Source organism: Poecilia reticulata, chromosome 3, assembly GCF_904066995.2.
Source record: "Poecilia reticulata chromosome 3, P_reticulata-male-v2, whole genome shotgun sequence".
NCBI lineage: Eukaryota > Metazoa > Chordata > Actinopteri > Cyprinodontiformes > Poeciliidae > Poecilia > Poecilia reticulata.
In genome coordinates, this window is record NC_088832.1 from 33,355,672 (window position 1) to 33,425,257 (window position 69,586).

A 69,586-nucleotide genomic window follows, 5' to 3' on the forward strand; every position below is an offset into this window, starting at 1 on the left:
AATGTACAAATATAAATTTGGAAGGAAAATTGGGACATAAATGATACAGGAAGACATTTGCATGACATTCAGAAAAAGTTTAGATACAGAATGAAAGAAGAAGGAAGCAGGAAATGCAACATAAAAACTAAGGTGATAAATGATAAATTTATTCAGATCTCTGGGTTTTTGGGTTGTTTTTTCCCTTGTATAAAAACTTGGCCTTTGGGACCATGTTGCTCTTTCAGTTGTAGTTAGTGCTGAATGTGGCTGCTGCTCTTCATGCCTCTTTATTATTGAAGCAGAGTGACGGTCTAGGACTGATTCAGACCAATGAACTGCATGTCTTTAAATAAAGACATAAATCACATTAAGGTTTTAAAATGGCCTAGTCAAAGCCAAGCAATTATACTGCAAGTTTGTAAGTTTCCATAACTTCTGTCTGACACTTAAAGTGTTAATGTGAGAATAGACTTTTACCCAACTTAGACATTTCCTGCTATGAATATCATTAGTGGTGATTTGAAACTCATCCTGTTAAAAACATCGGCTGTGGTCACTTCTAGTGGTTGAACTGGTAATAAAAAGGAAGCAGCTGAACATCAGCTTCAGTTGCTGCTTCATCCTCTCTGACTTCATCTCATCAGTTACAGGTAATAAAACCTTCAGCATTTCCACGTTGTGGATCTGCATGTTACAGGCTGAGAAAAACCTCATTTTAATTGTTTTACTTTTGATTTTCTTAGGTGTTGAGCTGCAGAGAAACTCCACAATGACTCCAAATGTTCTCTGCCTGCTCTTTCTTTTGATGGCCGACATGTCTCTGGTGGGTTTTACTGTTATTTCTATCAGTTTGATGTTAAAATGTTTCATGTCAAAAAATAAACAAATAAATGAAAATAGAGGAACAAGAAACATCAACATGTTAAAACATTCTAATGTAGATAAACAAATCAAATTAAAACATTATCATATGTAATCTGTGTGTCTGTGTTGCAGAGTGCTCCAGCTAAAAATGAGGATCCAGTCGGTGAGTTGAACTAGGACAAATTTTCATGTTACATTTAACTGATAATATTTTAAATCTCAGGTCTTTGTAATTTGTTTTCCAGATGAGATGGACAACTCTCTGGAAGTCATCCAAAGACCGAAAGCTGATTCCAGTAAAACTAATTTTAAAATCTAAATTTCTGTAACAAGAAGACTAAAATACAATTACGCTTTTTAATTTTTATTTTTTACTGAATTACAAAAGGAGCATTTATTTACAGTAAATGAAAATCAAATGGAAAGATCTATTTAATCAAATTGCTAAATTTGACTGTTAAAAGTTTATTTCTAGCTAAAAAAAAATCTTTGACGTTCCTCTTTCGCCCAAACTCATCTGGAAAGAGATGGGTCACCCACAGCTGTTGTAACTGGACCTCAAGATCCATCAGATTGTGGGTTGGAGTTAAAGTCTGAAGTCCTTCAACATGTTGTGTCATGAATAATGAATGAACTGGACGTCACACCATCACTTCTAGAGTGTTCTCCTTATTTGTACTTAAAGTGACAGAGGCCCTAAAATACCTAATTCTGAAATGAGCTGGAAATATACTGCTCAAAAAAATAAAGGGAACACTTAAACAACACAATATAACTCCAAGTAAATCAAACTTCTGTGAAATCAACTGTCCACTTAGGAAGCAACACTGATTGACCCAACGAGGGTCCCCGTTGTCAATCAGAATCCCGGCCCCGGTCTTTCTGCATGGATTTGCATGTTCTCTGTGTAGCTCACTCAAAGTGAACTACATCCACTTTGAGTACCCGGTTTTCTCCGGGCACTCTGGTTTCCTCCCACGGTCCAAAAACATGACTGTCAGGCTAACTGGTCTCTCCAAATTGCCCCTAGGTGTGAGTGTGTGTGTGCATGGTTGTATGTCTCTGTGTTGCCCTGCGACAGACTGGCGAACTTTCCAGGTGACCCCGCCTCTCACCCGGAACATTAGCTGGAGAGGCACCAGCACCCCTCCCGACCCCACTGAGGGACAAGGGTGAATAGAAAATGGATGGATGTTCCTACATTATCTATATAAATATAAGAAATTCAAACTAATCCTGAGCTTTTTCTAATAGTGAAAAATTTGCTATGAGTCATGTTCACACAAAGACGTCTAGAATTTGTTTAAATGGGTTTGTTTTCCAGCATGGTGTCAAAGGAAGGAGTAATGTTATCACGTATATAAATGTAGAGTTTTGCCATGTAAGGTCTGAGAGGCGATACACACACAGAGCAGGTTCCTAGTTCTTATGCAGCTCCAACAGTTTGTTCAGCATCAGCTCTGAAGGCCTTAAATGATTCCTGGTTTTCAATAATTCACTGCCAGGCCTCTGCAGAACCGGATGAATGACTGAATTACATCCAGATTGCATCATTGTTTGTTGTTTGAGTCTCTGTCTTTGTCGTTACAGAATCATACATCCTTCAAGGAGACATCGCCATACCGAAAATTAGAAACAAGAATGCAGATCCGTGTGTTGAGAAAGGCTGCAAGTGGCCCAAACGTGGAAGCTACGTCACTGTGCCGTACTACATCTCTGATAGCTATAGTAAGAAGTTCTGCCTGAAAAGCTTTTAAATCAGTGTTCCTCAACCTTTTTTGGGCCAGCGCCCCCCCAGCCTTTTTCCAGGTCCCTCTCCGCCCCCCATCAAGGAATTTGCAGGCTACTTTGCACTGACTATTATTTTATTATTAATATTACTATCACTATTGTAGATGTTTTGATTTTTATGCTTGTTTCTGTATTTATCATCAAAAATAATTTCCCAGAGAACAAAAAAGTCATGGGAATAGAAATTATTTTCACAGGCGTCTATGAAAAATGCAACGAACATTCAAGTTAAAATTGGTAACAGCAGCCAATCAGAGCGGAAAAAATATTATTCTTTTCCATTTTCTAGTTGTTAAATATTCCACAAAATGACCAGATAAAAGATGAACAACATTCCAGTTTAAACTTTGATCTATTTGCAAAACGACTGAGCGCTGCGACATTAAAACATGGATAGAACTGTAACTACATTAATCATAGCTCTTCTTCTCTTCAGTGTTTGTCAGTTTCTGGTAGTGCAGCTCTGTGCTGCCTTCAGGAGAATGGGACATCAGAGCATCATCAATAAAATTTCACCCACATGGCATTTATTGTGCAAACCAGAGCTTTCAGTGGAAAAACAAAAGTTCCAGATCCTTTTAATGCCATACAAATATGAGACAGAAACATGGATTATATATTTATATAGACCTGTCTATTGATTATAGATTAATAGTTTTACTGGACAGAAATTACAAAGAACAAATCTGGTTCTTAATCAAATCCTAATGAGTCAAATTGAAAGAGTCATGGAGTCATCAGCCTCATGACATTAACACTGACATGAAAAACAATATTGAAGAAATAAATATATCAAATCTAATTAAAAGCATAAATAAGTGATCAGTTCTTTACTGTTATGTTCTGTAAGATATTTATTCTCAGTACTAGATGTGGTCTCAACAAACCCATGGCACTTCAACAATATTATTTTACCTTTTATCTGGAAATAGTGTCTGTTTATTCTTGCCATACAGTCCTCTGTGTTAATTATTGCTCTAAAGGTCTTGCCATACCAGTTTATTCCTCTGTATTTACTTTAGTTTCTTAGTTTATTCTTGCATTTTGTTCTTCATTCATTTCCATTTAGTTTCATTTGATTATTATTATCCTCTATTGGTTTATTGCCATGTCCACTTTAGTTTCTTTCCTGTTGCTAGATTTATTTGATCATTTATTGACCATCAATAATCTTCACTCATCACCTGCTGCGACGCCTAATCAACACATGATGTGTCTCACATCATGTGTTGATTTTTCACTGTTCAGCGTCGGATTCTCTGTTTTTATGTCATAATTCACATCTAGTTCGTCGCTCCATTTTATGTCCCACTTCTCCTGTTTCAGAGTTTTGCGCAATGTGCGCGTCTTTTTTTTTTTACCCCCTAAGTTGCAGGGCCGTCATGAAACGTATCGATGGGGAAAAGGCAGACTGACATAAACCTTTTAAAGCAACGGAAACTATTTCTGGATTCTGATTATTGAAATTTAAAAAGTGCTGTGTTGTTCTATCACCCCGTTTCATACCGGACCACTTAGCGTTCATTTTAACGCTATAAAATGAACGCTCTCTATCGTGGTATCACCCATGGAGGGATTTCTTTATTTCTTTATTTAAATGGGTTAATTTTTCAGAGGGATACACAGTGAGGGTATCGTGATTTTATCTACCAGTAGCAGGAGAACGGAGCTGCGCCAAGAAGCTAACAGAAGCTACAAACACTGAATAGAAGAAGAAGAAGAGCTGCCATCGATACAGTTGCAGCCAAGCATGGTTTAATGTTACACAATACAGTTTCACCAAGTTGCTCAAAGTCTAAACTGGCATTGTTGTTAATTTAAGGTGTAAAGTTTACCTTCGACTAAATGCCCCCCAAAGGCATCCCAGCGCCCCCCTTTTGTAAAAATGTCCGCCAGCGCCCCCTGCCGTCCTCTGAACGCCCCCTGGGGGGTGTTACCGCCGACGTTGAGAACCGCTATTTTAAAGCATGGGTCGACATAGTACAAGATAAAAATTACAATGGTTTGAAGATAATCCAGTGTTATCATAGAGAGTTTAATTTGTTGTCTCAAAATTGGACAACAAAACATTTCAGCTCCTTTTAAGATACACTTTTTAAAAACCTTGGTGTACCTGGATACAAGTAACCGACCCACTTATTAATTTTTTTATTACTCAAGAATGAACTTAAAAGGTTTAAATAAATGTTACCAATTTTTTTGCAGGTCAAGAAGAATGCAACATCATTCTTCGAGGGCTTAAGAGCTTTGAGCGGACCACCTGCATTCGCTTTGTCCCCCGTGGATACAAAACTCAGAACTACATTCACTTTGAACCAAAGGATGGGTAGGAACACACTGTTCACACATGTTGAAAAGTTGGTCTGTCCCGTCATAAACAGTCTGAGGCCAATGGGTTTGATGAGGTGATGGGAAAATGAGAGCACAAACAATGTAGTTAGCTCCTCTGCTAGCATGTCCATGATGCATGTCCATGACACAACTGTGTCATAGACATGCTGTGGGGAATTTCCCAATTACTATGGTTTTTGACAATATTATTTGTAACATGATGATACAGTGGTTTTAACATTAAATCTTTAAAATGAATTTAATACTATCTGTTTTTAACTCTGTTTTAAGCAGACATCCGTTTTTATAGTTTTAATAAATGAAATAAGAAATTAGAAAAATAAAAGCAGACAGCAGTCAAAATTAATTATTAAGCTACAGCATCCTCTGGTGGTTGACCGAAAGTAAGTGTAACAATACCTGGAAACAGGGGCGCTGCCAGGAATTGTGGCCCCCTGACAAAAAATTAGATCGGCACCCCCCTGAAAAGCTGCTGTTACAATTTTTTTAGTCTATTTGCCCCATAAAAAGCGTCACAATTTTAAAGGCTTGCCTCTGCCTTGCTTTCTTTGGTTCAATACTGATAATTAGCACATTATTTACTGCTCATGAATTTAACATCCAACAGTCCACATCCAGTATGCAAGTAGGTTGCTTAAATTTTTTCTATTAGTTTTAGATACTGAAATGTCTTCTCAAAAATGCGTTGTAGTTGCATTTTATTCAAGCTGCAGTACATATGCAGCGCATGCAACGCATAGGGGCGCTGCACCAGAGAGGGTGTCAAAATCCCGTCTGGAGGGGGCGGCGTGCCGATGATGTTTTCACATACACTTCAGCGCGCCCTTACGCGCCTTCACCTCGCACACATAACGGGGTAAATGTAGCGAGTTTTATCTTTCACGTCTCTTTGTGGAGTGTAGAGCGAGTGTATATGTTCTGCACTCCTTCACCCTGACGTACCTTCCTTGGAGGGGGGGAGGGGGGATCCATGTTTTCGCATCCACCTGAATAATTTGTAGTTGCGACCCTGCACCGGGATAAAGTTTGTTTTGGTCTGCATAGATGGCACCGAGCAACTGCACCTAAACGCCCCACAACGTCTGACGCAGTGACGTTGGTTCCACACCTGTTGGCCAATAGTAGACATAGAGGGCAGCTCTCCTCATTAACATAACGATGCAGCAGAAAAACAGCAAACGGAAGAACAGCGAGCAGAAATACAGAGAGCAGAAAAGGGAGAAGCAAAAAAAAAAAAGACAAAGCAAAATATCTATTTTTCTTGACAAAAACGCATTTAGGGAAATAAAAAAGAAAATATGTACATTACTTGATGGAAACTCAAGGGTAAGGAAAAGGAAAAACTAAACATATATTTATGCTTTTATTTCTTATTATGACACAGAGCATGCCTGGATCACACAGTCGGACCAGAGGTCACATGTCATTCATCATTTCATTTATGAAGCTGAAGTTAATGGTAGCGGCACAAACACATGCAGCTTCCTCCATTTGGTCTTTACTCTTTGTGATTTCCCATCGATTTCTAAGGTTCAAATTGAAAAGGCTTAACGAAGTTTCTCAAAACTGTTGGACAGAGACAGCACAATTGAACCTAACCTGTGTCACTTACCCAGAATGCATTGCAGTGTTAAGAGCATGGTGACATCCGTGACAATATTTAATTTAAATGTATAAAATCCAAATAGCCTACAGTATTCGTAATGTATGGTTTTTACATCTAAAATAAATATTTCTCAAAGAAAGTCTATTGTTGCAACTAATCATGGATCCCTTTAAAACTGTCAGGGTCTGTTTGTCCTCCCCTTTTCCTAGTTTCTTAGTTTGTTTTCCTTAGTTTTATTTCCACCTGTCCCTGGAACCACCACTTCTCAAGACATCCAGCAGATGTCACCCATGCTCCACCCCTGAGAAGTGTCCTGGTTCAACCCGGACACACACCTGCAGCTGGTTTAGAGGGCGTGGACCTGCGATATAAGCAGCAGCTACACTCCGTCTCACCGCCTGAGTGTTTGCCTACCACGGTAACCAGCGTTCCAGAAAGAGGCCTTCTGTGATTACTCTCGTCTAACCCTTGTTGTCTCCCTCGCCAGATTCTCCCGCCGTCTTCTAGTTGTTTCCCGGAAACCAGCTGCCCCCGCATTCGTGTAAGTCTGTCTCCCCGCTGTGGATCACCTCCCTCCTGTGTGATTTCCCGACGCCTGCCGGTGTTCCCGGTCAGACGCCACTCCCTGTGTGTGTGTGCGTGATCTCCCCTCGTCGATCCCTCCCCGGGATTTCCCCTTCGGGACGCTACGGGCCAGGAGGCCCACGCCCGAACTTCCCGGAGGACCGCCTGGACGGATCAGGCTCCAGGCCGTGCCCGACATCAGAGCTAAGCATCGCTCGTCAACGGACACTCGGCTCGCGCTCCGCTTCGCCCCTAATACCTCCACGCCAAGTAAGCTCACCTCAGTCATTTCCTGGAGAAACTCCGCTGAGTTCTCGCTAACCCTGCTTTTTCCCGTTGGCAGTAGAAGAACCGGTCCGCCGATTCGGCTTCGCCACCAGCTCCCTGATCCTTCAATAAACATTATTGTTTCTGACTCGCTCTGTCTGACTGTGTTCTTGCATGTGGGTTCGCAACCTTAAAACCGACATGACAGAACACTCAGGCCAGTTCGGAACCTCAGCAGACGCTATCAGACGGGCGCTGTCCGAACAACACGCGCTAGTCCAGTCACATGACTCCGCATTACGGGAGTTAGCTAGTCGTCAAGCCGAGACTAACGATAAACTAACAGAATTAACCACTTTCCTACGGAATTCAGTTCAGCAGGCTCCCAGCTCTCAACCTTCCCCGACAGTGGCTCCGGATCCACCAGCCCGCTCCATGTTTTCGGACGTCCGACCCTCAGCGCCAGAGAAATTTTCAGGTGACGTCCGGAAGGTCAAGGGGTTTATTCTCCAATGCAATATCATCTTTAATCATTCACCGCAGAGTTTTTTGCATGACAGTGCTAAGATTTCCTACGTGTTATCCCTGTTGACGGGCCGAGCCCTAGAGTGGGCCGAAGCCCGGTTTTCTTCAGCCTCTAACTATGGGTGTACCTTCCCCGAGTTTTTGAAGGAGTTACAGCAGGTGTTTTGTCAAGAGGCTGAGAAGACTTCAGCCTCCCGTGAACTACACGGATTGAAGCAAGGCCAGAAGACTGTGTCAGACTTTGCCATCGATTTTAGAATCTTGGCCGCTGCTTCAGGCTGGAACCCTGCTGCGCTTAAAAGCGCATTCTTTCATGGGTTAAATGAGCAGATAAAGGACCAACTGGCTACTCTAGATGAACCAGAGTCTCTGGATGAATTTATTAACTTGGCCATAAGATTAGACAACCGGATTCGGTCAAGGATGAGTGAGCGATCCCGCCGCACCGCCCTTCCGTGCTCCGCACAGGTCAGTAACCAGTCGACTGTCCAACCTCCACCCACCTTTCCCTCATCTACAGGACCAGAACCCATGCAACTGGGACACGCTAAGCTAACCCCAGAGGAGCGGCAGAGGAGGATGCGCTCCCGGCTTTGCCTTTACTGTGGTGAACCCAATCATGTAATCGCTAACTGTCCAATACGTTTAAACCCGCAGGTCCGGCAGTAAGGACGGGGAGACTGCCGGAGACTACAGCAGTAAGATCTCGCTTAATCATCCCTGTCTCCATAATCATTAACGAACCATATTCTTTATCAGCCCTCATTGACTCAGGGTGTGAACAGAACCTCATTAATTCAGACATCGTCGAGCAACTGTCTATTGAAATCGAGCCGCTTCCAGTTCCTCTCCGGGTATCAGCCCTCGACGGAGGGAACCTGCCACAGATCACCCATCAAACCAAGCCAGTGCGTCTACTCACTTCAGGTAATCACACAGAAGAGATTACTTTCCTCGTGTTTCCTGCCGCCAGTGCCTCCATCATCCTTGGTTTCGACTGGTTATACAAGCACAACCCGCACATAGACTGGGCCGAGACCAAGATTGAGTCGTGGTCCACAAAGTGTCACAGTACCTGCCTTCATTCCGCCTTTCCAGTCGTCACTACGCCTACAGAGCCAGCTGAGATCGACCCATCTGACGTCTCCTCCATTCCCCGTGAGTACCATGATCTAGCTCCTGTTTTCAGTAAGGACAAAGCCCTGTCTCTGCCACCCCACAGACCGTATGACTGTGCCATCGATCTACTGCCTGGCGCCCCATTACCCAACAGTAAGCTATATAACATTTCTAGAGCAGAAAGGCAAACCATGGAGGAGTACATAAACAAGTCTCTAGCTGCAGGGATTATCCGCACCTCATCCTCTCCCCTCGGAGCAGGGTTCTTCTTCGTGGGGAAAAAGGATGGCTCTCTCCGGCCCTGTATTGACTACCGTGGACTCAACCAGATCACCATCAAGAATAAGTACCCGTTGCCATTATTATCCTCAGCCTTTGAGCCCGTCCAAGAAGCAACCATATTCACAAAACTAGATCTCAGGAACGCTTACCACCTCCTTCGCATAAGGGAGGGTGATGAGTGGAAGACGGCGTTTAAAACCCCCATGGGCCACTATGAATATTTGGTCATGCCGTTTGGGTTGTCTAACGCACCTGCTTTCTTCCAGGCCCTGGTGAACGACGTCCTGAGGGATCTCATCAATGTCTTTGTGTTCGTCTACCTGGATGATATCCTGATATATTCCAAATCCCTCGCGGAGCACAAACAACATGTCCGTCTGGTTCTCCAACGCCTTCTGGAGAATAAGCTGTATGTAAAAGCGGAAAAGTGTGAGTTTCACCGCCCTTCAGTAACCTTCCTAGGGTACATCCTCGAAAGGGGACAGGTTAGAGCATCCGAGGACAAGATCAAGGCAGTACTCGACTGGCCTAAACCCGAAAACCGCAAACAACTACAGCGCTTTTTGGGGTTTGCAAACTTCTACAGGAGGTTCATACGCAATTACAGTCAGACTGCTTCACCCCTCACCGCTCTCACTTCCAGCAAGAGAGAATACGTCTGGACCCCTCAAGCGGAGGCCGCCTTCGAGGAGCTCAAGTCCCGGTTTGCACACGCTCCCATTCTGGTCCAGCCTGACCCCAAGAAGCAATTCATTCTGGAAGTTGACGCCTCCGACACCGGGGTCGGCGCGGTTCTTTCCCAGATGTCTACCCACGACCATAAGCTCCATCCATGCGCCTTCTTTTCCCGTAGACTCTCACCAGCTGAGAGGAATTATGACGTGGGCGACAGAGAGCTTCTCGCGATTAAACTCGCCTTGGAGGAGTGGCGCCACTGGCTGGAGGGCGCCGAACACCCCGTACTGGTCTGGACCGATCACAAGAACCTGACATACTTGCAAGCAGCCAAGAAATCCAATCCCCGCCAGTCTCGTTGGTCTCTGTTCTTTTCTCGATTTAACCTATCTATCACATTTCGCCCAGGTTCAAGGAATGTTAAACCTGATGCTCTATCTCGAGTCTATTCCCCAGATGACGCTGAGGTGGTCCCAGCTCCCATCCTGCCTCCCAGTTGCACCGTGGGAATGGTCACCTGGGAGATCGAAGACATCGTCCATCAAGCTCAGCAAACAGAACCAGCCCCAGAGTCCTGCCCACCGGGTAAGGTGTATGTTCCGTCCTCTGTCCGATCCCGTTTTCTCCAGTGGATACACAATTCTAAGTTCTCAGGTCACCCCGGCGTTAGCCGCACGATTGGGCTAATAAACAGACGGTTTTGGTGGGCCTCCGTACACAAGGATGTCAAGGAGTTTGTTTCAGCCTGCCCAATCTGTGCCCGGAACAAGTCATCCAATCAACCCCCCGCAGGACTCCTACAACCACTACCCATACCTAAGCGCCCTTGGTCCCACGTGGCCATAGATTTCGTTACCGGACTCCCAACCAGTAAAGGTATGACCACCATCCTCACCATCGTCGACCGTTTCTCCAAGGCATGTCACCTTGTTCCCCTACGTAAGCTGCCCACGGCTGCCCAGACTGCCCTGTTATTAATTAAACATGTCTTTAAACTACATGGCATCCCGCAGGAAATCCTCTCGGATCGCGGCCCCCAGTTCATATCACAGGTCTGGCGTCAGTTCTGCTCGGCTCTGGGGGCTAAGGTATCCCTCACTTCTGGCTACCATCCACAAACCAATGGCCAGACAGAACGTATGAACCAAGAGCTAGAGACGACTCTGCGATGCCTGACCTCCACGAACCCCAACGATTGGGCCCAATACCTCCCATGGGTCGAGTATGCACACAACAGCCACATTTCTGCAGCCACAGGTCTCTCTCCGTTTGAAGTGGTCCTGGGTTACCAACCACCACTCCTCCCCTCTGACGAGGAGAACCTCTCGATCACGTCGGTACAACACCACATCCGACGAAGCCATAAGATTTGGAAGGACACTATCACTGCCCTCAACAACACCTCCGCTACCAATAAACGCCTGGCTGACCGTCGTAGAACCCCTGCACCTGCTTATATAGTGGGACAAAAGGTATGGTTGTCCACACACAACATTCCCCTCAAGTCTATGTCTAGAAAGTTGTCTCCAAGGTTCATTGGCCCCTTTGAAGTGCTGGCAGTCATTAGCCCCTCAGCTGTACGCCTCCGCCTTCCCCCGTCTCTGCGTGTCCACCCAACCTTCCACGTTTCCCAAATTAAGCCAGTGCTCTCCAGTGAACTTTGCCCTCCGGCCGAACCCCCTCCACCCGCCCGGGTCATCGATGGCCATCCGGCCTTCTCCGTCCGCCGGATTGTCGCCACTCGGCGACGAGGTCGGGGTCACCAGTTCCTTGTCGACTGGGAGGGTTATGGTCCTGAGGAACGTTCCTGGGTTCCGGGATCATTCATTTTAGACCCCTCCCTTATTAGAGACTTTAGGGACTCCCAGACCCCGTCCTCTGTTCGGCCGCCAGGTGGCGTCCGTTGAGGGGGGGGTACTGTCAGGGTCTGTTTGTCCTCCCCTTTTCCTAGTTTCTTAGTTTGTTTTCCTTAGTTTTATTTCCACCTGTCCCTGGAACCACCACTTCTCAAGACATCCAGCAGATGTCACCCATGCTCCACCCCTGAGAAGTGTCCTGGTTCAACCCGGACACACACCTGCAGCTGGTTTAGAGGGCGTGGACCTGCGATATAAGCAGCAGCTACACTCCGTCTCACCGCCTGAGTGTTTGCCTACCACGGTAACCAGCGTTCCAGAAAGAGGCCTTCTGTGATTACTCTCGTCTAACCCTTGTTGTCTCCCTCGCCAGATTCTCCCGCCGTCTTCTAGTTGTTTCCCGGAAACCAGCTGCCCCCGCATTCGTGTAAGTCTGTCTCCCCGCTGTGGATCACCTCCCTCCTGTGTGATTTCCCGACGCCTGCCGGTGTTCCCGGTCAGACGCCACTCCCTGTGTGTGTGTGCGTGATCTCCCCTCGTCGATCCCTCCCCGGGATTTCCCCTTCGGGACGCTACGGGCCAGGAGGCCCACGCCCGAACTTCCCGGAGGACCGCCTGGACGGATCAGGCTCCAGGCCGTGCCCGACATCAGAGCTAAGCATCGCTCGTCAACGGACACTCGGCTCGCGCTCCGCTTCGCCCCTAATACCTCCACGCCAAGTAAGCTCACCTCAGTCATTTCCTGGAGAAACTCCGCTGAGTTCTCGCTAACCCTGCTTTTTCCCGTTGGCAGTAGAAGAACCGGTCCGCCGATTCGGCTTCGCCACCAGCTCCCTGATCCTTCAATAAACATTATTGTTTCTGACTCGCTCTGTCTGACTGTGTTCTTGCATGTGGGTTCGCAACCTTAAAACCGACATGACAAAAACAAAACAAATTATAGTGAGAGTTAGAAAAGTAAGCATTGTAAAATAGAAACGCATCATTAAAATCCATCAACGTCCTCCATGTCTTTCTTCTGGTCTCCATATGGATTTTGTCAGGTGTTGGTCCTACATAGGACGTCAGAAGAAAGAACAGTTCATCTCCCTGGAGAAACCTGGCTGTTTGTCCAAACGCACAGTTCAGCATGAGGTTCTTCACGCTCTGGGCTTCAACCATGAGCAGGTCCGCTCTGACAGAGACGAACATGTTGAGATTCTCTTCAAAAACATTGAGAAAGGTCAGTTTGAAGTTTCGTCATTCTGTACTTCATTTGCACAGATAAAAATAAAAATATGTAAATATTCTTTAGTTTTAGCAAATTTGTCTTACCAATATTGACGTTTTCCCCAAAACATTGAGCCTGGTTGGCTTTCTAATTTAAGTGATTTACAGTTTTCAGTCAATTGGAAACAATACAGTTTAATATTAAATGTTTGAAAATAACAAATACTTTGTCTTTCCTTCTCTGCTGCACAGGAAAAGAGAACAATTTCAAAAAAGTAGCGACCAACAACTTGGGAACTCCCTACGACTTCAAGTCCGTCATGGAGTACGAAAAGTGAGTTGCAGGAAACTTCTCTCCCACGATGTGATTTATTCAAACTCATAAAATGCTGGGAGATTTAGTGTGGCCCTGTTTAGTATTTCTGATTGAACTACAGAAAGGGGAAACTCAACTGGAGTCTATGGTCAAATAAACAGCTTAAGCATCTTGAAGAATTAATCATAATCTTAAGGATATATTTATGTCTTCTTTAAGATATGCATTCTCCAAAAATAAGAGGCCTACCATTGTTGCCAAGTCCAATCCTAACTATGACTGGGGGCGAGCCACTAAGATGAGTGCCAACCACATCGACCGCGTCAACAAGCTTTACCAATGCAGTGAGTAACAAAAATACATGTTTTAAAGTCTTGAAAATCTCTGAAACTGTTCTAGTAGTCTCTAAATGTCTCTATTTTCTCTCTTAGAGTAAAATGACTTGAAGAAATCAGCTCAACAACAGCCAAGAATTGATCTGCTGCAAGAATATAATCAGCTCATAAAACGTTTAACTGCAAAAACCTTGGCCGCATTTTTAAAAAGATCATCTGGAGCCACCTGCTGGTCATAGGTTGCATTGCATCTCCTGTTGATGGGAGGTTCCTCAGTCAACTTCATGCAACTTTGATTTGAATTTGCTTATTGCTTTTTAATTTACATAGAACCTCTATGTAAAAGAATAAAATTATCATTTTGATTAAAGCTGCATGCAATTCATCAATATGCACTGAGTTCCAACTGTACAAACACTGTGGTTATTCTATAATCCATATTTTAATGGTTATCATTGAACATTGGGATAAAGGCAGTCTGCTTGACAGTTGTGTTTACTTTTCCATGAGAATCCTGCTTGTAGTGTCATAAAAATCAAATTATAGCCTCTGTTTCTCTCCCTCAGTTCACTAAAGTTCAGGGTTCACAGACGACTCCTTTACAAAGGTCCACAAGACGGAAGTTTACAGCCTTGTTGGCAAAAGGGACAAAAGCTGAAAACATCTATACTACCAACTAGATAAGCCGGAGAAAAGCTGGCTTATGAGATCATCTGTCTATAGACCTTACTAAATAGTTACATATTTAATGCTGCAAGTGAATAAGTGGCCCATAGACAATCTCATTCGCTTTATTCTTAGCTAAATTCAGTGGAAATGCTTCATATTTTCACAAAACACCTTTTAAAAAGTCAAATCAATTCAAGTTTTTTTGCATAGCACATTTCAGCAACAAGGCAGCTCAAAGTGCTTTACCTCATCAGTCACCGATTACGAAACAAGCAAAAAACAAAATATGCATCTGACATGTTGGTCAAAGTTCTGCTAATCAAAGGCAACTCTAGCAAAGGTGTAGCCATACTATGCTCGTCACTGGCTCTGTTAGCATATTTCCACTGTGTCGTTGCTTTAGTTTCTGTACTTGCTTTCTGCAGGTTGTCCTTTGGACGGTTATGGTTTCCTGAATGTGGTTGCTGGTCTCCATGCTTCTTCTTCACTGCTGAGCAGTTGCAGAGTGACAGTCTGGGGTTGAGCCAAAGCACTGATCTGCACATTGAATTGGCTTAAAACATGAATGTTGTGCGAATAACAAAGAATGGCCTAGTCAAAGTAGAGATTTAAACCAAGTTATGTTGTGGCATAACCTTAAACAGTACAATGATGCTCAAAAACCTTGTAATATGTTTCAGTTAAAGTAAATGAAAGAAGATTGGGTCAGTATTGATTAGTCAGTTATCATGAATGCTTGATGGCACAACCAGTCGACAGTTAAATACTTTTCTGCATAAAGCCAGGTTGCTTTATGTGTCTCTAAAATTAAAGTAAAATATTGACAAACCCTCGTCAGGTATGTTACGGCCCTGGACCTTGTGGGCCTGGGTTGCAGATGTTTTGTTGCCAGGCCTCAGCTTCCCTCCTTTTGCACTTTTCAGTTTGTCTTTGTTTTGGCACCTCAGCACTTCCATATGCACTCACACAACACATCCAAGCATTTGCATTACACCACTGATATCCACAATCCATTGTTGTTTTTGTTAATAAATATTCATTTGTCAGGGTTAGGGTTAGGGTTTTGTTATGACCTTGAGCCAGTAGTAACAGGCAGACAGACATTGTACTTTATTAGCTTTTATCTGATGGACCAACACAGGAACTGAAGACGGAGGAAAACTGGTTTATAGTTTTCAGATTTTATATTATCCTTAAAAAAAACTCTAATTTCTAACTAGACTTCTCTTTAACTCTCAGGCCCTCAACAAACTTCCTGCTAAGATCTTTGTGGTTTTAGATGAATGAGAAAGTTCTCACCACAGACTGACACACTTAACGATCTGTGTTTGTTTTAATGTTTGCTTTGTTAGCGCCCTTAAATTTTTCATATTATTACATACATTTCAATATCAATATTGGTACTTTTCAAATAATGATTTTGTTTATTGACCTGCGTGTTACAGCAGCATTGCATAAGCATGTCCTGAACCTTTTCTGCAAATCTGAAAGTTTCCGTAGCTTCTGACCGCAACCAATAATGTGAGAATTGACTTTTAACCAAGCGAGACATTTCCTGCCACTGAAATATGAGTGGGTGTTTTTTCCTCTTATGTGGAAAAGACAGGAAAAAACAGCTGTGGTCACTTCTAGTGGTTGAACTGGTTATAAAAGAGCAGAGCATCAGTTTCAGTCCTCTGACTTCATCTCTCATCAGGTAATGTTGCACATTGTGAATCTGCATATTACAGGCAAAGAAAAACATAATTTAATTGTTTTTTTTCATCTGCTCAGGTGTTGAGCTGCAGAGAACCTCCACAATGACTCCAAATGTTCTCTGCCTGCTCTTTCTTTTGATGGCCGACATGTCTCTGGTGGGTTTTATTGTTATTTCTAACATCCATCCATCCATCCATCCATTTTCTTACACCCTTGTCCCTCAGTGGGGTCAGGAGGTGCTGCTGCCTCTCCAGCGAACGTTCCGGGTGAGAGGCGGGGTCACCTGGACAGGTCGCCAGTCTGTCACACAGAGACACACAGGACACACAACCATGCACAAACACACACACACACACACACACACACACACACCTAGGGACAAATTAGACAGACCAATTAACCTGACAGTCATGTTTTTGGACTGTGGGAGGAAACCGGAGTACCCGGAGAAAACCCACCATGCACAGGGAGAACATGGAAACTCCATGCAGAAAGACCGGGGCCGGGAATCAAACCCAGAACCTTCTTACTGCAAGGCAACAGCTCTACCAACTGCGCCACTGTGCAGCCCCGTCATTTCTAACAATGTAAAGTTAAATATTTTTCAAAGTGTAAAAATTTAGAAAGAAAAAGTGAAAGAAACAAAAAATGAAAGGAACAAGTTTGTGTTGTTATGTTTTCCTCCCACTGTGAGAGCATGAGATGTCATAAAACAAGGACAATAGCATTAGTTTAATAATAATTGTGTGTTTTGGCTTAAAAATAAGCAGACTAAGGAATATAAATTAAGAGAGAGTAAATAAACATTGTGTGACTCTGTGTGTCTGTGTTGCAGAGTGCACCAGCTGAAAATGAGGATCCAGTTGGTGAGTTGAATCAAATCACATATTATAACATATTATTATGTTTAACCACAGTTGGGTGGTAACTAGTTACATTTCCTTGAGTAACTTTAAAATAAAAAATAAAAAATACTTCGAGGAATATTTTTTACTACACTTTACTTTTCACTTTTAGTAACATTTTATTTTTAAGTATATCTACTCTTACTTGATTTTCTTCCCACTGAATGAAAACAAAAATGTTTAACCAAAAATTTGCCAGACTCAGAAACACACCGGTAGTTTTTGTTAAAGTTTCATAAGTTTTTTGTGGAAATAAAGTGATTTGGAAAATTTGTAGTGTTAGTTTTTTTGTTACTTATATGAATAATTGTCATTTTAAAGTTTTAAAACTTTAAAACACCAAAGTTTTCACTTAGCTTTCTATTTTGGTCCCTATGATGATGTAATTTTTAAATATTAAATGATTGATAATTTGATCAGTCACTCAGTATTTGAGTAGACTTTTTAACAAATCCTTTTACTAGAGTTCAGTTCCCGGATTCGTCTCCATGTCTGTATTTCCCTGATGGACATTTCAAACCTAAACTTCTTGTATTCTGTTTCCAGATAAATCTGACAACATCCTCGAAGTCATCCCAAGACCCAAAGCTCAATTTCGTAAGACTAATATTTAAATGATAAATTCTGTAATGAGAAAAATACACCAAGACTTAATTGTTTCTCATCATCGGGTGATATATGGACCATTTTCTTGCACTAAATGAAAAGTGAAGTAGCATTGGCTGACATAATGCTGCCAAACACAAAATGTTCTCCTTCTCTTGCTATTAGCTTCTTACTTTTCTTTAAAATAGAAAGCGTTATTTTACACCAGTTCTCGTGTCTCTTTGTGCATCTGCTCTGTTTTCTCAAACTGCCTGTCGATGGTGGAAGATGGCCGCCCGCGCTGAGCCAGGCTGTGGTTCTGCTGGTGGTTTCTTCCTGCTAAAGGGGAGTTTTTTCTCTCCACTCTTGCTACATGCATGATGCATGCTGAGTTATTGTAAAGCCAGTGACTCAACGCCATCTGATGCCCCATTAGATAGAAAACTAGAATAGGAATGGATGCATGAGTGAATTGAAATATCTTTTTTTGTGAGGTGACTTGTTGTGATTTGGTATTGTGTCATTAAACTGAATTAAACTGAGTCTTCATCAGTTCCAGAAACATTCATTCTGCAAGGCGACGTGGCGGTTTCTAAAGCTACCAGCAGGAACGCAGACTTCTGCTACCTGAAAGGCTGCAAGTGGCCCAAACGTGGATCCTACGTCCGTGTGCCCTACTACATCTCTACTAACTATAGTAAGAACTTCTGTCCCTATTAGCAGGCCTGCTAATGAAATATATATATTCTAACTGTATCGAATAAAACAATGCCATATGTTTACGGTACTACAGAATTAATACAAAAATTTAAGAAAGAAAGGATGCATGATCTAATTTATAGATTCAAAATGGAGCACCACAATGGAGTGATAGGGCCATACTTAGAAAACATAAAATAAATAAAATTACAAACTAAATCATAAAATTACGAGAATAAAGTCAAACTGAAATGAGAATTGTCGTAATAATGTGAGAATAAAGTTGTACGATTCTGACTTTATTCTCATAATAAACTCATAATATTCTTGTGATATAATGAGATTATTGTCATAATTTTATGTATTTTTTATTGCCTTAGCATGGCATTAATAATCTGGTGTACCTTTTCTGTTCTTCATAAAGTAAGAAACTCATGTTATCGTGTGTATTGGCTTTCTGCTGGCGGTTTAACCACTCATGACTTGCAGAAGATAATTTAATCACTGCCATTTTCTCTGATATCTCCTCAAAGATTCTTTGAACACTTAAAACTGGATGTGGAAACAATTTAGCTGCTTTGAAAATGCATGTTTTTAAACATTGATGTACTCGGATACAAGTTACCGGCCTATTGCCAATTATTAGTTTTTCATCAGTCGAGAATGAAATAAAGTGATTTAAATAAATGTTAAATTTTCTGCAGCTCAAGAAGAACGTAACGTCATTCTTGGAGGACTCGAGAGCTTTGAGCTGACCACCTGCATTCGCTTCATCCCGTACAGCAGCAACGATCGGGACTTCATCTACTTCAAATCAAACGAGGGGTAGGAACACACTGTTCTCACACACACGCAAGCAAACACACGCAAACACACACACACACACACACACACGCAAACACACACACACAGACACACACACGCACACACACATGAACGCACATGCACACAGGCATAAAATACTGGTACTTATATGGGAACCAATGACTTTGTGTTGACTCATTTCAGTAACTTCCTTTCTGCCCAGTCATTTTCTCTAACACTAACCATCATGACTATTCCTTAAGCATAAATCAACCAAACCTCTAAACAATCAATGCAAACATTCGGCAGAATGAGCCTAAGAATCACATGATTGAGTCTTTATGTATCTAAGACAGTTCTGAACACACCTATAGCCACGCTTTGTTATGCATGCTACTGTTTTTCTTACTTTTTTGTGTGTAAAATAAGCATGTGTCTAAATTTAGACAATCTGGTTTCCCTTACATAACCAGCATAAAAAGAAGAATATCAGAAGTATTATGTGTTAGTGAGGTCTGAGTTTCAAAATGCAGGAAAACATTTAGAATAATTCTCTAAAGTAAGCGGAGTAAAACAAACACATCACCATTAACATTGTGGGTTTTTTTGTTTTGTTCTCCATGGGGAACATGTCAGGTGTTGGTCCTTCGTAGGACGTCAGAGGAGAGGACAGTTCATCTCCCTGGATAAAGATGGATGTTTGTCCCACCGCACAGTTCAGCATGAGGTTCTTCACGCTCTGGGTTTCCACCATGAGCAGGTCCGCTCTGACAGAGACCGTTACGTTTGGATTTATCCCCAAAACATCAAGCCAGGTCCACACTCCAGCTTGTGTTTTTACTGTTTCCAGATAGAAAATATTTATGGTTAAATGTTTGAAAGTAACTGATACTTTATTTTTTCTTGTCTGCTGCACAGGAGCAGAGAACAATTTCAAAAAAGAAGTGACCAACAACTTGGGAACTCCCTACGACTTCAACTCCGTCATGCATTACGGAAAGTGAGTTGCAGCAGGAAAATGTGATTTATTCAAACTCTTACAAAAGCTTGTAGATTTAACCTGGCACAGTTTTTAGTTTTTTCTGATTGGACAGCTTTTTAAACTTTTGGAAGAGGAATGTCTAACTGGAGAGCCATACTGAAATTAACAGCATAATTATCTTCAAGAATTATTCATACTTAATTCTAATTATATATTTGTGTCTTCTTTAAGATATGCATTCTCCAAAAATGGGTTGCCTACCATCATTGCCAAGTCCGATCCTACCTTGAACTGGAGGCGAGCCACTCAGATGAGTATCTACGACATCGCCCGCGTCAACACGCTTTACAGATGCAGTGAGTCCTAAAAATAGAGTTTAAAAGTCTTTAAAAATCTCAAACTGTTTTAGTAGTCTCTAAATGACCCTACTTTCTCTCTCTCAGGATAAAATCTCCTGAAGAAACAACAGCCAATAGTCAAGAATTGATCTGCTGCAAGAAAATTATCGGCTAAAAGTTAAACTGCAAAAACCAGCCTGCTTTTTAAAAAGATCTGGAGCCACCTGCTGGTCAAAGGTTGCACTGCATCTCATGTTAATGGGAGTTTTCTCACCCAGATTCATTAAAAGCTCTGATTTGAATTTGCTTTTTGCTTTTTACTTTGCAGAGAGGCTGGAATAAAATCATGGTTTTGATTATAACTGTATGTGTTTTTATTGATCAGCATATTATCTTCATTACAGAATTAAAGGCTTCTAGACATGGGTAAAATTAATCAAATTTTCTGGTTGTTTTTTAAGCTGTCAGTTGAATAAAGTTCAGCATTTGTGTTGAAGTTTCGATTACTGACTGTTAAGAATTAACAAAGTAACTGTTTATATTCACACCCTTATTCTGAAGTGGGTCAAGACTGATTATGCAGCTTTTTTATCCCCAAAAACCTTTTCAAACAAAAAAAATACAAGAATAACATAAAAACACAGACAATGGAGAATAAGATATAAACACAAATTCAGTAAATAAGGGCATTACAGAATATGTCAATTGAATTTAACACATTAGCATTAGCTTCTGCTAAATACCAGGTGCAAAAATGGACCAGGTCCAGTAAAACATGTAACAGCAAAGTTCACATGGAACACCAGAACCAAACAACTGAAATATTGATCAGGAAATCAGAGTCAATACTTCAGACTCTCTCAGTCAAACTAGGAAACACATCAAGATCCTGAGGAACTTTCTGGTTCTGACCAATGAACACATGATGGTCAAACAAACCGCAGGCGGCGGTGATCGACAGAAGAGTACGGCATATTAGGAGCATCGCAGAAAGGAAAAAAGAAATTTCCACCAAACTCAGAAATTTCCAAGTGCTTTTTAAGGATAATTTCTCAGAGTATTCACAAAATTTCTGAGTTTCTCCTAGCAAATTTTCAACTTTTCAAACTCAAAAATTTTTACGTTCTGTACACATTTCTTTAGATTAATCTTAAAAAAAAATTTTGTTTCTTCTAAAATTTTGACTTTTTAAAAATGTCCAATTGTTGCTGAAAATTTCTGAGATTATTCTGAAAAAAACTTTTCTAGCACATGTTTGACTTTTTAAATACGTCCTAGTTTATTTCTAGAAAATGTCTAAGATTATTCTCAAAATTTCTGAGTTTTGTGTCAGAAATGCACTTCTCCTTTATCTTCTGGAAACGGAGGCCATTCTAACAGGAATGGCCTTATTATGCTGTCGTAGAAGACAAAGCAATGTTGCTCATTAAGAAAGAGCAACATCAAGAAGAAGCTTGGGAAATACCAAGAACCCAGAGAGAAAAGCCGGGCGTGTCTGACTGTGTCAGTGCTGGTGGGGCTGCTGCCCTGAAACTGGAGGGATTACTGCAGCATATTTCCGGAACAACCCTGGAGACCTCTGTCCAGAAAAGTGAAGTCTTCTTCCCCCCTGTTAATTTTTGGCTTTGCTGAATTTTTTACCTCATTGTCTTCAAAGCTGACAAGAAGGTGGAAATGTTTCTCTAGGCTTATATGACCAAAACAAATAATCATGTGCTTCATGTGTTTCATTTTCTCTGGAACTGTCCAGTTTGTCTAAAAAAAGAGAGAATCAGGCAGTTTTAGCCATGTAAGGAAATGAGACAGCAGGTAAAAAATCCCCAAGAATCAGGTTAGCGTGTGAGTAGGAGTGTATTTACAAACTGTGCAAAGACGACACTGTAAGATTAGGAAACATGTGATGCATTAGATGAATCACTGTGAGTCACTTATGCTGCCATCATCTCCTGCGTGTGTCAGTAACAGCTTTACTAGTCTAGTTTACTTCCTATTTTTACTCTTCCTATTAGACAACGTTTTGGATTTATGATTGACCTTAAAAGGGCCTTAATACGTTTTCAGATGAGTTTATAAACTGAGAGGAGATGAAGATCAGCTAATTTCTGACTTGGTTCTTCAGACAAGCAGCTCTTTGTTTCTTTGCTTCAACATAAAACTTGTGAGGATCATCATCATGACTCCAGCTTTTATTTTCTTCTTCTTCCTCTCAGTGATGGATTTCTGTCTGGTAAGTTTGGGATTTCTGGTTTAATTTCCTCAGCTGTCAGAAACCAATTTGAAGCAAAAAAAAAAGCAAATATTGACAAACATACTTTCTTTAAAGAAAACATTAAAGCAGATTAGTCAACCAAAGGTTTATTAACTGGCTGTTAATGTGTAAATTTGTGTTTGTGTTGCAGAGTGCGCCTGCTGAAATGAAAAATCAAACCGGTGAGTTGAAATCAAAGCTTTACTCATGTAAAACGTAAATATTTCAAACCTAAAGATCTTCTGATTTCTCCTTCAGATGAATTCACAGACGACGGCTCAAGGCCCAAAGTTGACTTAGGTAAGGCACAGATTTTAAATAAAACTTCAAAGTACACAAATTAAACATTTATAGAGTGAGTGGAGGGAAAGTAAATAAAACTTCCATCTCTGATAAATAAATAAATTTTAATTAGAGAAATTTGCTTCTGAACATTTCTGTCACTTCAAAACACTGAAGTAATTTTGCTTAGGAGGACGAGTACAAATGTCCCACTTCTGCTTTTAGACTTTATGGCAAAGAAAACACTTCATATTAGATAAAAATGTTTAAAATTCTTATAATGATGTTGATTTTACTACATTAAATTACATGTTCAGTTTGGCTTCATTGTCTGTTTAGTGTCCTTGCACTGGTAGCTCAGAAATATCAAATTGCAACATTTTTAAAATTTTTCAAAGTTACCGTGTTTACACGAAAATAATTTATTTTTGAATGGTCAAATGGCTCAATTATGCTGCCAATGGACATGCAGTTACTGACTGAAGAACGTGTCAGGAATAATCCAAAAGGTAAAACCAATAATCACAGCTAAAGAAAAAAACCTGTGAGCAGGAAGTAAAACAAAAACTGACAGGAAGTGAAAAAACTTAATTTGGAATAAACCAACAACAAAAACCGGAACAACTTATAAAAACAGACCTGAAAGAACAACCAATGCAAAAACTATGAACCATAAATAACCCATAACAAAAGCCGCAAACCCAAACCAAAACACACAGGAATCATGTAAGTGTTTTTTTTACCATCTTATTTCTTATTTAATGGAAACAAATCAACTGCTTTCACAGTGAACATAGTTGAACAACCACAGCTGATCTTACTGGATTTGTTTCTTTGTCTTTGCTGACCATTTTACAGATTTATTTTATTCCTGTGTTTATTTTTACTTCAAATTTTCAATTGTACTAAAATTGATATTAATCTATTCTATTTTTGTTGCAGAAAATCTCGTTCTCCATGGAGACGTTGCCGTAACGAACACCTTTTTCAAGAATGCAGACCCGTGTACAGCCAGAGGCTGCAAGTGGCCCAAATCTGGCCGTTACGTCAACGTGCCTTACCAAATCTCCTCTGAGTTTTGTAAGCAGTTTTAGCTTTAATTTACAAACAAAATGTGATAAAATCTGTTATTATTAAGTTATTTTTAGAACCAAAGTTTTAATGGATGTAATTTTTCTGTTACCTGCAGCCCAGCAGGAGAAGAACATCATCCTCAGAGGCATGCAGAGCTTCCACCAGACCACATGCATTCGATTTGTCCCAAAACGTTCTGATCAAAGAGATTACATCAATTTCTTTTCTCAACGTAACGGAGGGTAGGAAACAAATGTTACTATTCATTTAAACTCTGCCGCTACTGGTGGAGGCGGCTCCATCCTTTGTTTCTGCTCCAGCTGCATTTCCATTAACCTTAAAATGGTGCAAATTGAAATTTAGAAAATAAATTTGCTTAATGTAAACATGACAATTTTGTATTTCGCAAACACTGGAAACACTTTAACCACATCACATGAGTCATGTTATCAGCAAAGGGATGTGACTACTGGAGCAAACTACAAAGAAGAAAACAGGAAGTAGTTGGAGGATGATGTCGCAGCATGATTTCAACATGAACAAGCTTATTCACATGTGAATTTTTGTATATGTCTTATTTAATATACACAAAAAATGTTCAGATATTTGTAAGGAAATACAGCTTGTGTCTCGTTCACAAAACAAATAACACTAATGACATAACGGTGCAAATTTCAATGTTCAAATCAGAACTTTGCGTTTTCAATATTTGTTGTTTTTGTTGCTCTCAGCTTGCAATGTTGAAACCTCTCTCTGTCTGTCTAAATATAACGGTATATAAAAGTAAGAGTGTCTTTGTGCAGGTGTTGGTCCTACATCGGCCGTCAGAGAGGGGGACAGTACATCTCGTTAGAGAGAAGAGGATGTGTGCACCACTCGACTGTGCAGCACGAGATTCTTCATGCTCTGGGTTTCCACCATGAGCAGGTCCGCTCCGACAGAGACAGATACGTCCGGATTCTCTTCAACAACATCCAGCAAAGTTAGCAGCTAAAGTTTTAACAGTTTATTAAGAAGTGTAGAGTAAAAATACTTTTAAATTCTGACATCTTTCAAAATTGTCTCTTGATTCATGAACAGGACAGAGAGGCAATTTCAAAAAAGTGCAGACAAACAACTTAGTAACTCCCTACGACTTTACATCGGTCATGCATTACGGCAAGTGAGTATTGCTGATTTAAAATACATCCCTGTCTGTTAAAAACGCTTTAAAAACAAATACCTTCATGTACGAAGATATTTCAACTTTTAAGATTTCTTCTTCTAAGTTAGATTAGGTTTCTCTTGAAAGGGTTTTCAGGTTTATCATGCATATACAGAATTTGAAGAGTCACAACTAAAATTGGTAAATTGAAAGTTTGCATTTTTGGGACAGCAACACAAAACAACAAATCAGTCTGTCTATTTTCCACATAATCCCATCATCACTCTTTACCAAAACCCCAAGATGATTCAACTCTTCAGCTGTTTTACGTTTTTTGATTAAAGTGGAAAAACAAATGAGTACAACTATCAGGTTTTTGTTTTGTTTGCTTGCTAAAAGGACTAAATCTTATTTACATTAAAGGAAACTAAAAACTTATTGATGTCTTCATTTCTGTATTTGACAACAATATTTGAATGTATTATACTTTTGAAACCGTTAACCTGTAAATCCCAGATTCCACAATTTCATTTGAGGCTGAGTTTATCTTTTAAAAACATTTAAAAACAGTCCTTTTTACACTGACTTTTAACTCAGAGTTTTATTTCTTTTTTATGTTGCGTTGTCTCCCTGTTTCAGACAGTTTTTCTTGTGTTTGTATTTATTTTAGTGATCATTTTGTTGAATCATCGTCAGTTTGTTTTTGTAAAACTCTTTTTCCGTGGTTTTACTTTGCATTTGCTTGTGTTTTCTGTAAGATACGACTTCTCCAGTAATGGACGGCCAACCATCGAAGCAAAATCAAATCCTAACCAGAAGTTTGGAAACGTCCGTCAAATGAGCGCCAATGACATCACTCGTGTCAATAGGCTTTACGAATGCAGTAAGTAAAAAAAATGATAATAATAATAATAACCCTGTGTGTGTTCTCTTTATTGGTTCTTGTTTCTTTATGAACATCTTTTTTAACCCAGGCACCTCTCGACGGCAGTATCGCTACTGAAACAGGGCGTCTCAACGCACCAAATATGGAGCTACACTTCTGCCAAGTTTAAGATGAAAATATTTTTAAAAGTCTGTATTTTAACATTCATAAAGAAAAACTATGGCAGCTTTTTAAATACTAGTTGTTTCAATAGATTTATATGCTAGCTCCCCCTGCTGGACAAAGACGGTACAGCATTCAAATCTACGGTAATACATTCAACAGGAATGTATTAGTCAAAGTAAAAGGTTTAATAAATAACTGCCAAATTAATGAATAAAAACAGTTTAGTATTGTATATCTTTGTAATCTTGTACAAAGGAATAATAAAATTTTGCATCACAACACTAAAGTTCTTTAAGTGCTTTTTTAAAATATATGATTGTTTAAAGTGTGATGATTGTTTTTTCTTTTTTTATGCTGATTTGAAGGACTTTAAATTTAATGTTTTTGATTGTTTATTCAATGTTACATGACTCTGTGTTTTTGTGTTTAATGATAGAAAGCACTTTGAAATGCCTTGCTGCTGAAATGTGCTATACAAATAAAATTTGATTTGAAGTGACTCCATAAACATCTATAAAGTGTCAATATTAAAGGGACACATTTATAATAATGTAGAACAAAAAAATGACAACAGTGGTAACACATGACTAGACCTTCCTTCAAAGACTGAGCATGTTTAAAAACTCAATGTATTTCTTAAGCTGATGCATGAGCATCGTTGGAACTGACAGCAGGTTAAGGTCTAGCCAGTACAATGTTTTAAATAAACAGTCAAAACCACATATATGATGCATAAGCTTTGGCTTTAATTGTAATTTGTACAGAATAAATGATATAAAGGAAATGTGAAAGTGTAAAATGCTTTAAAAGCCATTAAAATGATATTTAGTTTTCTCTCATCATCTAACACATTAGGTTAAATGTAACATTTTACTTGCTCATATTTTTAACATAGGAATAAAGTGATTTTTTTTCTTTCAGTATATTTTCTTTTTTGTGACATAAAACATTTGACATTTTTAAAACGAATTATATGGAAAGCCATCAAATATTCTATCTTCAAGAGAGAAGGTGTGTTTTAAAGCCAAATTTTTGTCTCTGTTAACTGAGCTGTTTTTCCTAAATACTGAATTAAATTATAAACAGGGAGGCTTAATTATTTATCCCACAAATTAAAAATAACTATGAGTCAGATTTTCTGAATCAGATATGAAACATAAAAAGGAAAATGAGAGGATTATAAAGATTCTGGCTTGAGCATTTTAGATAATTTAAGCTGCAAAAGTGACCCAACAAGCCTGACCTGCTTCTTCCATTTGGCGTACCAAAGAAACAATGTCTAATGCATAACTGCTACTTTTATGAGTCAGTTATATATTAATAACCAGGGTAAATGTGATATATTTCTCTGATTGCATGTTGTTTATATGTAGAAGGGAAGTTGTTTATTTTTAGGACGTTTAGGCCTGGAGGCCGACCTCTTCAACCCAGGAAGTCCTGCTGAGGGAAGAATCAGAACCAAGTGACATTAGCATGTTTGAATGTCAACAGCATAATTCATTTATGCATTATGTTTTACTCACTGCATTCATAAAGTTTGTTGATGCGGATGATGTCATTGGCACTCATTTCCTTTGAATTTCCAAATTTAAGCTTTGGATTGCACCTGGCAACAATGGTTGGTTTTCCATTTTTGGAGAAGGCATCACTAAAAATAAGGCAATTATCTAGTTTACTGTTTCACATTTATGCAAATTTCTCTATTTGAAAAACAACAACTACACACAGCAGGAGAAAAGAAATAAATTTATATTCACATAAAGCAATAAATGCATTGTCATAAAAACTCACTTCCTGTACTCCATGACAGAGGTGAAGTCATAAGGAGTCCCCAAGTTGTTCGTCTTCTTCTTTTCAAAAGCAAATTTAAAATCTACATCAGAATTCAGAGCAGAGTTAAACCTTTACGCATCATTTTTACACAGGTATGTGAGTAAATTTTTTTCTTTGTGAACTAACTGGGTTCAATGTTGTCAAAGAGGATCCTGACGTAGTCATCTCGGTCGGACCGGACCTGCTCATGGTTGAAGCCAAGAGCATGAAGAATTTCATGCTGCACAACTTCATTGTAAACGCACCCTGATTTCTGCAGGGACAAGTACTGCCCCCCATTCTGACGGCCCACATAGGACCAGCAGCTAAAATGTAAAAAAACTAAATATTTACAGTGGCACAAAGTTTTGTACAGTTTTGTCAGAACATGACCTGTAGCAGTAAGAAGAACTGAGAAGGTGATACGTCCCAATCAAATCACACAAGTAAAAGTAAAAAGTTCAGCATAGTAAAAGTGGTTCTCCATAGAAGTGACCCAATTCCGATTTTTTTGCCGGGCAAACGACCTGAAAGTGTCCCGCATGCGCACTAGAGGGCACAATAGCGTCAGCATTCTCAGGGTTCTGCAAATTGCCATAAAAAGAAGAAGAGCTCAGTGTTTGCGGAAGTAAACATGGAGGCTAACGGTGGAGCTTAGCTTACATATTTGAAGTTGTTATCCGGCCGGAGCAACGTACTAACAACTTCATCCTCATTTAGTCCGTCATGGTTGTTGTTTTTCTTCCTGCTTGCGCGTATCAGGATGCAGAATAGTGAGATTTGTTGAGATTCAGTGACGTTCAGTTCAGATGAATGCGACCTGGACGTTAGGTTGCATTTGAATCGGATACGTATAGGATATGGGTCACGTTCGAAAAAGAATTCGACCTATGCTGTTCACACTGCCATGAAAAGATCGGATACAGGTCACATTACATCAAAAAAATCGGAATTGGGTCACCTCAGTCTGCAGTGCGAATGCACCCTAAAAGTACATTTTTAAAATAAAGTTACTCAAGTAATTGTAACCAGTTGCTAAATACATGAAAAATACATGTCTTAAATACATTAAATTTTACATTAATGTGAAACTTTAAAGTAATATCACTTTAATCAGTGATGAGAAAAATGTATAAACAATAAAAAATGTAGAGTTTATTTTAGTTTATAGTGTGTGATGCAGTATTGGTCCTGTAGTTTCTATAAAGTGTGTGTGTGTGTGTGTGTGTGTGTGTGTGTGTGTGTGTGTGTGTGTGTGTGAGAACCAAGTTTTTATTCACTTGTGGGGTCCTATTTAGTCTACAATATGGGGTTTTGGGGACCACTGCTCCTTGTGGGGACATTTTCATGGTGTCCCCACAAAAATCAATGTAAGGTCCCCACAAGTCATAAAAACATAACTGCGCGCGTGTGTGTGTGTTCCTACCCATCCTTAGACTCGATGTGGATGTAATCACGATGTTCCGGCTTCCACGGGACGAGACGGATGCAGGTGGATTGGTTGAAGCCCTGCAGTCCTCTGATGATAATGTCACGTTCTTCCTGAGCTACAGACCGGTGGGAAACATGGAACTTGGTGTAAACTACATGATAACAAAGAGAGCTAATTTTATATTTGTTTTCATGAGTTGAAGGTAAAACCAAAGATTCTTACAGAAATCTTTAGAGATGTAGTACGGCACGTAAACGTAGGGTCCTGATTTTGGCCACTTGCAGCCTCTCTCGGTGCATTCATCTGCATTCCTGCTCAAAGTGTTCGGCACTGCTATGTCACCCTGCAGCGTAGCTGTTTCTGCAACACAGCAAAAAGGAAATGCAACATGCATTATGGGGAAGTGTTAATGCTCTGCACTGTCTGCTTGTTGTGAAAAATGTGTCTTTTTAGCTGCAACATGTACTATTAAATAAAGCTAAACCACAAATTTACAAATTTGACTAAGCAAGTGTTTGTATCTGTATCTGCAATCAGGTTCCTTTTATTGTGACTATTTTGACTTTCTGTTTTGAAAAATGGTCTTACTCAAGTCAGCTTTGGGTCTTGGAACGATTTCAGAATCACCCACTGACTCATCTGGATAAAAACAAGTGAAAAAAAACAGTATTACAGATTTAAAGATCAATGCATCAAATGCTGGTGATTTTACTCCACTCACCATTTTCATAATCGTCAACGGGTGCACTCTGCAACACAAATACAAACTTTATCAGATCACTCTTTCTTTTAAAAAATCAGATTAAAAGTTCCTAAATATTTTTGGTTGCATCAAATTGTAAACTTTTCAAAACTAAACTCACCAAAGTGACATCTGCCACTGTGAAGATGAGGATGAAGAGCAGAGCTGGAGTCATGATGGTGACTGTGAAAGCCATAACTTCAGCAGTGATGGAAGAGAGGCTGACAGAAGTCTGAAACTGTGCAGCTGATGATCAGATCTTCTGCTTATAAGACGTTCACTCAAATCAAACACAGACCATTTAAGGCCAATCAGTCTGTCTTTATTACTGATAGGCTGAGTTAAAAGCCACAACATGTAAAACCTCAGTAAGAAAATGGTGCTGTTGCAAGAATCTTGCAATATGTTCAGGTCCTGAAATATGTGACTTCACCTTTACCATGAATGACTTTTTAAAGTTCGATGATTTTTCATACTATTCTAGCAGCAGCAAAAAAGTTTTTCTGTTCTTACAGTCCAGACTTCTATACTTTTCAGTTATTTGTCTCTATGCACCATTCACACCTCTAAGTTACATTTTAATGTCAGACAAATACAAGTATTTTTCTAAAACAAATAAATGTCAACGTAACTACCATAAGTAAAGTTCAGAATGTTTGTTTTGTGCAGTAATGGCAAAATGCAACATTGCATCTAAAACATTTCTACCAAGAAGATCAAAATCTAAACCGTCAGCCATGTTGTTTTCATCACCACCAAACAGAAAGTTGATTTAGCTCCTGCATGAATCGTCTCATTTCAAACCAAACATTATTTCAGCATCATAACAGGCTTGACCTGAATGTTACTGATGCCGCTGTGATGCACAAGGTGCTTGGAGGTATAAAGACTGTCCAACAAATAGAAATGTCTATTTTTTAATCAATGTGCGTTCTTTACAGAACAATTTTCTCCTCAAAACGTAGCACTTCTTCCAGTTTGGCTTCAAGATTTTATTATTTATTAACTCATTAAGTCGTGTCTTAGATTGTTCTTGAAAAACGAATCAGTCACGGCTAATTAGTGGGTGAACTTACGGCTGCACAGTGAACCCACTGATTCTTTACAGCAGACAGCCGCCCCCCTCTCTTGTAGGTACTGCGTACCCCCTCTAAATCTTTTAGGGGTACGCAGTACCCTGCCGTACCCCCTTACTTTCACCCCAGTATATGCCAGTACATGGTTATATATATATATATATATATATATATATATATATATATATATATATATATATATATATAACATTTTTAAATGCCTCCAGTTGACACTAGCTACGAGTTGTTGGTCCATATAGATAAAATTAATTGAACTGTTGGAGGGTTTCACTATTTTTTTAGTTCTTTATTCATTTGTAGCTTCCTGTTTGATGGTGACAGTTCTAAAGAAGCTGCACAGAAGGAAATACATGTAGAAATACATGAAGAAACAAAATTATTTGGTACGCTAAAAATAAAATAAAGAACTGCATCAAAAGATACTCAGGAAAAGTGGAAATGTTGTAAGTTTATACACTGACTTTGCTCATGTCCATAACAAACATCAACAAGTTAAACATTCATTTTTATTTCTGTCCTCAATTTAGAATAACATTCTAGAGTATAATATCACCAAAAAATTCACTGACAGGCTTTTCTTTCTGACAACACTGGGAAGATCTGAGACATGCACAGAATAAATTCATTTAAAATTATTTAAATTCGTAGGTTGCACAGTGGTGCAGTTGGTAGAGCTGTTGCCTTGCAGCAAGAAGGTTCTTGGTTCGATTCCCAGCCCCGGTCTTTCTGCATGGAGTTTGCATCTTCTCCCTGTGTATAGTGGAAAAATGGTTCTCCCGTGGGTTTTCTCCAGGTACTCCGGTTTCCTCCCACAGTCCAAAAACATAACTGTTAGGTTAATTGGTCTGTCTAAATTGTCCCTAGATGTGAGTGTGTGTGTGCATGGTTGTTTGTCCTGTGTGTCTCTGTGTTGCCCTGCGACAGACTGGCGACCTGTCCAGAGTGACCCCGCCTCTCGTCCGGAACGTTAGCTGGAGAGGCACCAGCACCCCTCTCGACCCCACTAAGGGACAAGGGTGTAAAGAAAATAGATGGATGATTTAAATTCATATAATGTCACACAGCTTGAAGACTGAAATTTTATTGTTGTTGTTTTTAACCCAAGTAGACATTCTGATAAACTATTAGTTTCCTTCATCTTCTACCTGTGACAGAACTGTCGGCTCCCGCTGCAAACTGTAAAACTGAGTCATTGACGGCAGTGTTCATTTTTATTTACAGAAATTATCTGAAAGAATTAACTTTTAAAATACTGATTATATGTTTTAATTCTGAAATATTGCATTGAACAAGACCTTATTGTACCGTTTCCTTGTATTAGTTTGCAGGTCATTTAAAGGGGAAGTTGCATTAAAGCTACACAGAACCAAGCAACAAACTTCAAGGATAATCTAACATGTTTTATTTCTGGAGCAGTGATGTTAGAAGAAGTTATATTTAGGTGAAAAAAGATTTCCTTACACTACAGCAACATCTGGAAAATTTGCTGGACGAATAAGCTTTAACTCCTTCCTTTAGATTTTTTTTACCTTATGTTATTAAATTTTGTTTTTTAGACTATATTCTTTTTAATATTAGTAAAAACATCAAACTGCAGCATTTATTTTCATTCATCTTTTGATGACTTCGCTTAGAAAAACTTGATCACACTAATTTCATCCCTAAAAATAATGTTGATTCCAGTGACCTGTCTGAACTCTGCTGAAAGTTCTAGTTTCTGGTGCAATGTTATTAGTTCACTTTCATTATTAGTTCCCTGTTCTGAAAATTTTACTTTCTCAGTTTTTTTGTTTTTTATTTTAACATTTTTTTCAAGCGTGGGAAAACCCAGACGATGGAGTTCAGCCACTCCCTGTGAGCTGCATAAAAACGGAGACGAGACGAACCTGAACTGCATCCTGCATCAAACTCCTGCAGCACCTGGAAGGTTCTCAGCTTCTCTATACACACCATGATAATGTCACTGAACTGATGGTTCATTTAAACGTTTTTTGCATATCATTTGAAATGTTTTTCTATTCTTTGATGCATGTTTGTCACTTGGTACATCTTTGTGGATGAATCACTGTTTGTGTTTTGACTTTAGGTCACCTTCATCATGATTCCAGCCGTCATCTTCCTCCTTTTGTTCTCAGTGACAAATGTCCTGTTGGTAAGTTTGAAATAATGAGGTAAAACTCAAGTTTACCTCATTAAAGGCAATGAGGTAAACTTTACCTTTAATGAGGTTGTAATTATTGAAAGTGAAAGACTAAGTTAAAATAAACTGGCATCTGAACCTGGGAATGAAACTCATAGTAGAAAAATATTGTAAATTTAGTGAAAGGGAAATCCGGGGTGAAAAACAGAACACTTCTGCTTTTAGTAGAAAAACTGCTAAAATTAGCCTTGAAACACATTTTTAGCAGAAAGATTATTGTCATTTTGATTTTTTGATTTTCATTTGTTTGTGTTTTTGCAGAGCACACCAATTGATGATGACAATGAATCTGGTGAGTTAAATAAAATCTGTGTTATTATATAAATGTTTAATAATTTTATTATTTTTCTGTTTTTTCAGTGGCATCATGTCTTTATACACGATTAAGAGAAAGAATGTTTTAGCTTTGCTAAAAGATAAATGTGCAATGTAATAACGGAATATTCACAATTTAAAGAAACATTTTTGATAAAGTTATTGAGAATTGTAGCAAAATTGCCCAAGATTCAGGTTGCCTTATTTACATTGAATGTGTGGTTTGCAGCAGAAAGAACAAAACGGTTTTTGTGTTACGCAAAATGTAGAAAACACAGATTAACACGGCTTGATGCTTAATGGGAGATGATCTAAGCTTTAGAGAAGACAGTAGACGAATTACACAAAAACAGTACTAAAAGTTAACTTATGTAAATGTAGTTGTTGCTTGGGTTTATTTATTTATGTAGAAGATGCAAAATTAAAACAGTCATTATGTTTATACTGATGTTGATTTTTGGGGGTTTTATGTTTAATTTGCAGTAGAAACCCCCAAGCTGCTTGATGACATCGCCATCTCCGATATTGAGACCAGGAATGCAGACCCATGCATCGCCAGAGGCTGCAAGTGGCCCAAATCTGGACGCTTTGTTATTGTGCCCTATTTGATCTCCCCTCGCTTCAGTAAGCAGAACCGATTGGATAATTATTTACATTAAGTAAACAATGTTGCCTTAATATTGATTTCATTCAACTGAAATTGGTAAAATATTCTCTTGACTGAACGTATCTGTAGCAAAGAAACAACGCAATTTCATCATTAATGGCCTAAAGAGCTTCCATGAGCGCACTTGCATTCGTTTTGTCCCAAAGACATCATATCATCGTGATTTCATCCGCTTCTTTTCAGGCACCGGGTATGAACACACACGCGCAAGCACACACAAGCATGCAAATCCATGTAATTGTATGCAAACTGTGGACTTTGTTTTAACTGCCATTCAGTTTAGCAGCTGTATTTATGCCTAAACCAGACATTTTTCCTAACCCTAACCTTTGCTAGTCTATTCCGGAGTCTAACCTTAGCCCAAACTTAGTACACTCCACACCTCTAAATGTGGCTTCTATGCTTAAAACAAAGCATGTTTAACATGTTTAGTGTATTTATCGACTTTGCAAAAATCCCTCACAATGAGCATTCATGAGGAAACAGTGAAAATAAAAAGAAGAAACGTCCAGCAGTACCAATGTGCCACAACCGACTGGGGATTTGAGAATACACAGCATGCACTGCAAAACCCAAATGTTTCTCTCTAATTTCTATTGCAAATATCTTAGTGCAACTGAAAAACGATGAAATAACTCAGAAATTAGAAGCTCGTTTTAAGTAAATAATGATGAAACAGTACTTGTTCCACTGGCAGATTATTTCACTTGTAATGTGAAAAATGTTTTGTTAGAAGTGAAATAATCTGCCAAAGGAAATAAAACCTTTTCAACAATATTAAAGGATAATTTACTTAAAACAAGCTCTTTCATTAGGCTGAAAAGTTGTTTTTTTATTATTTCAAGTGTTCTAAAATATTTGCACAAGAAACTCAACCAAAAATACTTGGAAATATTTTATGTTTTTGCAATGTGCACATAAGAACACACAGACGCACTGATCCAGGAAAACTTTCTGTTAGAAAAGTTTTTCCAGCTCCTTAAGACAAACAGGAAGTCACAGTTCAGCCAACAGCTTAGCAGCACAACCACAAATAATCACGAGAAACAATAATTAAACTTTTATTGGGCTTCAGCCTGAGGATGTAATTATTTCCTAAAAATTTGTTTAAAATGTTGCCTATATTTCAGGTGTGCGTCCGATATCGGACGTCAGGGCGGAGAACAGGCACTGTCTCTGCAGAAAGGCGAATGCTTTTCTCGCTCCACATTGCAACACGAGGTTCTTCACGCTCTGGGCTTTGACCATGAACAGGTCCGCTCCGACAGAGACAAATATGTTTGGATTCTCTACGAGAACATTAAGAAAGGTAAATTTGAAGTCAAAAGAATCCATTTCATTATTCTGTACTTCACTTACACAGATTAAAATAAAGGTTTTAGCAAATTTGTATCTTTAAAACATACTTTATTCAATGATGCAAGTCCAGAGGATTGTCAAATGTCGTTCAAATGGTTCATTTTAAAAATATACATATTTCTATGAATAAGTCATTTTATCTCTGATATGGTTTAGATTTTCAGGAACCTGACATGTGAAGATGAAGTTCACAAATCATTTTAGTCAACTGTGTAAAGTAAAATTTATATTTTTGCTCAAAATGTGCAAAATAGAACCAGTCAGCTTAGCAGAAAAATGTGTATGTATATATTTTTATATTAAGTATATAGCATAAAAATATAAACATTAAATACCCAAGAAGTTCATTACTACAGGTTTTGCATGAATTAATAGCATTTTAGTTCTATTTGTAATATAGAAATTAAATAAAACAACAAACAGAAGAGAAAAAAGCATACTTGATTTGCTTTTTATAACTTTTACATCAATCACTTGACCATAAGTTTAACTAACAATTGTGACTGAATGTTTTCTTTGTTTTGAATTCCTGGATAGGAGAAAGGCACAACTTTGATAAAAAGAAAACTAACAACCTGGGGACTCCATATGACTTCACATCTGTCATGGAATATGACAAGTGAGTCTTTATGCGCATGCACGCAGTAATAAAGTATAAAGTTTGCTCTGCTTTAATTATCTTCACTGTATTTGTTCTTTTAAAGCATGGCGTTCTCCAAAAATGAGGAACCAACCATCGTTGCCAAAAGCGACCCAAAAAAGAAGTTTGGACACGCCAAACATATGAGCGTCAATGACATCGCCCGTGTCAACCGGCTTTATAATTGCTTCTGGTAAAAACAACAAGGATATATAAAAAACAACTCTTTGTCTACATCAAATCACTTAATAGTTTTTGTCTTTCTTTTGTTCTTTGTTTTTTTACCCAGACTGCACAAACTGAAGAGGTCGACCTCCTGCTGCTGCTGCTGATTTGAGGCCTCACACTAAAACGCTGAGCTAGCATAAATATATAATATTCTTCTTTCCTTTTCTTTAAATGAAAAATGGAAATCACTGTCCTGTCTGGTTCTGGAATATGTTTTTGTCACCAGGTGGATCAGAATTTCATTGCATGTCAGCTTTTGTACTTACAAACATCTATAATAGTTATATTCGCCACATTTACCTCCCTGCTTTTATGTTTTTGCTTTGATCATCAAAGAATATAATTAATTTGCATAATAAAGAAGCATATTTCAAAGAAAAGATGGTTATGGTGGAATCATTGTTTGGAATTTTGTTTGAAATACAGAGGAGGATTAGAGCCTCTGAAAATATATGCAGAACATATATTTTCACACACACACACACACACACACTTTCTTGTTTATAGACTTCACGGGGTCCGAAAGTAGAATGGTGAGTTGCGGGGCCCACCCTTTCTAAATGTCATAGATCTATGAAAAAAATCAGGCAAGTCTCAAAAAAATCTTGATACTAAAAATCACCTTCAATAAACACAATTATTATTATATTTGCAGAACATATATTTTTTGTATGTATTCTGCATAATTGACTGTCAGAATGAGAGATTAAAGACAAAATTCTGCAGTGTTTTCTCACATATGTATATTTATTTCATAGTTGCATGACAGTCAAAACACTCATAGACACTGCTTATATTTATTTACTTATTTAAAAGTAAAGAGAAGTACAACATGTCAATTGTACTTAAGTACAAAAGTAAAACCTATTGAACAAATATTTGGCAACACTAAAAAAATACTTTTTAAAAATAAAATCATAAAAGTCCAAAATATTTTTGGCCTCTTGGTTTAGTCCGGTCTGTCTTGTAATCTTTTCATTGGATTGCACAAGTCAAAATAGCTCAGGTTAAAATAAAAAGTTAGTTGATGCCTTTTTGTTTGCCTGGAATTACCTGTGTTTGACTCTGAATCTTACTTGCCTGTGAAACCTCCAGATATTCCTGTCTTCTTCTTCTTCTCCTTCCTGTTAGCTTCTTTAAACCTAAAACTGCCTGATTAGCTTATTTGAAAGTCTAGAAAGTTTTGATTGAGTGCAACTAATTTGAGTTACTAAAGTAAGAACACAGAAAATAAAAATATAAATAGATCCTATATTACCCAAACAGTTGATCTTTTTACTTTATGTAGCAAAACTTTGATTAATAAACTTGAAATTACTGCTATTTCAAATTTTACAGCGCATTTTGCCTTAAAAACAAACTAACCTTAAAATTATTTATTATTTAACCTTTCTTTAAGTTGTCACATAAAACATCAATAGATGGCAGTGGTTTCTGATTGGATATTAAAATAAATACCTCGTCTATCCCTTCACATAAATAACTCAAGAAAATAATTTCACCACAAAATTTTTTAACATGTGCTTCTTTATTAGGCAGAAGTAATCACTGCAAAGCAGAATTTCCTTTTTTTCTCTGTAACATTGTATTTAAGTTATTAATTACTTAAATACTACTTACTTACTTACTTAAAGTAATTAATCCCAAAGCAAATGCAAAAAAGCAGAAACAGAAATGTGGTGATGCTTGCTGTTTATGTCTAAATGGTTTTCCAAACCTTTTCCAAAATCAAACCATAATTTCCAGCTGTTTATTAAAAAGGAAGACATTATTTTTTTATGCTAGCTCAGTTTGGTTTTTGATGAAGCTCCTGATCAGCTGCAGCTTCGGGAGGCCGGCGTCTTCAAACCATGAACTTCTGATTGACTGAAAAACAAACATGAAATATGATAAGGACTTTCTGATCTAGATATAGACATGTTTATTTGTTTTTCCTTACAGCATTTGTAAAGCTTGTTGACACGGGCGATGTCATTGACGCTCATTGCTTTGGCATGTCCAAACTTCAGGTTTGGGTTGCATTTGGCAACGATGGTTGGTTTCCCATTTTTGGAGAACGCATTGCTTAAAAGAACAAATACAGTGAAGATAATTAAAGCAGAGCAAACTTTATACTTAATTACTGCGTGCATGCTCATAAAGACTCACTTGGAGTATTCCATGACAGATGTGAAGTCATATGGAGTCCCAAGGTTGTTAGTTTGCTTTTTGTCAAAGTTGTGCTCCTTTCCTGTTCATGGAGTCAGAACACAGAAAATATTGAGAACTTGTAACAGTCGTAATTGTGTGATTGGTGATGTCACAAGTATTTTTAAGCAACAAATTTGCTGAAACTAAGCAGCTTATTTTTAAAATCTTATTTTTTTAAATCTATACAAGTGAAGTACAGAATAATGAAATGGATTCTTTTGACTTCAAACATACCTTTCTTAATGTTCTGGAAGCGAATCCAAACGTATTTGTCTCTGTCGGAACGGACCTGCTCATGGTTGAAGCCCAGAGCGTGAAGAACCTCGTGCTGCACTGTGGAGCCGTACAAACACCCGTTTTTCTCCAGAGAGATTTTCTGTCCTCCGTCCTGACGTCCGATATAGGACCAACACCTGGGAGGTAAACACAGAGTCACCGGTGGGAAATAAACACGTTTTCAGTTTAAATGTTGTTCGCTTAAAAACCCAGGTCTTTGCTGGATTTAAGTGAACTCCAAGCAGGCCAAAAACCGCTCCAAAAGCAGGAAGCTGACTACAGCGCAGGGCACTCTGGGTAAATACAACCAAAACAAACGCGCTAGCCTAGCGCTCATTATCTTTTGTCAAAGACAAAACAGAAATCCTACATTGTTAAAATCTGACGCTTTTCTTTACATTTTGTAAAGTAGGAAGTTTTGCTAATGTCTTTTTTCGGGGGGGTTTTGTGTCATTTCCTTTAGAATTTTTTGGTGCATCACCCCAACAGGCCAGGAGGTGAAAATGTTTTTCAATTGGTTTGGTTGGTGTGACAGTAATGTGAAAGTGAACCCCACCAGTTGAAAATGTAACAAATGTTGCAATTTTGGATCACAATCAATGAGTCTTCTGAGACGTTATTCAGTAATCACCACCACAGCTTAAATAAATATAAGCTTAGTCCGTTCTTCGCCATATCCACTGGTTTTGACTGCGGGATTTTTTTTTTTTGCAGCGATTTTTGCTTTTCTTTATGTTTGTGTGTTTTGAAGTTCACATCATTTTATGTGTTTGGCTGTTTGCTGCATGTTTGCACCTGTTGGCCTCCTTAAGGTAATTAGTAAAGATAATAAACTAAAATGTGCTAAAATATATTCCTTCCAAAACAGGTTTTGCATCTTATGTTGGAGCTGTGTGTGTGTGTGTGTGTGTGTGTGTGTGTGCGTGTGTGTGTGTGTGTGTGTGTGTGTGTGTGTGTGTGTGTGTGTGTGTGTGTGTGTGTGTGTGTGTGGGCGTGTGCGTGTTTATAGATGAGTGTGTGTGTGTTAATACCCCTCGCCTGAAAAGAAATGGATGTAGTCACGATGTTGAAAGCTTCGTGGGACAAAACGAATGCAAGTGAGCCCATGGAATCTCTTTAGGCCATCAGTGATGAACTTGCGCTGTGTCTGAGCTACAAATTAATTAATTAAATTAATTAAATTACGTTGAATTAATTGAAAATTTTACATAAATAATATTAAATAGATATTAATGTTGTTAATCATTCAGTTGGTTCTGCTCACAAAAGTCAGAGGAGATCTCGTAGGGCACGTTAACAAAGCATCCGGATTTGGGCCACTTGCAGCCTTTGGCGGTGCATGGGTCCGCATTCCTGGTCCGAGTGTCGGGAATGGCGATGTCATCAAGCAGCTCAGGGGTTTCCACTGCAAATCAAACATAAACCCCCAAAAATCAACATCAGTATTAAAATAATGACAATATTGTCACATTTACTTCACATTATTGTGTGTAAACTGAGGTGTTACACCTTGATTGACTTTCTAAATAAGTTCAAGCAACAACTAACTTACATATTTATGTAAATTATACTTAACTTTTAGCACTGTTTTTGTGTTATTCTCCTATTGTCTTCTCTAAAGTTTAGATCGTCTCCCATAACCCTCCGTCCCATCAGAATTAATTTGAATCTTCCCTGAAACCAAACTATTCAACTCATTAAACGTGAAACCATCTTATCTGTTTTCTACATTTTGGATAATGTGAAAGCCGTTTTGTTCTTTCTGCTGCAAACCAAACATCCAACGCAAACAAGGCAACCTGAATCTTGAGCAATTTTGCCACAGTGACTTCATCAGAATGCTTCTCTAAATTATGAATATTTGTTATTGCATTGCAATAAAAACCTGTACATTTATCATTTAGCAAAGGTAAAACATTCTCTCTCTTAATCATGTATTAAGACATGATGCCAGTGAAAACACAGAAAAAGAATTATATAATTAAAACATTTGTATTGTTAAAGTATTGATGTTCGATGCACTCACCATCATCCTCATCATCAACTGGTGTGCTCTGCAAAATAAATAAATAAAAATGACAATCATGTGCCTACTAAAAATATTTTTCAAGGCAAAAGATTATTTTTCTATTAAACAAAATACAAGTTATTTGTTTTTCACTGCTGTTTCCATTTCGGCTAAATTTTAAATAATTATTTATATTGATTAATTCCCAAGTTCAGACGCTATTTTATCTTAGCTGAGTCTTGTAATAATTTTCAATGATTATAATACTTTCACTGAGGATAAACTTGAGTTTTACCTCATTATTTCAAACTTACCAGCAGGACATTTGTCACTGAGAACAAAAGGAGGAAGAGGACGGCTGGAATCATGATGAAGGTGACCTAAAGTCAAAACACAAACAGTGATTCATCCACAAAGATGTACCAAGTGACAAACATGCATCAAAGAATAGGAAAACATTCCAAAGAATATGCAAAAAACGTTTAAATGAACCATCAGTTCAGTGACATTATCAAGGTGTGTATAGAGAAGCTGAGAACCTTCCAGGTGCTGCAGGAGTTTGATGCAGGATGCAGTTCAGGTTCGTCTCGTCTCCATTTTTATGCAGCTCACAGGGAGTGGCTGAACTCCATCTTCTGGGTTTTCACAGGCTTGAAAAAAAATTCTAAAATAAAAAACAAAAAAACTGAGAAAGTAAAATTTTCAGAACAGGGAACTAATAATGAAAGTGAACTAATAACATTTCACCAGAAACCAGAACCTTCAGCAGAGTTTAGACAGGTCACTGGAATCAACATTATTTTTAGGGGTGAAATTAGTATGATCAAGTTTTTCTAAGTGAAGTCATCAAAAAAATGATGAAAATAAATGCTGCAGTTTGATGTTTTTACTAATTTTAAAAAGGATATAGTCTAAAAAACACAATCTAATAACATAAGGTGAAAAAAAATTGGTAACACTTTATTTGAAGGGGTGTGCATAAGACTGACATGACACTGTCATGAACATGACATAACATGTCATGAACATAAAGAAGTCTTTATGAATGTTTCTGACAATTGTCATGAAGTGTCATTCGGTAAATAATGACACTTTTAAAGTTGCTCTAAAAGTTGCATTAAAAGTCCATTAAAAATGCCAACTTTGCATGATTTTGTAAATTATAATTTAATGCAAAGTTGGCATTTTTAATGGACTTTCAATGCAATGTTTTGAGTAGCGGTTCTCAACCTTCCAGATGCTGCAGGAGTTTGATGCAGGATGCAGTTCAGGTTCGTCTCTAATCCGTTTTTATGCAGCTCACAGGGAGTGGCTGAACTCCACCGTTTGGGTTTTCACAGGCTTGAAACATTTTAAAACCACCACATTTTCAGAACAAGGAACTAACATCTAATGAATAACAGCAGCAACCAGAAACATCACCAGAGCTGGAAGATTCATGTCACCAGAATCAACAACAGTTAGTGGAGTGAAGTTAATATTAATATCAAGTTTATCCTAAATGAAATCATCAAAAGATGAATTTCACAACTTGTAAGAAAATAAACATGCAGTTTGATTATCTAAAAACAAAACATGATTATAATCTAAGGAAAAATATCTCAAAGTAGTCATATCTTGTTCATACTGCAAATTTTCCTGACCTAAGTCAACTTTTTTTCATTTAAATTTGATATCTTTATAAGGTCAATGTTCCAGTAGCTTTCTTTAAAAAAAAGTCTCATGACCAAAATAAGTGGAGTTTTTTTAATCATTTTGTATAGATTTAATGCAACTTCCTCTTTAAGCAACAAACAGCAAATGAATACAAGGAAGCTACAAAGCAGTTCAAAAGAATACAGAAGATCCTGTTCAATGCAATATTTCTGTGCCGGGACAAAATGAAAACATACATGTAGTATTTTTTTATTGGGTTTTATTTATGTAACACTTTTCAATAGTTTCATTCTTGTATATCTTACCGACATTATGAGTTCACAAAAGAAGGCAAGATGGCAATAATATTGTCAAAAGTTATAACAATGAACACAAAACAGTATTGAAGAGAAATAAAAACAACAAATAATGAAAACCTTTCTGTGGGAAGACAGTCCACACATTCTGCTCACCATGGTATTTTTTACCGGTCATAAAGTGAACAGTGAGTATTACTGTGTTAAAAGGCCATGACTGGGCTCCAGCGTATACGACAGCTGGTTTTTAAAACCTTACAGAGGATGTGAGATAAAAAACCCAAATGTTCTGGATTCATGTGTCAAATGTGGGAAGCCCTGGTTTTAGCTATTGAATGTTTGTGCATTTCAGTGTATAAGTAGTATCCATCCATCCATTTTCTTACCTAGGCGGGGTCACCCTGGAAAGGTCGCCAGTCTGTCACAGGGCAACACAGAGACACACAGAACAAACAACCATGCACACACACACTTTAGACAGACTAATTAACCTGACAGTCATGTTTTTGGACTGTGGGAGGAAACCGGAGTACCCGAAGAAAACCCACCATGCACAGGGAGAACATGCAAACTCCATGCAGAAAGACCAGGGCCGGGAATCAAACCAAGAACCTTCTTGCTGCAAGGCAACAGCTCTACTAACTGCACCACTGTGCAGCCCGTGAATTTAAATCATTTTAAAATAATTTATTCTGTGCATGTATCAGATCAGAAAGAAAAGCTGCAGGTCCTGTCAGTGAATTTTTTGGTGATATTATACTCTAGAATGTTATTCTAAATTGATAACAGAAGTAAAAATGAATGTTTAACTTGTTGGTGTTTGTTATGGACATGAGCAAAGTCAGTGTATAAACTTACAACATTTCCACTCTTCCTGAGTATCTCTTGAAGCAGTTCTTTGTTTCATTTTTAGCATACCAAATAATTTTGTTTCTTCATGTATTTCTACATGTATTTCCTTCTGTGCAGCTTCTTTAGAACTGTCACCATCAAACAGGAAGCTGCAAATGAATAAAGAACTAAAAAAATAGTGAAACCCTCCAACAGTTCAATTAACAGTTCAATTGGAACACTGAGCTACTAGTTGTTTGGCAGTTAGTGTTGACTGGGGATGTCGAGCTAACCATTCCTCCCACAGTCTTTGCATGTAGCCCCTCTGACTAGGATTACTTGAGTAGTAGCATTCCAACAGATCCATGTTTTCATCTCTCGCCCATTTCCGTCTTGTTGGATATATATATATATATATATATATATATATATATATATATATATATATATATATATATATATATATATATAATTTAAAAAGCTCCCTGGTAACTGCTGCACATATTGTCTATATATTTAAATGCATTCAGCCAAGAACAATTGTTCAACAAAACCATTTCTATAGGTTTTCCATAGAGAAGAGAATTACAGAAAATTACTGCACAAATATTTACCAAAATGAATAAAATCTTGATGCCAAACTGGAGGAAGTGCTACGTTTTGAGGAGAAAATTGTTCTGTAAAAAACGCACATTGATTAAAAAATAGACATTTCTATTTGTTGGACAGTCTTTATACCTCCAAGCACCTTGTGCATCACAGCGGCATCAGTAACATTCAGGTCAAGCCTCTTATGATGCTGAAATAATGTTTGGTTTGAAATGAGACAATTCATGCAGGAGCTAAATCAACTTTCTGTTTGGTGGTGATGAAAACAACATGGCTGACGGTTTAGATTTTGATCTTCTTGGTAGAAATGCTTCAGATGCAATGTTGCATTTTGCCATTACTGCACAAAACAAACATTCTGAACTTTACTTATGGTAGTTAAGTTGACATTTATTTGTTTTAGAAAAAATAATTGTATTTGTCTGACATTAAAATGTAACTTAGAGGTGTGAATGGTGCATAGAGACAAATAACTGAAAAGTATAGAAGTCTGGACTGTAAGAACAGAAAAACTTTTTTGCTGCTGCTAGGTTATATGAAAAAATCATCTAACTTTAAAAAGTAATTCATGGTAAAGGTGAGGTCACATATTTCAGGACCTGAACATATTGCAAGATTCTTGCAACAGCACCATTGTCTTACTGAGGTTTTACTTGTTGTGGCTTTTAACTCAGCCTATCAGTAATAAAGACACAGATTGATTGGCCTTAAATGGTCTGTGTTTACCCCGCCTCTCACCTGAAACGTAAGCTGGAGATAGGCACCAGCAACCCCTGCCGACCCCACTAAGGGACAAGGGTGCAAGAAAATGGATGGATGGATGGTCTGTGTTTGATTGGAGTGAACGTCTTATAAGCAGAAGATCTGATCATCAGCTGCACAGTTTCAGACTTCTGTCAGCCTCTCTTCCATCACTGCTGAAGTTATGGCTTTCACAGTCACCATCATGACTCCAGCTCTGCTCTTCATCCTCATCTTCACAGTGGCAGATGTCACTTTGGTGAGTTTAGTTTTGAAAAGTTTACAATTTGATGCAACCAAAAATATTTAGGAACTTTTAATCTGATTTAAAAGAGAGTGATCTGAGTGCACCAGTTGACGATTATGAAAATGGTGAGTGGAGTAAAATCACCAGCAGTTGATGCATTGATCTTTAAATCTGTAATACTGTTTTTTTTTTTTATTTGTTTTTATCCAGCTGAGTCAGTGGGTGATTCTGAAATTGTTCCAAGACAGACCCAAAGCTGACTTGAGTAAGACCATTTTTCCACCATGCACAGGGAGAACATGCAAACTCCATGCAGAAAGACCGGGGCCAGGAATCGAACCCAGAACCTTCTTGCTGCAAGGCAACAGCTCTACCAACTGCACCACTGTGCAGTCCTGTAGAGTGGGGGTCCCCAACCCCCGTCCGTGGACCGGTACCGGTCCGTGGACCAATTGGTACCGGGCCGCGCAAGAAATGGTGAAATATTTCCGTTTTACGTATTATTTGAGTCTGGAGGATCTTTTATTTTGAAAATCCTTTAACCGGATTCTCTAGGTTACTTGCGCGCCAACACTGAGGCCACAAGCAGCAGAATGAGTAAGAAACAGATCAGATGTCTTTGGAAAGTTTCTTTGCTGAAGGGGAAAAGGCCCAGAGAAGAGAGAGAAGAGTGGATTTATTCCGGACAGGTAGGTGGGTCCCACATTACAAGCCCGCTCTGCGTAACATGCAGCGACCGGTTGCTAATGAGGCAATGAAGCTTCAAGCTGCTTCGCCACGTAGAGACCAACAGGTTGTGGATATAAGCAACACTTCGGGTGTTATTGTCTCCCATCACTCCCAGATGGGACCGTCTCATTGCAGAGAAACAAGCTCAGGGCTCCGTTAGTCATTATCATGAGTTAAAATTTTCACGAAAGTAAAATGTTCGTTTTTGTGGCGCATCTGTATCTTATTTTGAAGGGATATATAAACGTTACCATAGCAACCAGAGTCAGAGCGTTTGGGCTGCGGTTGAGAAGAGATGAGTAGAGCTTGTGAGTCTTATGTCTGGTTTAGACGGAAAGATTTAAGAATTGTCGGCCGATTCTCCAAACCTCTGTGACCACAGAGCTGATAAAAGTCCAACAGGTTCGATCGGTTCGTGTGTCCAAGGCAGGAGCAGCATGAACCGATTCCAGTCACGAACATCCCGATTCCAGAGGATAATCCAGTAAAACCCCCAACATAGCCGGAATTTAGAATAAGTAGACACGGATGACAATGTAGAAGCAATAGTGATAGTTTGTGAAGTCATTTTAAGAGATAAAAGAAAAGGCGGTGGATAAAAGACGACGGGAGCAGCCGCTCTATTTGCTGCACTAGGTGAATGTTTTTTCATAGTTAACATTTTTAACTGAATAAACATAATAATGACCTTTAGATTTAATAATAAACATTTCCACATATCATCTCCGATATCCACCGGACTCATAGTTGCGCGATGTCAGCTGTTTGGGATTCTCCTCTGTTCTTACGTCACCGCGCTTTCTGATTGGCTACCTGTCACATTCAGCAGGTCGTATTCTCGTTCCCAGACAGGAAAAACCCCACAGGTTGCGATAAAAACTCAAAGACAACCCAAATTGGGTATATTCAGGATTTAGCGGGAACACCAACACAGTGGTTCGGGACCACTGCTGTATAGGAAGTATTTTAAAAGTAAATCCATTCAAATTATCAACAACTTGGCATTATTAACTCAGCTAATGTTTTCCGTTTCATTTTATTGAGATTCTGTTCTTTTCTTTAGGGTAATTTAAAGAAGCTCACAAAGGGAAGTTGATTTTATCTTTAGGAGGAACTTGGTTTGCTTTTTCTTAGACTGTGCTAACCTCATTACCACAAAGCACATTTCCATCACTAGATGCATGCAATACTGAAGCAACATCAACTCCCAGAACATCATCGACGATTAGTGTCTGTATGTGTGAGAAGAGAAGTTCATGTTAAAGCCATTGCAGCAAAATGCAGAAGTAGAAGTAGAAAAATAATGTTGCAGGATTAGGCTTCTTCTAAAGCAGCATTTCAATCTGGTTGAGTTCTGGCCTTGAGTTCATTGAAACACATTGATTACATTTTTGTTCAGCTCTGGATTTGTTGGATTATATTTCTACCAATTTGCTCTGAGTTTGGTACCAGGTTTCAGGTGTCTGTTTTCAGTTGCAACAAAAAATATATTTCACTGGAGTTGTGCCGATGGGTCAGCATAAGGCATTGCATAGTTGTAAAAGAAAACAACAACAAAGGCTCCCTCCTTTTAAACACGCCACAGTATGTTCACATTTCGCAGGTTTTTCTTCTTCCATTCATGTTTCTACTGCTTCTAAAAACAGTCCAAGCACTTAAAAAGAACCCAGTTGTTTTTTGTCAATACATTTATGTTTTTTGATGACTGAAAAATGACCAGTTTCAATAACCCAAGGAAGGTAACTTCACAAATCAGCAAGCCCAGCCTTCACCAAGCAACCCAAACAGATCTCCAGCCCATTTGGTCAGCTTCAACTATTACAGCAAGAAGCTACTGATCAGGTCCAAAATCTGACTCAGACTTGAATATTCAAAGTCACATGAAGACAGTTCAAAGTCAGCCTTCTATCACTGGAAGAACATTTCCAAGATTAAAGGACTAATGTCCCAGGATGATCTAGAGAAACTCTCTCATGCGTTTATCTTTAGTCGCATTGATTACTGCACCAGTTCCTTCACAGGTCTGCCTAAAGTCAATTGTTTTTAAGCACTTTGAACTGACTTGTTGCTTAAATGTGCTTCACAAATAAACTTGACTTAACTTAAATGAAGAAGCAGGGTTTAATTAAATAAAGTGGAAATAACAACCAAAGTCTTCTGATAACGCAATGATCAAGAAAACATAAAAATGAGCAATTGACATTTTGCAGTAAGAGGAAGGCAGAGATCTAAAACACAGTTAACCTATTATAAAACTAGTGCTACTAAGAACTAAGCAGAACAAAAACCCATTTACAATCACAACAGAATAATGCTGTTGCATGATTATAGATTTAACCATAAAACTTATTAAAATGCTGCCATCAAAGTACTTAGAATTCAGTATATTTGTTTTAAAATTCATCAGAGCTGCACATTTGAATGTCTTTCATGTTCTGATGAGAAAAACTGAAACCAGTGAAGGGTAAGTGAGTAGACTGCACCAGTAATAAAAAAAACTAACCCACAAAGACCAACAGAACCTCTTGATCATGAGCAGACTCGGTTCTAGGAGCTTTTAACCTCAACATTTTGTGCAACGGCATGCTTATCAGTCAAATCAATCAATCAAATGTTTTTTGAATAGCATATTTTAGCAGCAAGGTATTTCAAAGTGCTTTTCATCATTAAAAACAAAAACACACAGTCATGTAACATTGAATAAACAATAAAAAAACTTTAAAAGGCCTGAACAATAACTATTCAGTCTCATCATTATATTAAAAAATAAACAGTCTGGCATATCACAACGCTTAACGCTAATTTTAATTACTATAAAATTAATGAGTCAAATGTAATTATCTAAAGATAGGCTCACTTTGAAGCCAATTAACAGACTTTGCTGTGGTTCAAATTAAGTTAAAATTTGCCTTCAAACAAAGTGCAATCATTTACCACATTCAGATTCAGTTCAGTCTTGGTTATAATACAGCAGTCATCATGAAATTACTTAGCTTAGTAGCTTAATTTAGCTTTTAATCTCTGCTTTATGTCTAAAATTCGACTTCAGTGCCACAACATGGTGAGGTGAAGGTAAAGACAGGGTTTGTGGCAGTAGTGAACCATTTTTAACAGGGAGAAGGCAAAATGTCAGGCTTTTTTTTGCTTCAAAGCCACAGTGAGTCTTGAGGAGCTTGTCAAAAGTCTGAATAACCTAATAGCTGTGTTGTTTTGCTAAAATGTATAATTAAAACATAATTATCCTTAGTTTTGTAATTGTGGCAACATAAGAGCGAACTCTAAATGCAAGAACATAACTGCGTTTAATGAAATTACTAAATAAAGGTCAGTAATCAAAAAAAGGATACTTAAAACAACGTAGTGAACAAAAAACCAGAACAGATAACATCTCGCAATGACAGGAAAGAAACACCCAAAAACCAATTAAACCTCTTGCAAAACAAGATCTAATGCAAAGTGAAGATCAAAAAATCCCACAGACTATGACAACATTTAATGAAGGTTTAAATTACAAAACTTAAAAATACATTTTTACAATAATATTCATGAAAATGCCTTCAGCCAGCCACTGACAATGCAAACTGAAATCAGCAAATTTTGACCCGAATGTTTACCGGTTGGACATTAAGAATCGTTAGGTTCTAATGGGACATCAGAAAAGTTCCACTGAGGTTTCCACATCTTCAACAGAAACTAAAACCCTACAGACCAAAAGCGTTTAATCAACCCAACAGAACCTGACTCATGTCACAGAATCACTCAGCGGTCACCGCACCAGTTTTATGCTCCAGCATCTACACACTTTAAAAGGCAACTTTTAGACAGTGTTATCTTAAAGAAAATGCTGACTTTAGTTGAACATTTGAAAGTTTATCTGCAGGTTTCCTTTTTACACATTAAAAACAACATATATCTTTGATATTGAGCTCATTCAATAATTTAGCAGCAAAAAGGTTGTTTGAATGAAAAATGTTTTTTGATTAAAATGCAATTTATTACAGAGCCTGCAATTAACTCAGATAAAAATTTTAGTCGAGTCCCGTCACTACTGTCTCAAACTGAGGATGCATGTTGTGACGGTTTAACATGAAGAACGCCCAACAGAAGCAGAGCCTGGATCAGTGTGAACAGCCATGTGGGGTGTTGAGAAGACGCTCATCTGTTTGCAGATGCTTGGGTTGTGGTTACCAACTCATGAAATGAGGGTGAAACTAGCTGGGTACTAACCACTATTCCACCATTATCTAATGATCAACTAATCATCACTTGTAGCTCGGTATCTAACTGCTGGGGAATACATGATAGTTTCTGAGAATGTCTCATAATTTGGACACAGTATTATAATACTGTCCGTTATAATACTTATATGTAATACTGTCCTTCTTTCCGTTTTTCAGTGATTCTGAAAAACTACTCAATGCATTTGTTACTTCAAGGTTAGACTGTAATTCTTTACAACCAGGAAGTTCACAAAATGCAGTTAAAAGGCTTCAGCTGATCCAAAATGCTGTAGCAAAAGCTGATAAAAATTAAAAGAGAGATAATATTTCTCCTGTTCCAGCTTATCCTTGTTGGCTCTTAAATTTAAGATTCTCTTTGTCATACATTGAAACCATTGAAACCGACTAAAGAGACACAAACACATTTTTTCTCACAGTCTGAAGATAAGTTAGACAAACCTTTTCTGATTTTGCGTAATTAGAACTTACAAATTCATTTTTAAATCCTAAATGCCAGAAAACTTGGCAAAAACATTAAAAAAAAATTTTTGTAACTTTTCTCATATTCAGAATTGTTCATACCTTTTAAACTAACAACCTTTATTACGGTGTTAGTTGTTTGTTTGTTTTTTTTATCTGGCCCAAATTTCTGTGTTAAAAATACGTTTTTTATTGATCTCATTTAATTTTCTAATCTACAATGTTGTGTTTTCATTCCAGATCATGGAAACAATGAAAATATCAACTAGTGATCAATTAAAGTGTTTCACTTTGATAACCGAGTTACTGAAATAAGTAGTTTTTTTCACTAATTTACTGAATTTAATAACTGATGAATACCTAGATAACCAGATGCATTATATTTGAGACTTCTCTTTAAGCATCCATCTTTCTACCAGTAGGAGGCAGCATCGCGCCGCTGTTTCCCTCCTACACGGTTTGTGTGTTTCTAAGACGTGATATTTGAGGATGAAGCAGAGGATGTAACATGCCATAAACATTTGCTACAAATGATCAATTTAAGCAGCTGTCAGAAAATTAGAGTAAATAAACAACCCTTTGGAGTTATACTAGTGGAACAAAATGAAATTTACTGGATCATAAAATGCACTTAAGTGTGAATGTCGTGTTCAAATAAAGCAATCTCTTCATCAGTCACGCCTTTCTGAATTTAATTTCTCCTCGTTTTGTTAGTTTTTTTCTCCTGGCATCACACCAGCTCCTACTTTCCCACCTTCACTTTCTAAAGGTGGCAGTGACTCAGTGTGTCAGGAGTTACAGCTACAGGGAGGAATTTATAGATATACTGTATGTATCTGGGCCTGTTCTTCTGTGTGGATTGCTTTGACAAATGTTCATTATATTAGCACTTTTTCTCAATTTTCTTTAAGTCACAAGAACAAAAACTGTGTAATCAAATGGGATTCTATGTGATTAAGACACACAAATCAGTGAAAGTAAAATATCTCAGCTTTCAACAGTTATTGAAAGAAAAAAATCTAAAAAGTGTGGCATGGATGTGTATTTAGAGACATTTATTTTTGGTACTTGTTCTGGAAAAATACCTGATGGAAATCCATTTTGGAAATGAGGTTTACCAGAACAAGAGCACTTTTAGTATCAAGAATGATAAATAAAAAAATGTTTAAGTGTTTCTTAACTCAGAGATTTACTGAGAGAAATTTGCTATGAATCAAGAAAAGTTTTATTTACTGACTGCACCAACAAACTCCAGGCTGCAGAATGAGGCAAAAAGTCAGATCTGTTCCTGCGTATGTTGCTGCATAACTTTACATCTCATGGTTCTGAATAATATCAGTGCATAAGGAACCAATGATTCTGCAGCAAAACTGGGCCCAGATGTTTGTTTATAAGCTTACATTTTCCCACAAATTGCCTAAAATGTAAGCATTTCTATTTCTTGTGAAATGTGCGTTGATATAATTTCCAGCAGCATCTCCAACATGTTGGTTCTTTACACCTTGAACCATAACAAACAGTAATGTTTATGCTAAAGTACATGCAAATACTTTTCAATCTGGAGAGACTCAAACGGAGAAAGGGAGCGATTAAAAGAGTTTAATGACAAAATGAACATGAAAATAAACAAAGTCTTTGGCGTTCAGGCCACGGCCGGGGACATCGAGCTGGACTTTGATAGATGAACATTTCTGATGCAGCATAGGAATGTAGATCCCCCGGGGCCTGAACTGGTGGCGGCGGTCAGAGGAAGATGAGGCCTGAGCCAGGAGCGGAAGGTGGAGATGGGGCGGAGGTGGGTCAGTTGCAGCTGGTGAGCAGAGGAGGCCATGGGTGAAGGTCCTTTTGAACTGGAGCCCAAACGATGATTGGCTGGAGCGAGGCTTGGACCGGCGCCGATAGGTCCAGGTTGCAGAGAGGGAGGCGCTGATTGATTAGGCAGCTGCGACTAGAGTCTTCCAGACTGAACTTCTGTCAAAACTCCATTTCTTGTGCTTCCAGCCTCTGTCTTTTGAAATGTCAGGATTTATGCAGCAAGTCATTTGAGTCATTTTGTAAAATGTAAGGTGCCTTTGCGGTTGGGAGCTGTGACTTGGTTTTAGGGGACCCTGAAGTTCGCCTTAATGAAAACAGGTGCAGTGGATAAATGCATCGTCAGACCCTCAGGTGCTGCCGTGGAGCAAACTGACACTGAAAATAGATTTTCTACTGTATTTCTACTAAAGTGAATATCAGCCTTCCCTCCAGACAAAACAATGTTTGACTTACAACAGAAAAAAATGCTACAAAAAGTCCCATTAACTTTCATAAATCTCATGTGTGACATTTGAAGAGCATCCAGACGGTAGCTGCAGTATTTTACTGTAGCTGCTGAACCGGCCGATGGACAAATCAAGACGTCTACATTATAAATAGTAATATGAAATCTTACACTGACATTATTAAGCTGGTGTGATATGAGGCTGTGCAGCAGTGAAAACTATAATGAAATATAATGTAATAATAGTTTAAATTCCTAAAAGTTTATGATATGGCTCTCTGACCAGGGCACAATTTATAATTGTATATTTTAGATTTTTTTTAAAGACCTACATGTGGATGGATGAATGAATGAATGAACGAACGGACAGATAGATGAACAGCAGGATGGATGGATGGACGGACGGACGGACGGATGGATGGACTCATGGATGGATACAACGGTGATAAACGGTTTGGGTTTGTTTATGTCTCTGTCTTCCAACTGGTTCTTGAACAGACTGTATAATACGTCTCTGTCCTTCCTGTTTGCTTCTCAGTCTCTTTGCCTCTCAGCAGTTTATTTGACTCGAGTGAGTCATCTCTCATTGCGTCCCGTCTTCGAGCTCGGCAAATTCTCATCTCTTCTCTGGCAAAACTAAAATTAGGAGACTTTTTAAGGCCGGTAGACAGAGTGGCTTATTCTGAGAGGTGTCCGTTTAATTTAATGTGCTGCAGGCATTCTCACTTATTATCAATGGGAACCACTGAACAGCAGCAGTATTTACTACCGTGTCTGACTGATCACATTCACTCGCTTTTTTTAACCACCAAAATTACATAAAAAGTTTAGATAAAATTATAAACACCGGTTTTTACCTGCTATAATATTTATTACAGTGTTTTTTTTTTTAAGGAAAACACGTTAGTATAGAAAAGTCCTTCTCAAACTGTGGTCCCCGGACCATTAGTGATCCGTGGGCTCCCCCTAGTGGTCCGCAAGGTACTGCATGTAAACAACCGTTGATTTTCCGTGACGTCAGCTCAATGAGCGACGCTGCAATTAGCTTAGGATTGTGTTGAAAAATAATAATTATGGATAAGTGGCTTAGAACACCTGAACATACAGGTGGAAAGAAAACGTCAGGAATATTCATACAATGAGAGGAAGTTAAGTCCTCCAGACTTTTGAATCGGTAAATAAAAACGCAGAGTAGACTCTGGTTTTGTTGTGGCCATGTCACGTTTACAAACAGCATGGATGAACAGAGAAAACAGCGATAAAAGAGTTAAGAGACTAATATTTTAATTCAGGTTGTACATATTAAAATGTGTTATTGTGGAGAAATGTGGAGTCAGGTGGTTTGTGAGTTTGTTAAATGGGTTAAGTTATCCTCAGCCTGAAACAGTTTCGAAAGCACTGAACTGGTGTAAACAAGGAATAACTAGAGACAAGAAATAATCTAGAATCCCTAAGAAGGACTGGAGTAAAATAAAACAGAAACCACACTGATCAGACTAAAAAACAAAAAAAATAAGAAACATCCACAGCTCAGGATCTCAACGGTTTGAGCATCAGAAACAACGACAGTCTGTTGAATCTATTGTTTATTACTGTTTCACATAATTTATTACTGTGTTATTTTTATGATGGAAAGCACTTTGAACTGCCTTGTTGATTAACTGTGCTTTACAAATATCTTACTGATTAATCTTGCGTTTTGCAAGTAAAAAAATATTTCAGAAAACATTGAAGCCTCAGATTTGTCTCTGGACAGATGGCAGATGGAAACCCAGAAGTGTTGCCCACTTCTACACTTCCTAAACCTCAGGGGAAATGCATTCCTACCATAAGGAAAACAAACCAATAAGGATTTTTATTAAAACAAATAAAAGATGTCGCTGTTTAAATCCAGCTGTTCTCTGCTTAACACAGATATCTATATTTACATTTTCTGCAGGTTTCAAGAGGCGGGAACAGGTCTGCACACACATTGCAAAACAGGTGACCTTTTGAGGTGTGAAGCTATGATTTATAGAAGTGTGTGTGCGTGTGTGTGCGTGTGTGTGCGTGTGTGTGTGTGTGTGTGTGTGTGTGTGTGTGTGTGTGTGTGTGTGTGTGTGTGTGTGTGTGTGTGTGTGTGTGTGTGTGTGGGGAAAAGATGTCTCACACACGAACACAGCCTGTTTGTGAGTGGGGGAGTAAAGATCTGCGGCTGGTATCATAGCAACAGCACGTTAACGGAGGAGAGGGGAGAATGCTTCAGTGATAGTAGACAGGATACCAAACTACTGAGAGTCTGCACACACACACACACACACACACACACACACACACACACACACACACACACACACACACGCATTCATTCAGTCACCAGAAGATGCATATGTAACGGGTCAGTTTGCTGCCACAACCTCTCGTTTGAACTTTGTGATGTTATGTTGCATCAGTGTGTTTCTTTCTGATCTACCAAACAGATTTAAAATCTTCCAGAAGTTTTATTTTTCTGTTCCAAATCACAAAATCACAGCAACATTTTTGCACCATGCAACACAACACATGCAACTTTTAGAGCCTTAGCAGCTGTAAAATTTATATAAACAGAAAAAAGGAAATTATTGAGATCCAGAAAGAGAGTCATATTCAGTTAAAAATTACATCAGATTCAAAACATTGCACCAAGAAGGAATAACGAATAAGATGAGTTAAAAGGCCTGTCAGTCAGAGAGCAGGGTTCAGGAAGGTCTGATCTGTTTTTAGCTCCTGGGTGAGAATGCAGGTGAACCCCATGTGGGAGCATTTCTTTCTGCTTGAAGTTGCTGCAGCACATTTATAAGGTTTTAGTTTTTAGAGCCGCCTGCAGCCTGTGGTTGACGGTGTAATCCTGTTAACAAACCGTGAGTGAAACTGGGGCACGTCTGGCCACTTTTTAAATCAAATGTGGGAAGGAAAAATATCATTTCTTTTCAGTTTGTTTGAAGAGACATCTGCCTCTGCATTGAGCTTCTTAAAAACAAGAGTATCTGTGTTTATGTGGGACTTACAGCCAATGTGCTGATCATGTTCTGCACCAAATCGCCTTTGGACTTTCTGTTTCTCCCATGACCCAGCCCGACCGTTCAGTCAGTCTGCCTCCGTCTCACCCCCACAAACACACATCTCCTCTGAGGTGTTTCTATTTGCAGGGTGTGAATGGGATTGGCGTCACCTGGGAAAAGGCACATGGATGGTCGGGGAAGTCTCAGCGGCTTTCATGAACAAAGCGAAGTGTGGGTGCCGTGAAGTCAGAACGGCTGCAGCAATGATCTGTGTCTTGAGTTTGATCTGATATGGATCGTTTTTTTTTTTTCTTTGAAAGCAGAAAGAAAAAACTGAACAAAAAGAAAAATTTCAGACAAAGAAAACTCAAAGAATCTAACTGGGAGAGTCTGAGAATGTATTCACACCAGCCCTGATTAGATCGCTTTAAATTAACTCCAGTTGAAAGTCCGGTTCGTTTCAGGTTGTGTGAATTTATAATCAAACTCTGATTCAGACCAAAAATGAGAAATCTGGTTCGCCTGCAAATCTACCTGTGGGTTCAGTTCAAGTGAACTCTGGTGCGGTTCGGATACATTTGTGAACACCAAACGGACCAGAGACCGCCCCAAACCAGGACGTAGACTACAGCGCCAGGCATTCTGGGTAAACACAAATAAAACAAACGCTACAGTCTAGCGCTACTGGGCGAAATGAGTCGCTGTCTTTTACCAAAGACAAAAGATTCTATGGTTGCTAAAATATGACTCTTTTCTATTTTTAGTCATATTTCCTGCAGAAAGAAGTTGCGCTCAGTCTCTTCTTCTGAGGTTTTTGTGTCGTTTACTTCAGTGGGTCTTGTTGCAGCGCCCCCACAGGCGAGTAGGGGAACAGGATGGTAAAACAGTTTGGCTCATTTGACACAGTGCAGTGTGAAAGAGAAACACAGCAGCTGAAAAATTCACAAATGTTCCAATTTTGGTCCCCAATCTGTCTGGGTCTACCAGGCAGTCAGGTGTGAAAACATCCTAAAATAAGAAATCAGTAGCAATGTTGAAAGAATCATGTGAACCTATAATATCCAGCCTTTCATAGCTGGATATATTTTTGTTTTATGTACATCTAGTTTAATTTCTCAGGTTTTCCATTTCAGAGCTAAATAGCAATAAATGTGACTTTTTGTCAGGTGTAATAAAAACCATCCTGGAAGCTTTACAGACATCGTCTTTTCCCATAATTCTCCTTCAGGGTATGTCTGAACAAAAATCAGAGCCTGAACTGAGACAGGCTGACTTGTCTGAGCTGCGACTGCTCCTCTCCTGCTGGTGAAAAGTAATGACTTCCCTCCGTCTGGATCAAATGCTACTTGAAATGCAGCAACAGCTTCACTTAAATTTCAGCTGACACATCCCAAACGTTGCTCTGCAGGAATATTGTCACTGCACTGGACATCTGATTGAAACATCGTGGTGTGAAGATGCAAACGTTACGACTTTATTCCTCCCTTTCTCTTCCTTTTCTCCTTGTTCTGTTGTTTTTTGTTGGTTGCAAAAGAAAGGTTATAATTCTCCATTTACTGGAAGAAATCTACACATTATGAGTAACATAACATAATAATAAACAATAACAAAGAACGATTTCTTTTTGCTGCTCTTCAAAATAGGAAAGTCAAGAGAACATAATTTTATTTGTCCCGGGATCCAATAAGATCCATTTGAAAAATACTGTAGTCCAAAACAGCATTAAATCTGAATTAGTGTTAATGATCCAAATGTTGTTGGACCCGTTTTTCTTTACTTATCGTTGGTCCAGATTTTGTCGCATTGGTCAAAAAATGTGTCAAGAAGAGAAATAAAAACGTCTTCAAGTCGCCTTGGACTTTACATTGCAGGACCAGATAAACTATGAAAAAATGTGGAAAAAAGGCTGATAGTTTGTCCCAAAAGTGAATTTTGGCCATTTTTCGCCCAAAATGTTGGATCACCTCCTTTGACACATAAACCTGAACTGCATCCCATTCCTACAACAAACAAGCAAACTTCTTCTTCTCATAGTCTTTATCTACCAGGGTATTAATAACTGTGGTCTGAACTGTTGCTTTGAAAAGCAGACAATGATTTACTAAATGCCTTGGCAGCAACCTTGGTGTATGGCAGGCTTCTGTTCTGAGTCTCTGTTAATTTGTCAAAAACGCGCTGTGCTGTTCGTTAAATGGTGTCTGAGGCATCTGTTAACGGGGATGGAAGCACTGAATGATGAACGGCGCTGGTCGGGACGGAGGAGGAAAGGAGATGCTGGGTATCAAAGTGAAAAGAGGGGAAGGCGTGGAAGGAGGTTGATCAGCAGATGTGTTCAGAGAGGAGGAAGGGTTTTTGGCACGGAGCATCATCTTCCTCCCACTGGGCGTCATTACAGCCTCAGCCTCTGATCAGTGGTTTTAAAGACTCCACAGGGCCTCACGCTGTTAAGCTGATCCAAAAATACACAATGATGACGCGTGTAAATAAAAAGAGAAAAATAAACCTTTGTTTTTGTTTTATCCTCTGCAACCTTTGTCTCTTTGTAACTTCATTCAGTTAATCCTCAAATACGGAAACTGAAGACATGCTGGTGTTATAAGTTTTCACATTAGCTAACTTTTGAAGGACAACAAATTCTTCACGGAGGAGCAAATGTTCACATTCTGACACAAACCCAAATGGACTTGAATGTTCAAACTGTTAATGTATTAATGAATCGCTGTGTCTGCATTCGATAAGTACTTCTTTACATTAATAATATCAAACATCTCTTCACATTGGTCTGTGCCTCCAGGATTTTGTTTGTTGTGTTAATTTTTTGCAATCAAAATCATAAATTTTGTGGTGCTAAGTTAGAAACATTTGCGAGGCATTTTGCAGTATTTGCCCTTATGTGTGACGTCAAACATGACTTTTTGTTACTCACCTTATCGATCAGGACTGTAACATCACATAAGGCTGAGGCAGCAGAATAAATACTGCCACCTACAGGTGAGAGTCATCCTTTAAACCAGTGGTCCCCAAACTTTTTCCTGTGAGGGCCACATAACTTTTCCCTTCTCTGGTGGGGGGCCGGAGTCAGTTTGTAACAGAAAATGTGTTACACGTTTATCACATGCGCTGCCGAAAATTGTTGAGGGGGGGGCTGAAGGTTGAAACTGTTCAGAGGGGGCCTTTCTCGATTGATTTTTACCCAGAAAGCACATGGGCAAAAACCGTTAGTGAAACGGTCACTGGGACTGACTAGTATATATTCCATTGAGGGAAAGTAATTTTAACAACTTTAACAACTTTAATTCCTCATATGTTAACATAAAGACTCGTTTTGAAGTATAAGCTGCTACTTACAGGCACTGCTTCGAAGAACTCGACCTGGAATGCGGCGTTCATAACAAACACGTGTTCATCTGCTCTACCGCTAGCAAACAACCGTACTGATTAAATAACATAAAAGTCAAGCAGTTCCCTAAAAGTCCAACAGATGGCAGCAATGCGCCATGCAAAAGAAAACACCCACAGTTTACAGGACAAACTTCCTGCTAAAGAGCCCCCTGGTGGTTGAAGAAAAATCCACATATAAACCGGAAAATACAATATATGAAAAAAAATCTGAAAGCTCTCTGGTATTGTTCAGGGGGCCGGACCAAATGTGGAGGCGGGCCGGATCCGGCCCGCGGGCCGTAGTTTGGGGACCACTGCTTTAAACCCAATGTTTTTGACAGTTTTTGATCATTTTTGTGGAAAATTTTCTTCCACCACCTATGGAGCACCAGAGAGTGGGAGTTACATCCTGAACAGAGATCTGCAGTACAGCGGGGGGCTTCGAGGCATTTCCAAGCCAGACTCGATACGTAATCTCTCCTGTGAGTCCTGCTTCTGCCAAGAGTCCGTCTCCCACTGGGGGACGGCTAAAAGAACATTCTTGGAAGGAAACCAGAGGGTTTGCTAACAAGAAGCTCAAAACAGTTCTTACAGTGTAGCTACACTGCAAAAACACAAAGTTTTACCAGGTGTTGTTAGTCTGTTTTGTAGTTCAAATATCATAGCAGACAAAACTAACTTACAAGCAAATTTTCAGCAAGATACAGGAGCTTGTTTTGAGTAAATAATTCCTTATTTTATATTGATGAACAGATTCTAGTTCCACTGGAAGATTATTTCACTTTTAACAAGAGAAAAATGTCCTTTTACGAGTGAAATAACCTGCAAGATGTGGAATAATTTGAGAGAAAATCTTAAACTAAATAATGATCAGAGTTTAAAGAGTGTTAAAACATGGAACCATTGAAATCCACAAAATAACTTAAATATTTCAAATATTACAATAACAGAATGGCTGCACAGTGGCGCAGTTGGTAGAGCTGTTGCCTTGCAGCAAGAAGGTTCTGGGTTCGATTCCCGGGCCTGGGGTCTTTCTGCATGGAGTTTGCATGTTCTCCCTGTGCATGTGTGGGTTTTCTCCGGGTACTCCGGTTTCCTCCCACAGTCCAAAAACATGACTGTCAGGTTAATTGGTCTCTCTAAATTGTCCCTAGGTGTGAGTGTGTGTGTGCATGGTTGTGTGTCTCTGTGTTGCCCTGCGACAGACTGGCGACCTGTCCAGGGTGACCCCGCCTCTCGCCCGGAACGTTAGCTGGAGAGGCACCAGCAACCCTCCTGACCCCACTGAGGGACAAGGGTGAAAGAAAATGGATGGATGGATGGACAATAACAGAAGGATTTTTATCAAACTTTGTTGCAGTTGTAGTGTTTTTTGACTGTAACAACTATTATTCTTATTATGTGAGTTTTAGATCTTTAACTAATCAGATTTGGGAGGTTACATTTATTTGGTTACCTTTTTGGAAAAAAGGAACTTTAAGGATATTTTTATAATCTATCTATTAATAATCAGCTGCCAACGTAACACTAAATGACTACTAGGAGTTAAAAGTGTTGCTTCAGTGTTTGAAAGCAGAAAATATTAGGAGCTGTATTGTTATTGGCTTGGGGAGCTGAAAGCAGTTAACCTGGACCCCAAATCCCACTGCAGAATCCTGCAGATCTGCTGACTGCGCCTCTGTCGTGGAGCGAACAGTGATACTGTTCAAGGAGTTGAAAGTACCGCCTTCGCTCATCCAGTGATGTAAATCCACAGGGCAAATCCACAAATTGACTCCTCTGCCAATCAAGTCACTGCAAATGCAGATGAATCCGACTAGTGCTGACTGTGGAAGAACCAGTTTAAGCCACCAACATGTAGAAGGGGCTAAAGAAACCAGTTTGAGATGATTTGATGTGTGGTGCAGGATACACTGTAGCCATAAAGGGATGGACATGGTAATAAAGAGTCCAAAGTGTGCCAAGAAAATCTCTGCATCCCATTAAGACGAGTCAAGATGGATTCATGTTTCATGCAGTTTATATCAAAGTCTTAACCTAACATCGGAATCTTGCAGATAAAATTGAGACCCATCCGACCGGCAACATTTTTCCAATCTGGTTTCCAGTTTTGGTGAATCTTAGGGAGATTTCACACCAGTCCTGATTGGTTCGCTTTAATTGAACTCTAGTTTGTTTGCATGGAAAATTTGGTTTGCTTATGGAGGAATGAACGTGTAAACTCCTACAAACCTCAGTCTCAGTTTCGGTTTGGTTGAAGTTAACTCTGGTGATGTTCGAATGCCGATCATACCAGAGACCACTACAAAAGCAGGATACAGTGCAGGGCATTCTGGGTAAATACAACCTAAAAAAACATGCAAGTTTAGCGCTAGCGTGAAAAATGGCTGGTGGTCTTTTACCAAAGTCACAACGCAAATCCTCTAACTGCTAAAACCTGACGCCACTCCATATTCAATTACATTTTATGAAGAAGTTGTGTTCAGTGTCTTCTTCAGAGGTTTTTGTGTTGCTTCTGTCAGTGGTTCTTATTACAGCGCCACCACAGGTGACAGGAGGGAACAGGATTTTAATGAAAACGTAACAAATGTTGCAACTTCGGTTCCCAATCAAACCAAATCTATCGGACTGTCTGGTGTGGAAACGTTGATGTTCTCTTCTCAGCAGACAGAATCAGCACCAGTTGATTCTATTCAACATATTTAGCTGGGATATGTTTTTATTGGAGCTTCTGCTGCCTTTCTGTTTGTACAAACTCCTCAGACTTTAACATGGATTCAGAACCACTTGAGTCAATACGATTGGTTGATTTGCCAATTTCATGAACCAGGGTGTTTAAATTTTTTTATAACCAATAAATACGTTTGTCCTGATATTTTTGATGTAGTTCATAGTATTTACTGTCCAGTTCTGTTGTCGTTTGGACATTTCAATAATAGATATTCACAGATAGTGGATGTGTTGTCTTGTAGCATGAAACTCAACATTGCACGGTGGATTTGTGAGCTTTAAAATAAGCTGCAGGGTTAATCGACAGCTTTAGCTGACAAATCTCATCTGAAGGTTTTGCAGTAGAAAACATTGAATTAAGAATATTTGTTTTGTTTGTGCAGAGATAAGACTGTTGGCCAAGCAGTGGAAGCAACGAATACAAAAACACAACTGCAGCGAGAATAATTTTCCGGCTTCAGCCACATGATTAAATGAATTCAGTTTTGTTAATTAGACGTCTGAGAGTATAAACAAAGCGGCAGCGGCACACGTTAAAACTGAACAGAATCCTCTGCCTGGTGCGTGTGTGTGTGTGTGTGTGTGCGTGTGTGTGTGTGTCCAGGCGTTTCTGAAGCTGAGTTTCTGGGAAAGTCAGAGGGTGTCAGAGCGGGTTGGGAGGAGGTGGCTGGTGCCGACTCGATCTGGGGCTAAATCTGCACCACCACCCGTCTGCTCACACAACACGCTGTATAATTGGACTCAGAGGAGCGAGGAGATCTGCCCACAGGCTTCAGATTATGCTCCAAAAAGGAATGCATTGCCCTACAAACATTTGGTTCTTGTCCTCAGCCCCGACCTATAACTCCAGCAAAGCAAAATAAAGGGGAAAAGCTTAAAGGCAATTTGTTTGGGGAGGGAAAAAATGACTGATGTTGGAGATCTGGGACAAATTAAATTATAGCTGCTTGATTTTGATTGTAAGAAACACAGAAAAGCAGAAATTACTCCTGTGGGATGTGATGAACACAGACAAGCAATCAGACATAACCTACTTGTGACATGACGACGATTTATGTTTTTCAGATCCAAAACAGCAACAAAATGCCTGAATACTCTGGGATAAATTGATAAATAAGAGCAATAACTGGGAGTGGAGCAGCACAGTCCTCCAGCAGAACCAAAGGCGTGATTAAATTAAAATAAATTTCAATTATTGACATTTCACATGATTAAATTGATTTAATTAACAGGTTCACAAACAAGGAGCTGAAAATTCACTTGAATAAATTTGGATAAATAGATTCCCTTGAAAATTTTCATGGGAGAAAACGCGTTACTTTATCCTTATTTTATCTCTTTTTTTCATAATTCCAGCTTTAATCTTCTGAGCTCCAAAGTCCGAATTGTAAGATTAATTGGTTAATTGGTAAATAGTTCATGCTAATTCTTTTAATCTTGGAGATCATCTCCTTTGGCCTCTTTCCTGCAATCGTTGCTCCAAGGATTCCCAGCAACTCAAACTCAACTTTACTGCAAAACTTTTATTTCTTTACTGCCTGCAACTCCATAAAAAGCAGCAGAACAGTCACTGTCACTACCTGTCCACCCTCCACTGTGCCACATCCAGTACAGGGACAGAAACTCTCCATACGTCTAAGTAAAACTCAGCTCTCATATGTGCGACACGTGTTCTACCGAGTTACTGGGAGATTTAGCTGCCTTCTCTTTTAGACCAAACTGTTGCCTCGGTAAAACAAGTTAACTTCGACTTAATGAACCATTTCACCTTGCTGAAGGTTTTTGTGGTTCTTCATCAGAGTCTAAATCTTATTAATAGATTGTGATCATGAGATGATTTATGAATGTCGCCTCCAGTCATGGGTAAAGGATATAACTTCATTTCTGCAGCATTTAATTTATGAAGATTTTATCTTCATCATTTATATTCATATTTGGAAAATTGCAAGTAAAATGGAAAAGCAAAAGTACTGTGAAAGTTTTCAATACTCTGAAAATCCAGACTAATAATCAAACCCTCCAGGATGTTTTCATTGTGATTGTTGCAGCATAAAATGACTGATTTTGTGGCACCCTTTTCAGAAAGCTTTACTGTAATCATCTAGATCTCTGCCAAATATGGTACAACAGGGACATCAATGCAACACTTCGTCATCAGCAAGGGTCAATAAAAAGCCAATTTGCTCTTTAGTGAGACTTATATAGCAGTGTTGGTGTTGGTCATTGCTGACAGAAGAAGAACCAAACAGTGGAAGAGTAAATTTTGGCAAAAGATTTTCTAGAAAAACACATCGAAGTTTCCAAAGTCACAAATTTGTTAGGGAAAAAACGTGGAAATTTTTTGATAAATCAAAAGTGTTTGATTTTTGAAACTCAGAAAACTATAAAAAAAATTTAGATTAATCACAAAATTCACAACTTTTTCTTGCAATTTTTTTTAAATTTCCAAACTCAGCAATTTCCAAGTTTTTTCTAGGAAATTTCTGAGATTAATCTAAAAAATTCTTAATTTTTCTACCAAATTTTCAGTTTTTCAAACTCAAAGATTTCCTTGTTTTTCCTACAAAAAATTTGATTAATCTCAACATTTCTGAATTTTTTCTAGCAAATTTTCAAATTCAGAAATTTTCAAGTTTTTCTGGATGTCTGAGATTAATCTAAAAATTTTAGTTTTTTGGCATAAATTTACTCCTCCTTTTTATAAATGTACCTCAAAGGCCCTAAGAAGCCGCCGTAGGATTCCAGTGCCACGATGTCGGGTTTTGTGTTTTGCTGCATTTACACATTAGAATCAGCTCAGGTGCCTGACAGTCTTGATGACCTGTCAGGTGAGACTTGCCGGGATCCGGGCTCAGCAGCTTTCTGTGTCCCTGTCAGCTCTGATCAGTGTGATGGAGCAGAACGCCGGCGAACAGGGCAGCGCTGAGCCTCACAGGTTAAGGCAGAATCAGGAAAACCAATATCTGCTTTTGCAGACTTTCAACTTGAGAATTTATTTCTTGTCTCCCGAGAAACACTTTTTGCTTTAGGTGATCTTCCAGTGATATTGGCTGAAGTTTTTGCTTGTGCAGGTTTGTGCTCTGTGGGTTGGGGAAAAAAACAAGTAATAACCTCTTCATATTTGAAGAAAGTTGCAACCTGCAACACTTATTATAAAGTCAGCGACACTGTTAGATGAAAAAGAGACCAAAACTGGGTCGTTTTCATCTTCCTGCCAGTTACAGGGAAATGACCGAAAAATAATTAAAAAGTCAGAATTGTTTGTGTTTGGTTAAACTTTGTCTTTTGGAGTCTTTTATTACAATAAGAGCTCTAGAGAGATTCTGATATGCATTCATGATTTCTTGTAAAGCATCTAAAATATATATCTTGTGTTTGGTGTTTTTATAACAAGAGACTAAAAATGTGACAGAAACAAAACGGATAGAAGGAAAAAAAATATCTCCTTAAAATAATATTGGCGTCATCATTTATTTGTGACTCAGTGAACAATATGTCATGTTTAATTTTTATTTTTCTCTTATTTTGGTTGTTTTTTTACCGTTTTTACTATGGAACTTTTTGTGTCTTGAATAAAGTTATTTTTTTCCCTAAATAATTTTTTGGCAAAAAAGGTGACAATTTTTGCAAAAAAGGAAATTGTAGTCGGTGATTTTACAGAAGAGTCATGGATTCAACACACAACTTTTTGCTGCACATTGTACAAAAAAAAAAAAACCATCATCCTCCTGCTACTTCCTGTCGTGTTCTTCAACGTTTCCACCAGTAGTAGCATCAGGCTGTTGATCATGTGACTCGTGATGCAGAAAAAGTGCTTCCATTGCAGTTTTGCAAAATATATTTGTATCAATAGGGTGTTTTTTTCAAAATTGCCATATTTCCATTAAGCAAATGTATTTTCAATTTGTGTCATTTTTTTATGGTTAGCGGAAACCCAGCTCGTGTTGCCTTGTGATGGCCTGGTGACCCGTCCAGGATGTATAATCAAAACTCTTAATGTGAAGAGTGGCTGCTCTGTGTTTGTCAGTAAAGCTGTGAAGCAGCAGCTCCTGTTGCACCGTTTGAAGCTTCCCATCTTTGTTGCCATTAATTTCTCATGGTAACATGGTGAAGGTGAGCCAGCCTATCAGAGAGGCCCTGGAGAACAGCGTGGGAGCCGAGTCTTTGCTCAATGACACCAAGAGGCATGAACGCTGCGACCTTGACAGGATGTGTAAATTTAACTCCTGTTGGATGATTTCTGTCAGGATCTGCTCCTTCCTCTGTTTTCTGCCAAAGCGTCTAGGAAGCGTTTCATAAATTTATCATCCTGAGGTAGATTTGAGAGAGACATGTATTCACCATTCCATAAAATCCTTGCTCATATAAACTGTCTAGCGGTAGCTTAGCAACAATAACCCTACATGGCAGCGTCATCAAGGCCTGCTCTGCTAACATGCTTGAAGCAGCTCACTTGGGGCTGAAATGAAACGCTAAGTAAAGGTTTACTGACTCATGCCGTTTTGTAAACTTGAATATTAGCATTTCAGATGATGTTTATTTCTGAGTGACTGAGAGGAGAATGTTTCTCCCATCAACCACTGGAGATAAACACCATCCTGCCTGCAACATGCACAGAAACGTGGCAGATGGATGAAAGGAGTTTATTTTAGACCCAATAAATGGATAAGTATGTCCATGGAAAGCTTTTTGGGACTTCAAAGGCTTCATGAACAGGATTTAGATCTGCAGGAATCCGTCAACAGCCAATCGGGTCTAACAACATCACATTTTCATGTTTTCCTTACTTTTCTGCACCAGTTTCTGTTTGCTGCTGAATATTAACACTTTCAATCAGCTGCAGATTATAGAACAATGGGTGTGGATGTAGCATTATAAGCACTTTCACTCCAGTAAGAGAAGCAACACTTCAACTTATTTTTACTTTATAAGTATCTCTCCAAGAAGAGGAAAAAAGGATTTGGTAAAAAGGCGACTCAAGAACAGAGTACCAAAAACATAATTTTAGAAATGACATCATCAGACAGACCAAAATGAGGAAAAGTTGGTATTTTAAAGATCAAAATGAAAATAATGAACTCAAAATAAATGGAATCATTTTAACGCCTCTCCATGTTGTGATCAGTTTTGATCTAACTTTAACCCACCCTGTTCATTGTGAATCCGTTTTTTTGCAGATATTTTAGACTCTGTGTGCGTCTTTGCTCCTCTCTGTTCCCAACATGCTGAACATCGCCCCGTTTGGCATTTCCTCCTGAGTCAGGAGAGAGTTGGTGTAAGACTCCTTCACAGACCTGGGCAGAATGTTAAATCTGCGCCACGCTCCAGTCGCTGCTCGTTTTCACGCCTACCTTTGAGGGTTTGTGTTTCTTTATCCCTGCTGTTTCAAGAACACACAGACAAAATGCACAGATATTCAACTTAGTCACAACTTAAAGCCTAATATTATTATTTCTATAAAGCTTTAAGTTTCAGATATTATTTCCTTCTGATCCCCAACTTGATTAAAGCTTAAAACTTTTAAATCTTTGCATTTAGGAAATACTTCGATATTTTAAAAACAACATTAACCCTGTCCCATTTTGCTGCAGTTATGGTAAACATATACAAAATGCTTTTAATATTCCACTTAGCATAAATAAATAATGTATAAATATATAATCAACGGGGCTGTTGCCTTGCAGCAAGAAGGTTCTGGGTTCGATTCCCGGCCCCGGTCTTTCTGCATGGAGTTTGCATGTTCTCTCTGTGCATGGTGGGTTTTCTCCGGGTACTCCGGTTTCCTCCCACAGTCCAAAAACATGACTGTCAGGTTAATTGGCCTCTTCAAATTGTCCCTAGGTGTGAGTGTGTGTGTGCATGGTTGTGTGTCTCTGTGTTGCCATGCGACAGACTGGCGACCTGTCCAGGTGACCCCGCCTCTCGCCCGGAACGTTTGCTGGAGAGGCACCAGCAACCCTCCCGACTCCATTAAGGGACAAGAGTGTAAAGAAAATGGATGGATGGATGGATGGTTATATAATCAATTTACCCTGTAGCATCCTCTCACGGTAAGAAATATTAAAAAATGAAACTTTAAGTACAGTTATTCTGTTGATTTATGCCAAGAGGTGAGAAAGTGCAGTTTGGTTGGTTTGACTCAATGCAGTGACAAAAAGAACCACAGCAGCTGAAAATGTGACAAATGTTGAGATTTTGGTCCCCAATCAAATCAAGTCCAGTGTGAAAACAAGCTGAGTTTGAAGCCACGGCTCTTTGCAAAAGAAGTTAGCATGTAAACAATGTTCCCTTTCTTTTTAATTTGATTCTTTAGTTATTTCAAACCAGCTTTTATTTCCAACTTTATAACAACTCATGCTGTTTTAAGAACCGCCTGCCTGTTAATGAGCTGCAGGTGCAGCAGCCTCACCCTCAGTATTCTGAACATCTCGTTCCTGAACGTGCCTTTCTGCTGAAACACCTCAAGCAAAGCCTCCTGACAGACTCGTGTATGCAGAGCCGTAAACTCCTCTCCTCACTTCTCATGCCCCGTCTTCCTGACTCCCTGCAGGCACAAGTCAACGTCTTCTGCCTTCTCCAGCCGCATCCACCTCTGTAATGAAGTCCATCAGTTGGCCGGTCCAAATCTTCTTTCATCCATTTAGTACAACGGAGGCCCTGCAGAGGCTGGAGGCCACTCTCATTTTCCTTAATACCCTCATCATCACTAAACTCCAATATGTCTAAGACCAAGTGTCTGTTAGAGAGAGGATAATACTGCCGCCAAATCCCATTTGGCTCTTTGCTGTCAGATCAGCCAGAGAGACACAACGCAAAAAAATAAAAACCTGGCAGAAGCCCGGGGGAAATATCAGTATCCAACCTGAGACGTGAAGCGAGAGAGATGAAGTGAGAGACAGTCAGTGGTGGCGAAACAGAAAGGTGTGAAATAAAAGGACGAGTAACATATTCAAAAAAAATGAAGGGATGAAGATGAAGAAGAAGAGAAGGAAGGGACGGAGGAGGAGTGGTGAGCACTGATGGAGAAGCGGAGAAATTGCATTTTGATGGAGGCAAATTGAATCACGTCTGCGATGGAGGCCTCGGGACATCCAGGCAGATTGAGGCGGTCATGTCAGCGCGGAGAGATTACTGCCACCTGTGTGATGCCATGATTGCCTGCCGTCAGCATCGGGGATATTTGCGCTCACGCTGCGGC

General features: G+C 38.9%; 6 protein-coding genes across 9 annotated transcripts; 4 read left to right on the plus strand and 2 right to left on the minus strand.

The window, feature by feature from the left end:
- Nucleotides 1-693: 693 nt before the first annotated feature.
- Nucleotides 694-15,172, plus strand: LOC108166160 (low choriolytic enzyme-like). 2 transcript variants are annotated; one of them, XM_081605515.1, is made up of 9 exons: nt 695-805; nt 979-1,009; nt 1,092-1,142; nt 2,437-2,574; nt 4,843-4,963; nt 12,927-13,105; nt 13,345-13,426; nt 13,628-13,752; nt 13,840-15,172. In XM_081605515.1, the coding sequence occupies exons 1-9, from the start codon at nt 752-754 to the stop codon at nt 13,842-13,844; spliced, it is 786 nt and encodes a 261-aa protein (XP_081461641.1). In that variant the 5' UTR covers nt 695-751; the 3' UTR covers nt 13,845-15,172. The 2 variants fall into 2 exon arrangements, with proteins under 2 accessions (XP_081461640.1, XP_081461641.1); XM_081605514.1 differs by lacking the exon at nt 13,840-15,172 and having other exon boundaries at nt 694-805; nt 13,628-13,760.
- A 115-nt stretch (nt 15,173-15,287) lies between these two features.
- On the plus strand, nt 15,288-20,830 carry LOC103462953 (hatching enzyme 1.2-like). The gene is made up of 10 exons (XM_081605516.1): nt 15,288-16,108; nt 16,186-16,265; nt 16,946-16,976; nt 17,562-17,612; nt 18,154-18,297; nt 19,004-19,124; nt 19,740-19,918; nt 20,022-20,103; nt 20,317-20,441; nt 20,529-20,830. Exons 2-10 carry the CDS (start codon nt 16,212-16,214, stop codon nt 20,531-20,533), a joined length of 792 nt encoding a protein of 263 aa, XP_081461642.1. The 5' UTR covers nt 15,288-16,108; nt 16,186-16,211; the 3' UTR covers nt 20,534-20,830.
- A 1,388-nt stretch (nt 20,831-22,218) lies between these two features.
- LOC103462954 (hatching enzyme 1.2-like) lies at nt 22,219-26,586 on the plus strand. Its single transcript, XM_008406025.3, has 9 exons — nt 22,219-22,650; nt 22,823-22,853; nt 22,930-22,971; nt 23,896-24,033; nt 24,143-24,269; nt 24,831-25,009; nt 25,108-25,189; nt 25,930-26,054; nt 26,146-26,586. The coding sequence occupies exons 1-9, from the start codon at nt 22,597-22,599 to the stop codon at nt 26,172-26,174; spliced, it is 807 nt and encodes a 268-aa protein (XP_008404247.1). The 5' UTR covers nt 22,219-22,596; the 3' UTR covers nt 26,175-26,586.
- A 271-nt stretch (nt 26,587-26,857) lies between these two features.
- Nucleotides 26,858-30,511, minus strand: LOC103462955 (hatching enzyme 1.2-like). Of its 2 annotated transcripts, none has more exons than XM_008406028.3 (9): nt 30,330-30,511; nt 30,188-30,215; nt 30,055-30,105; nt 29,689-29,826; nt 29,461-29,581; nt 28,182-28,360; nt 28,014-28,095; nt 27,746-27,870; nt 26,858-27,659 (listed from the first exon to the last, which is right to left on the minus strand). In XM_008406028.3, the coding sequence occupies exons 1-9, from the start codon at nt 30,402-30,404 to the stop codon at nt 27,586-27,588; spliced, it is 873 nt and encodes a 290-aa protein (XP_008404250.1). In that variant the 5' UTR covers nt 30,405-30,511; the 3' UTR covers nt 26,858-27,585. The 2 variants fall into 2 exon arrangements, with proteins under 2 accessions (XP_008404250.1, XP_008404249.1); XM_008406027.3 differs by having other exon boundaries at nt 26,858-27,662; nt 30,330-30,510.
- A 2,630-nt stretch (nt 30,512-33,141) lies between these two features.
- Nucleotides 33,142-37,094, plus strand: LOC103462956 (low choriolytic enzyme-like). 2 transcript variants are annotated; one of them, XM_008406029.2, is made up of 9 exons: nt 33,142-33,232; nt 33,392-33,457; nt 33,767-33,797; nt 34,304-34,444; nt 34,557-34,677; nt 35,618-35,796; nt 36,384-36,465; nt 36,551-36,679; nt 36,776-37,094. In XM_008406029.2, coding segments are annotated over exons 2-9 (738 nt in total). In that variant the 5' UTR covers nt 33,142-33,232; nt 33,392-33,403; the 3' UTR covers nt 36,777-37,094. The 2 variants fall into 2 exon arrangements, with proteins under 2 accessions (XP_008404251.2, XP_017159404.2); XM_017303915.2 differs by lacking the exon at nt 33,142-33,232 and adding an exon at nt 33,258-33,279.
- A 491-nt stretch (nt 37,095-37,585) lies between these two features.
- Nucleotides 37,586-41,807, minus strand: LOC103463026 (hatching enzyme 1.2-like). Its single transcript, XM_081605518.1, has 9 exons — nt 41,728-41,807; nt 41,503-41,568; nt 41,207-41,234; nt 40,445-40,585; nt 40,212-40,332; nt 39,139-39,317; nt 38,863-38,944; nt 38,654-38,778; nt 37,586-38,580 (listed from the first exon to the last, which is right to left on the minus strand). The coding sequence occupies exons 2-9, from the start codon at nt 41,554-41,556 to the stop codon at nt 38,558-38,560; spliced, it is 753 nt and encodes a 250-aa protein (XP_081461644.1). The 5' UTR covers nt 41,557-41,568; nt 41,728-41,807; the 3' UTR covers nt 37,586-38,557.
- Between the last annotated feature and the right edge of the window lie 27,779 nt (nt 41,808-69,586).

What these genes read in the sequence shown, in the direction of transcription:
- LOC108166160 (XM_081605514.1), top strand. Translation starts at nt 752, where the DNA reads ATGACTCCAAATGTTCTCTGCCTGCTCTTTCTTTTGATGGCCGACATG. An exon ending in CACTTTGAACCAAAGGATGG is followed by an intron (nt 4,964 to 12,926) that starts GTAGGAACACAC and finishes GGATTTTGTCAG; the next exon opens with GTGTTGGTCCTACATAGGAC. An exon ending in TCCGTCATGGAGTACGAAAA is followed by an intron (nt 13,427 to 13,627) that starts GTGAGTTGCAGG and finishes GTCTTCTTTAAG; the next exon opens with ATATGCATTCTCCAAAAATA.
- LOC103462953 (XM_081605516.1), top strand. Translation starts at nt 16,212, where the DNA reads ATGACTCCAAATGTTCTCTGCCTGCTCTTTCTTTTGATGGCCGACATG. An exon ending in TACTTCAAATCAAACGAGGG is followed by an intron (nt 19,125 to 19,739) that starts GTAGGAACACAC and finishes GGAACATGTCAG; the next exon opens with GTGTTGGTCCTTCGTAGGAC. An exon ending in TCCCCAAAACATCAAGCCAG is followed by an intron (nt 19,919 to 20,021) that starts GTCCACACTCCA and finishes TCTGCTGCACAG; the next exon opens with GAGCAGAGAACAATTTCAAA.
- LOC103462954 (XM_008406025.3), top strand. Translation starts at nt 22,597, where the DNA reads ATGACTCCAGCTTTTATTTTCTTCTTCTTCCTCTCAGTGATGGATTTC. An exon ending in CAGTGATGGATTTCTGTCTG is followed by an intron (nt 22,651 to 22,822) that starts GTAAGTTTGGGA and finishes TTTGTGTTGCAG; the next exon opens with AGTGCGCCTGCTGAAATGAA. An exon ending in CCAAATCTCCTCTGAGTTTT is followed by an intron (nt 24,034 to 24,142) that starts GTAAGCAGTTTT and finishes TGTTACCTGCAG; the next exon opens with CCCAGCAGGAGAAGAACATC.
- LOC103462955 (XM_008406027.3), bottom strand. Translation starts at nt 30,404, where the DNA reads ATGGCTTTCACAGTCACCATCATGACTCCAGCTCTGCTCTTCATCCTC. An exon ending in CAGTGGCAGATGTCACTTTG is followed by an intron (nt 30,216 to 30,329) that starts GTGAGTTTAGTT and finishes TTTGTGTTGCAG; the next exon opens with AGTGCACCCGTTGACGATTA. An exon ending in AAGACCCAAAGCTGACTTGA is followed by an intron (nt 29,827 to 30,054) that starts GTAAGACCATTT and finishes GCTGTGTTGCAG; the next exon opens with AAACAGCTACGCTGCAGGGT.
- LOC103462956 (XM_017303915.2), top strand. An exon ending in TGATGATGACAATGAATCTG is followed by an intron (nt 33,798 to 34,303) that starts GTGAGTTAAATA and finishes TTTAATTTGCAG; the next exon opens with TAGAAACCCCCAAGCTGCTT. An exon ending in CTACGAGAACATTAAGAAAG is followed by an intron (nt 35,797 to 36,383) that starts GTAAATTTGAAG and finishes ATTCCTGGATAG; the next exon opens with GAGAAAGGCACAACTTTGAT.
- LOC103463026 (XM_081605518.1), bottom strand. Translation starts at nt 41,556, where the DNA reads ATGATTCCAGCCGTCCTCTTCCTCCTTTTGTTCTCAGTGACAAATGTC. An exon ending in AGTTGATGATGAGGATGATG is followed by an intron (nt 40,586 to 41,206) that starts GTGAGTGCATCG and finishes TTTGATTTGCAG; the next exon opens with TGGAAACCCCTGAGCTGCTT. An exon ending in CTTCCAGAACATTAAGAAAG is followed by an intron (nt 38,945 to 39,138) that starts GTATGTTTGAAG and finishes CTCCATGAACAG; the next exon opens with GAAAGGAGCACAACTTTGAC.